The 66,348-nt window shown below is 47.9% G+C and overlaps 3 protein-coding genes across 5 annotated transcripts in view; all 3 read right to left on the bottom strand.

The window, feature by feature from the left end:
- CCL17 (C-C motif chemokine ligand 17) overlaps positions 1-2,587 on the bottom strand; it is a 2,958-nt gene extending 371 nt beyond the window's left edge. The window contains exons 1-2 of the mRNA XM_065920505.1: positions 2,479-2,587; positions 452-569 (exon numbers count right to left, since the gene is read on the bottom strand). Of these exons, the coding sequence (XP_065776577.1) occupies positions 452-569; positions 2,479-2,548 (188 nt within the window). The 5' untranslated portion in view covers positions 2,549-2,587. The remainder of the gene's footprint in view (positions 1-451; positions 570-2,478) is intronic.
- Positions 2,588-29,853: 27,266 nt separating this feature from the next.
- On the bottom strand, positions 29,854-42,128 carry CX3CL1 (C-X3-C motif chemokine ligand 1). 3 transcript variants are annotated; one of them, XM_065925393.1, is made up of 3 exons: positions 41,825-42,128; positions 35,460-35,584; positions 29,854-33,168 (listed from the first exon to the last, which is right to left on the bottom strand). In XM_065925393.1, exons 2-3 carry the CDS (start codon positions 35,477-35,479, stop codon positions 31,893-31,895), a joined length of 1,296 nt encoding a protein of 431 aa, XP_065781465.1. In that variant the 5' UTR covers positions 35,480-35,584; positions 41,825-42,128; the 3' UTR covers positions 29,854-31,892. The 3 variants fall into 3 exon arrangements, with proteins under 3 accessions (XP_065781465.1, XP_065781463.1, XP_065781466.1); XM_065925391.1 differs by having other exon boundaries at positions 35,464-35,584; positions 41,825-42,111; XM_065925394.1 differs by lacking the exon at positions 35,460-35,584.
- Positions 42,129-53,508: 11,380 nt separating this feature from the next.
- On the bottom strand, positions 53,509-59,831 carry CCL22 (C-C motif chemokine ligand 22). The gene is made up of 3 exons (XM_065920504.1): positions 59,746-59,831; positions 58,243-58,366; positions 53,509-53,837 (listed from the first exon to the last, which is right to left on the bottom strand). The coding sequence occupies exons 1-3, from the start codon at positions 59,816-59,818 to the stop codon at positions 53,753-53,755; spliced, it is 282 nt and encodes a 93-aa protein (XP_065776576.1). The 5' UTR covers positions 59,819-59,831; the 3' UTR covers positions 53,509-53,752.
- Between the last annotated feature and the right edge of the window lie 6,517 nt (positions 59,832-66,348).

The raw sequence follows: 66,348 nt of genomic DNA, 5'->3' as shown, positions 1-66,348 counted from the left end.
GGGACCCCAAGCACTGTCCTCAGTGATACCCGACCCTTCCAGGGAGCCAGGGCTGCACGGCTTTGCTCCCCACCTCAGACCATCTGCACCCACGTAACCCCAGGGATGAGGGGTGCGCAGGAGGGGCTCAGGGCTCAGGCCCAGCCTGCAGAGGCGACCATGTGGGGCGCTGACTGCCCCTGTGCGTGGGGCATGCACATGTCTCTCAGGGCCTCCGTTTCCTCATAAATGTATGAAGAGCTTAGACCTCACAGCCTGAGGTCCTTTGGGGGTTCACGGAGAGTGGAGTGGGAGCAGCCCTGAGGAGAACCAGGGTGACAAGAGGTGAAGGCCCGGGTCTGACCTCTCCCCTCCGCAATGGCCCTTCTGGGAGCTCTGGGGTCCACCTCCTCCCACGTTCGTCTCCTGGGGTAAGAAAGGGGGCAGAGGGGAGCTGCAGGGGCAGACTTACACGATGGCCTTGTTGGGACAATCGCCCGGGGTCTGGTACCAATCCACCAACAGCTTGCCGGGAATGGATCCTTTGTAGAACTGTAGGCAGCACTCCCGGCCCACGTTGCCTGCTCGGGCTGCGGGGAAGGCAAGCAGGAACAGGTATGTGTGCGCACGTCTGCTTGGGGAGGGTCTGTGAGGGCCGGCACGTGTGTGTGTGTGTGTGTCTGTAGTGAGGAGTCTGTGTGTGTGTGTGTGTGTCTGTGTTGGTGTGTGGGTCCTTGCATGTGCATTTCTGCATGTGTGTGTCTGTGTGGTTGGGAGGGGTCTCCTCGGGGGGCTCTGTGATCGTGTTTCTGTGTGGGGGAGTATGTGAGGGGCCTGCACCTGCGTCTCTGTGTGTGAGTCTGTGTGTCAGAGTGTGCACGTTTGTGGGCACGAGGTCGTGTGTGTGCTTTGAGGGACCCTGTGGTGTTTGTGTGTCTCTCTGTGCACATGTCTATGTGTGTTTGAGAGGATTTGTGTACACATGCATGTGTGTGTGCCTTTGTGCGTGTGCACATTGGATGTAGAGATCTGTGTGCACATGTGGATCTGTGTGTGCGTGGGGAGTCTGCCCATGTATGTGTGTGTCTGCATGTGTTTGCATCCATGTGCTCTCACTCAGCCCAGCCCCGAATCACCAAACGTTGACTCTGGACCAGGCTCTGGGCTGACCCTCTGCTGCAGCTCCTTCAGTCCTCAAGCACACCTGGAGACAGGTGCTGTCACTACCCCATTCTACAGATGAGAAAGAGGAGGCCCGGGTGTGAACACACGTTCCCGGGGCTCAGTGTCCTCATCTTTGCACAAGAAAAAATATCCAGCATCTGCAAACTGGCTGACAGATGATCTGTGACTTCAATTCAGACCACCACAAGGTGTTTTCTAAGAAGCCTTGGAGTGTCCTCTCACTGTCTTGGGGGTGGAACTTGGTTTGACTGACACGGAGCTGGCCAGGCCCAGACTTTTACAAAAGTGAGACATGCAGCCAACTGAAGATCGCCCCATTAGGCTAGCCCCGAAGACTGCGGCCCTGTCACTGTGTCACCACACGGGGCGCTAACCAGCTTTGTGTCTCTAAAATAGCAATCTTAGCTCAGCCTTCCTTTCCCAACTGAGTATAAAAATCTCTCTTTTTCACCTGCTCTGGGGTCGTGTGCTCCTGCCTTTCTTTATGCCAGCCCTCTCATTGTATATGCTGTGCTGTGTTTAGTCGCTCAGTCGTGTCCAACTCTTTGACACCCCATGGACTGTAGCCCTGCCAGGCTCCTCTGTCCATGGGGCTTCTCCTGGCAGGAATACTAGAGTGGGTTGCCATACCCTTCTCCAGGGTATCTTCCCAACCCAAGTCTCCCGCATTGCAGGTGGATTCTTTACCATCTGGGCCACCAGGGACGCCCATGAAACTGGAGGTTTCCTATCCCTTCTCCAGGGTATCTTCCCAACCCAAGTCTCCCGCATTGCAGGTGGATTCTTTACCATCTGGGCCACCAGGGACGCCCATGAAACTGGAGGTTTCCTATCCCTTCTCCAGGGGATCTTCCCAACCCATGAATCAAACCGGGGTCTCCTACATTGCAGGTAGATTCTTTACCAGCTGAGCTACCAGGGAAGCCCCTCGTTGTATATAAAAACCCATTAAATAGACAGACTGTTAACAAATACTTGCGAGAATTGCTTCTTGTCCACTGTCAAAACACAATCACAGTCACTGCCTCATGACATGTGCAGGGGGGAGATGTGCAAGCAATTTTTTCCTCAGAAGCTGAGCCCCAAGTCCTGGGACATTCACCTCCCTCCTCCTCCTCCTCCTCCTCCTCCTCTTCATCATCATTATTTTCCTTTGAATGCCTCCCTCCAAATCCTATTGCTGCCAGCCTCTCACACCTTTGTAGGAGTGAGTGGGGTGCAGGAATAACGTGCATGTGCAGCTGCTGTGGTCTTAGCAGCCCTGCCCCTCCTTACGCAGTGTCCCTTCCTCCTGTGTCTCTCATCTGCTCTCACCTGCGTGGGTGTCCTGCAGGAGAGCCCCCAGGAGGAGGGCGACCAGGAGCAGCGTCTTCAGGGGGGCCATGGTGCCAGGAGCTGGGGAGATCTCTACGTGTGGGTCCCTCTGCTCAGGGGAGTCCAGGGTGAACTCCAAGGGTGGAGGTGACCTATTTAACCTCTTTGGGGATCTTGCCCCGCCTCTGATCCCCTCACCCACATCCTTCCCTAGACCTATGGAGTTCAAAGAATTCAAGATGATTCAGCAGAAATCCAGTCTTGGAATGTTTGTGGCTTTCCAGAGAATGGGCACTCCGCTGGGGACAGAAGTGGGGTGTGTGTGTCCGGGGGCCATGACACACTTCTCCTTTCACAGGGGACATTTCTTGGTTCCTCAAATAGCAGAACTGAGACGCCTCCATCCTCAGCTGGCTGCATCCCTGCTCAGGCTGGCCATCCTCCTTCACGTTTGGCATGCCCTGGGCAAGGGGTAGGGGCAGTCAGGCTTGGGCACAGAGGGACTGCCCACCTGGAAGAGCTTTTGGGTGCTGGGAAGGCCTCCTGGGGGGGTCAGCGGCTGCATGGGCATCTTTCTGCAGGGCTAGCTCCATTGCAACCTGAGAAAGGCCTGGGACCCAGACAGCCTGAGTGTGGGTCCTTTACCAAGCTGGGCTTTGGACCACAGCAGGCCAGAGTCCTACAGGTTTTTGTTTTTTATAGTTTATTTATTGATTAGTTTTTGGCTGTGTTAGTCTTTGTTGCTAGGCGGGCTTTTCTCTAGTTGAAGTGAACAGGGGCTACTCTCTAGTTGCTTCTTGTGGCGGTGGCTGCTCTTTTTGGGGAGTATAGGTTCAACAGTTTTGGGACCAGCCCAACAACAAACCGACCTGAGGGAGCGGTGCCGCAGAAGAATAAAGAAAAACAAGACTCAGAAATAAAGTGGGGATCAGGGGACTGAAGCCATTTGCAGGCAAAAGCCCAGATCCTAATCCTTGCATGCTTTTTATTGCTAACATCTACTTCCTGGTACGTGCTCTAGAGATATCTGTTTTTTATAATCTCAGATTGGGGATAAGGATACACAATGCACAGTCCTCAATGTCACAGCTTCAGGCCTTTCATGACTCTGTTTAGCCCATCAACTAGTGACGACTTTTCTCAGCAACTCCCTCAAGGCTCTGGTCATGAGAACAGTCACTAATGGTTTTCCATCAGTCACATCAGTACTTCAACATCTTGTTTTCAAGATGTTTTTCCACGTTGTACTTTTTCTGCTCCCAGCCCTTCGCCTGGGAGTGATGAGAAAGTCATTCTTATTTTTCAAAGAAGTCCTGTTAATTATAGTATGGGCCTATGCATAGTATATTCCCTACATATCCCCCGTTTTTATTTTTAGAAGCCTATTTTTGATGATTATAGAAGCCAAAGCAATAGTCGCTAATTGCTGTTGTTGTCTGTTGACTTTCTTGGTGATTTGTCGCCAGACTATGTAGAAACAGAAAAAAAGACATATAAAAATTAACATAAAACCAGCAATTGATCCTCTGATAGTTTTCAAGTGAGGAATGGGATTTAATCGAGAAATCCCATCTACTGCTGCTTCCTGCAGATTAGATCTTTGCAAAAGATGTAGTTTCTGAGAGAAAGATTCCATAATCTCTTGCTGTGAATTATTACTACCCAGAGATAGATTACCATGATTTAAGAGGTGTTGTTTAACTTTGTTTCAATGAAATGAAGATTCATTACATTTGTGAGGAGTGACACAAAAAGAAGTAATGTTCCAGTCACACTTAAGACGAATCTGTTTTTGCAGACTGTTTACTTGATCACCTAGTAGTATAACAGCCTGTTGTAAATCAGCCATTTGTGCAGATAATTTTCCATCTATTTGTCTTTGGGTAGACCAGAGAACATCAAAATCTTTATGCCATTCCTGCACAAAGTGCAGTCTATGCACTCTGATGTAATGCCTCTCCTGCTACAGCCGCTATAGTAGCTATAACAATAATTCCTAAAATGGTAGCAATTAGCAGTCCAATAAACCGTTTAGTGTGTTTTAACACTTTCTTAAGGATTTCTTCTACAATATCGACTGTAGGGCTATCCTGCCATGGTCTATTCATTTTTACAGGAAGCCATACTCCAGATCTGGTTTTTAGAATATATAGAGGATAATCATTTTGAAATTGGAGATAAGAATTGATACAAGTGTAAAAGAAACAATTTTGACAAGTAAGTAACCCAGAAGAGGCATTATAAAAAGTAGGTCCTATCAAAAATACAAAAGATAAACAAAGAAATCCTTTAATCCAATGGGTTGAATTTTTATCAAAATGTAAGAAATGACTGGATATTGTTGAATTAAATTACTGCTTCTATGCTATTATGGGTTGGAAGACAACTGATATTTTCCACAATTCTGACTGTAAAGGCATATAAGGTAATTGAAGTAAGGGAGGGGAGAAACTCCCTCCATGCCAATATATAGAACTATTAACAATGCTATTCATGGAGTCAAAAATATTGTTTAACAATATAGGCAAATCCAAATTATTATTTTTATCCAAAGGATCTCCTTTGGGACTCCAATCAATAATTTCTCCATCAGAAGTATTGGCCATAATGTGTCCAGAATTAGCATTACATAATTTCCATTGTACCCAACGTCCTAGTCCATATTTTATAGAAATAACACAGTTAGGTAGATGGGGCAGAAACATAATAGTATTTTCTCCTGTGATATTAAAGGAAAATGCTTCTAAGAAGAAACAATGAGTTTTGTTCCCTTGAGATTCTTTAACTATAGATAGCCAACTTTGTAATCCTCTTTTAAGACAATGAGTTTCCGCTCCCATACTTATAGGGGTAAAATCTGTTCCCACAGTATAATTAACACTAACATTTGAAAGTTGTCGGCCCTCTTCCTCTGGTTTTAAAGGAAGGCTCGGGTCTAAAGGTCCAGGTAACCAAGAAGAATCATTTATGAAAACTGGAACAGAAGAATCCTCCCACGTAATTGCTCTTAATAGGGGAGGATTGGGTACATATGCCCAATAAGTATGATTGGCACCTAGTGGTAATTCCCACAGATAACGTAGCCATGAACAAGGTAGCCGAGGTCAAAGGCCGTCCCTGTTCTTTGACCAATTTTTCCCTTTCAGTGGTCCCTTTCTTCAATTGTCCCCAAGTAAGTGGTTTGACTTTCTTGGTCCTTGGAGCCGGTTGGGAGTGATTGCTGATCGTCAGTCTTGTTATCCTCATCACTGGCAGCTCTCCGGGAGGATCGATGTCGAACCATGTCCTCTTCTTCCCTTACTTTGACATGCCTTCCTGGTATTCAGTGGTGCTGTCCGTCATCTGAAATGACAAGAGCATAACCTCATCCTTTCTTAAGTCTGAGGCCGTTGCATCAGTTGTTCATAGCATTTTTCCACCATACCAGAGTATTATCTGCAATCATTTGGCCAGGAGTATAATTTTCACTAAGAACCGTGTTCTGAAAATGCAATGTTGAAATGCATTGTCTGAAATGAAATGTCTGAAAATGCTGGCGTTATATGATCCAATTGTAAATCCAAAAAATCTAAAATAAATAAAGCTTGGGCTAATTTCTCTTTTGGTGTCATCACCATGCCATACTTTTCTCCCCCTTTCTGTTAAAATAACATTTTTTAGGGTACGATGAGCACGTTCAATAATAGCCTGGCCTTGAGAATTATACGGAATGCCTGTAGAATGAGAAATATTCCAATCAAATAAAAACGTTGCAAAACCATGACTCACGTATGCAAGGCCATTAACATATTTTGATAAGGCTTTAACATATGATTGGCTTTAACATATTTTGATAAGGCTTTGTAAGAAAAGGCTTCCAAACAATGTGAGATAACGTGAGCAGATGTTTCTCCAGAATGAGTAGAAGCAGAAGTCATGCCCAAATAAGTATCCACGGAAACATGAACAGCTCCCAAACGTCCAAAAGAAGGGACGTGAATAACATCAGTCTGTCAAATATTGTTGGGATAATGGCCTCTGGGATTAACGCCTGTAGTTGTAGGAACATGGTGAGTATGAGTACATGTAGGACAGGCAGAAACAGTATTTTGCGTTCCTTGTCTGGATAATTGAAATTTATTCATCAAGACAGTGTATTTGAATGTGTGAGTTGATGAAATTTATAAGGAGTAAGAAATGTAATTAGCAAAGAGTCCATGGAATCATTGCCCTTTGCCAATGGTCTGGGCACATTAGAATGAGATCTGATATGTGTAATGTAAAAAGGGGCAGAACAAAGCCTTACTATATTTTGTAATTGAGATAATATGGTAATAATAGATGATTTAGAAGAAACCTTTGGTAGAGACATGGTTTCAATAATTTGTGTTATCCGTACAGCATATTGAGAATCTGATATAATATTTAATGTTGTAGAAACACCCTGTAATAAGATAGCAATAGCCTCTAATCTGGCTTGTTGAACAGAAGCTAGGCTAGATTGCCAAACTTTGATTGTGGGTCCAGTATAACCAGCTTTGAGAGTTTTATTTGTGTCGGTAAAATACACGGGGCATTAGTAAGAGGAATTGTTTTAGTAATAATAGGAATTATCCATTTGTGTTTAGCAGCAATAGTAATCAAAGGTGACTTTATAAAATGGTTATGAACCTCAACTATGAAATCAGCAATGGCAATTCGCCAATCCATATTGGTAACAAATAATCTATAGATTTGATCATTAGTGAAAGGAAGAACAATTTCATACCAATAATAATCAGAAAAGTTGTATACATCTGGATCTCATTTTTGAAATAAGAAAGGAAATAAGCACTATGTAAGTAGTCATTATTTTCTTAGGAGTGTGGGATAAAAATCAAGAATACCCTGTGGTTGCCATAATATTCCTGTAGGGGAATCTAAAGTAGGAAGAATAAGTAGAGAAATTGGCACAGTCAGATCTACTTGTTTGAGTTGTCTTTGTGGGATAGCTTGATTTACAAGATCCAATTCCTGTTTAGCCTGTTCTGTTAGTACCAGGGGGCTATTTAAATCAGGGTCTCCTTGTAGGATTTGAAATAGGTGTGTTAAGGAATGACTGGGAATTCCTAAAGATGGTCACAACCAATTTATATCTCCTAAATGGCAACCCACCCCCGTAGTCCTGCCTAGAGAATCCCATAGACAGAGGAGCCTGGCAGGCTACAGTCAACGGGGTCACAAGAGTTGGACATGACTTAGCGACTAAACCACCACCAATGATTTCTGAAAACCGTTTAAAGTTTTCAAGGAATCAGTTCGAATTTGTATTTTTTGTGGGTCAATAATATTTCTTTGGAATATATATCCTAAATAGGTATATGGTTCCTGCTCCTGTAATTAATCAACAGCAATATGTAACCCATATTCTTTTAATTTAATCTCTGTATTTAAGAAAAAACATTGAAGTTTCTTGGCAGAAGGAGAAGTTAAGAGAATATCATCCATATAGTGGATAATATAAGCATGAGGGAATTGTTTTCTAATAAATTCAAGTAGTTAGGAGACATAGAATTGACATAATGTAGGACTATTAAGCATTCCTTGTGGCAATACCTTCCAGTAATATCGAGACACTGGTTTTTTATTATTAACTGATGATATAGTAAAAGCAAAACAGAGAGCATCAGATTCTTGTAGAGGAATAGTATAAAAACAGTCCTTTAAGATCAACAATTTTTATTTTCCAATATTGTGGTATCATAGAAGGTGATGGAACGCCTGGTTGTAAAGCACCCATAGGTTGATTATAGCATTAATTTTTCATAAATCGGTTAACATTCTCCATTTCCCAGATTTCTTCTTAATAACAAAGACAGGAGAATTCCAAGGACTGGTAGTTGAGGCAATATGATTAAGAGATAATTGCTCCTCTACTAGCTGTTCAAGAGCCTGTAACTTTTCATGTGATAGGGGCCACTGCTCTGTTCAAATAGTTTCATCAGATTTCCATGTCAATTTAAGTGCTGTTTTTTGTTGTTTGGCAGTGACCCCCACTAAAAAAACCTGTGTATTTTGAGCAGGATTATATCTCATATTTGCTATAATTTGTTTAGCTTGAGAAGATATAGTAGGAATTGTTACATAAGCTCCCCATTACATCAATAGATCTCATCCCCATAAATTAATAGGGATATCTGCAACTAAAGGTTGTAAAGTTGCAGGTTGTTGTTTGGGGCCTGAACAGGTCAAAATATTAGTACTTTTTTGAATATTTTGCATAGTTGCAATTCCAGTTAACATATTAGGGACATCTGTTAAAGGCCAAGAAACTGACCAATGCTTTTTAGATATTATAGAAACATCAGCTCCAGTATCTACAAGTCCTGAAAATTGCTTATTATTAATATATATAGATAATGTGGGTCTAAAATCACATATAGAAGTTTGCCAATATACCTGTTTTCCTGTACTTCCAAATCCTCCCATTTTTTTCAATATGAGATTTACTAGTAGTGATATAAGGTAATAATAACAATTGAGCTATATGATCTCCTTTTATTATTTGATAAGGATACTCTGTTTTCATCATAATAGAAAATTTGCCCTCATAATCTCCATCTATAACCCGCATTAGGACTTGAACTCCCTTCCTTACTAAACTACTGTGTCCTTCCTTTAGGTATTGGACCTTTAATTCCTGTAGGAATTTTATAAATTCCCATAGCTGGCATAAGAAGTAAATTATCAATGGTGGGGATATCTAATGTTGCACTCCCGGATGTTGCAGGAAGGAGGTCGGCAACCTGGGTGTATGGTTTGAAATGGCTAGATGAGGTTGCTGTTCGCTCGCTGGGTACACAAAAGGAGCAGCGTTCCAGGTTTGTTGTTTGACCGGCCCTGAGCGGGACCCTTCTTCTAGTTTCCCAACGAAGGGGATCCATTTTTATGAATTTAGATCTACACTGACTAGCCCAATGATCATCTTTATTACAGTGAAGGCATAATCCAGGTGTCTTTTCATTTGTGGGAGTAGGCTTATTAGGTGTATTTTTATTAGTCTTGCGATTTTTCTGCACATGTCCTCTCTTACCACAACTAAAACATTTAATCTGCTGATTCATTTATTGTTTCAAGCCCGTAATGGCTTGAGCCAACAATTGCATCTTATAGGGTTCTGATCCAATGTCATGACAAGCCTTAGTATAATCCTCTAGAGGCTTTCCTTGTGTTTTGAGAGGCTGTAAAACCTTTTGACATTCTGAATTCACATTATCATAGGCAAGCATCAGTAATAACATATCCCTTAATTCAATTTGAGCAACAGTTCTCAGCAGATTTTATCTTAATTGGGCAATAAAATCAGTATAAGTTTCATTAGATTGTTTTACATTAACAAAAGAAGGATGAGACTGTCCTGGGTGGCTAAACTTCTCCCACGCCCTAAGACAAATCTTATTTGACTTATAAGTTGACCATCGAATTGTAGTTGTCTCTGAACCCCTTGATAAGCCCCTGACCCCATTAATTGTTCCACAGTAATATTAAGAGGAGGATTAGCAGTTGCATTTCTTTGAGCCTGTTGAGAGTCCTCATCTTGCCACCATGATCGGAATTGTAAAAATTCTGAAGTGGATAAGCAAGTTCTAGCAATCATTTCTCAATCATGGAATGAGTTATTCAGACTGAGACAACCCCTGAATAAGACCTGTGGTGTAAGGAGATGTAGTTCTGTATTGTATGCATGCCTGTTTAATCTCCTTAGTAGTTTTAAAAGAGAGAGGAGTTTGTTCAAAATTGTACCCCACCTTATGGAAGTTCAGCATTAGGGGGCACCTCAGTCATGGTAACAGGCAAAACCCAAGCATCAGGGTAACCTTCTCACCTCGCTGCTCCTACAGCTTGTTGAAAAGATGAGAGAGCAGGCACAGACCTCTTTAGTACTGTGACTGTGGCTCTAAGTACCCCATCATCCCATGGTGTATCAGGATCTAGTGGAGGGGGTTCCTGAGCTATGGGGAGTTCCGGCCAAGGAGCTGAAGGCTGTGAGACCGGTGATAAAGGGAAAGCATCAGGATGTTGTCCTGTACCATAGTTAACTGGGATTTAGGACTCAAAAATTGAGCTTCTCTCTCCCCTTCCAAAGGATTATATTTCCCTTTATCCAGATTTTCATAAATATGAGGCGGCCGGACAGGCGACCCCTGAGATGCAGGAGGAGCAGGAGTATCAGATTCTGAATCAGAAGAGTCAGACTGTAAAGGAGCCAAAGTAGCATAAATAAGGTTACAAAGAGACCACACACTTATAGGAATGGGTTCCCCAGACTGATAGGCTCTACACAAACAATGCATCACTTCTTTCCACTCATTAAGATGCAAAGTCCCTTTTTCTGGGTCCAACCAGTAACAGTGCTTATGAATTGCCTGAAATAATTCCCGAAAATTCTCGTCTTTCACTTGCACTCCAGAGCTATGTAGTAAGGTTTCTAGAAGCATAATATAGTCAGCATGCTTAGAAGGAGATTGCCCCATTGTGTCCCTGATTGACAAATCCATAGGAGTGTCCTCACCAAGTACTTTTACTGTCCTCCGATCTCTCGGTTAGAATTCTCCGTGAATTCTTTTGGCACTGTGAAAAAAGCCTTGAAAACTACTTGCACCCTCAGGTCCCTGTTTGGGTGCCAAATGTTGGGACAAGCCCAGCAACGAACCGACCTGAGGGAGCAGTGCTGCAGAAGAATAAAGAAAAATGCACAGGCAAAAGCCCAGATCCTAATTCTTGCATGCTTTTTATTGCTAACATCTACTTTCTTGTACGTGCTCTAGAGATATCTGTTTTTTACAATCTCAGATTGAGGATAAGGATACACAATGCACAGTCCTCAATGTCAAACCTTCAGGCCTTCCATGACTCTGTTTAGACCATCAGCTAGTGACAACCTTTCTCAGCAACTCCCTCAAGGCTCTGGTCATGAGAACACTCTCTAATGGTTTTCCATCAGTCACATTAGTACTTCAACATCTTGTTTTCAAGATGTTTTTCCACGTTGTACTTTTTCTGCTCCTAGCCCTTCATCTGGGAGTGATGAGAAATTTTATTTTTATTTTTTATTTTTCATTCTTATTTTTCAAAGAAGCCCTGTTAATTACAGCACGGGCCTGTGCATGGCATATTCCCTACAGATAGTTGTGGCGCACAGGCTTAGTTGCTCTGCGGCATGTGGGATCTTCCGGATCAAGGATCAAACCCTTGTCTCCTGCATTGGCAGGCAGATTCTTTACCCCTGAGCCACGAGGGAAACCTCACAACAGGTTTGGATTGCCATTTAGTCCTAATCTGTAGAGACTGGGAAGCCAAGTCCCCCCAAATGGGGCATCTCACTCTAGGCTGCAGAATGGAAGGGAAGGATCCTTGGGAGAGAATGCCTCTGGCTCCTAGAGAGTCAAGTCAGCTTGGAACACATGATCAGGGTCCGTCCTCAGCCAGCCTGAGCAGACATTCCATGAACTCCGTGGGCTGTGGGTTGGCCTCCTGGCCACCAGAGAAAATGGCCAACGGTCTGCTCAGTGCTCCCCAGGCCAGATTATGGGAGTCCCTTACCTAGAAAGAGAGTCCCACGGCCCCCTCCTCAACCTACATCTCATAGGACCACCCTGGACTTTGATTCTGACATGCAGGATCTAAGCCTGGCTCCACCCTGTCCCTGAGCAACCAGCGGCAGTTCAGAATGACACATACCCAGGTCTGCAACAGGGTGTCAGGTGCATCTGACCCCCTCACAACCAGCTCTGTGTTATTCACTGAGCCATTATCATCATTTCATTACCAGTGATGAAAACAACAGCAGGCGTTATTGTTTTTGTTTTTGCTTCTAACTGAAGGCTAGTTGATCGATATAACACTATGTGAGTTCCAGGAACACAACATAGTGATTCAATATTCTATGCGTCATAAAGTCATCATCATGATAACTAGTTACCATTCATTAGTGTACAAAGTTATTACAGCATTATTGACTATATTCCTCCACTCTGCACATTTCATCCCGGTGACTCATTCGTTTGGCAACCTGGAAGGTTGTACATCTTAATCTCCCTCACCTATTTCACTCCTCCCCCTGCCCCTTCTCCCCTCTAGCTATCACATGTTTGTTCTCTAAGAGTCTGTTTCTGTTCTATTACGTTTTCCCATTGGTTCTTTAGATTGCACGTCTGAGTGAAATCTTACGATATTTGTCTTTCACTGTCTGACTTATTTCACTTGGTACAATCCCCTCTAGATTCGTCTATGTTGTCACAAGTGGCAAGGTTTCCCTCTTTTTAATGGCTGAGTAGTATTCCATTGCATATACAGGGGTGGTGGTGGTGGTGGTGATGGTGCTGGTTTAGTTGCTAAGTGCTATCTGACTCTTTGCAACCCCACGGACTGTAGCCCGCCAGGCTCCTCTCTCCATGGGATTTCACAGGCAAGAATACTGGAGTGGGTTGCCATTTCCTCTTCCACGGGATATTCCTGGCCCAGGGATCGAACCCAGGTCTCCTGGATTGCAGGCAGATTCTTTATCACTGAGCCACCAGGGAAGTCCTCCATTGTTTATATACCATACCTTTATCTATTCATCTGTCAATAGACATTTAGGTCGGTTCCACATCTTGGCTATCGTAACTAGTGCTGCTACGAACCTAAGGGTGCAAATATCTTTTCAAATTAATGCTTTTGTTTTCTTCAGATAAAGTAGAAGAAAGAATTAGAGTTGTTGGGTTCCATGATAGCTCTATTTTTAATTTTTTCAAGAAACTCCAGAATGTCCTCCCCAGTGGCTTCACCAACTTACATTCCCACCAATGGTGCACGAGGGTTCCCTTTCCTCCACATCCTCACCAATACTGTTACTTGTTGTCTTGTTGATAATAACTGTTCTGAAGTGTGAGGTGATGTCTCACTGTGGTTTTGATCTGTATTTCCCTAATGATTAGTGATGCGGAGCAGCTTTTCATGTGCCAATTGGCCATTTGTAAAATGTCTTTTCAGTTCCTCTACCCATTTTGGGGGGCTTCCCAGGTGGCGCTAGCGGTAAAGAACCTACCTGCCAATGCAGGAGACAGAAGAGATGCAGGTTCAATCCCTAGGTTGGGAGATCCCCTGAAAGGAGGGCATGGCAACCCACTCCGGTATTCCTGCCTGAGAATCCCATGGACAGACAGAGTCGGACATGACTGACTCGACTTAGCATGCACACACACACACCCTTTTTTATCAGGTGTTTTTTTTTTTTTTTTAACTGAGTCGAATGGGATCTTTGTATATTTTGGATAAAGAAAGAAAATGAAAGTTAAGTCGCTCAGTCGTGTCTGTCTCTTTGAGACCCCATGGACTGTAGCCCACCAGGCTCCTCCATCTGTGGAATTTTCTAGGCAAGAGTACTGGAGTGGGTTGCCAGTTCCTTCTGCAGGGGAGCTTCCTGACCCAGGGATCCCACCCGGGTCTCCCACATTGCGGGCAGTCGCTTTACCATCTGAGCCACCAGGGGATCCCATATATTTTGGATGTTAACCCCTAATTAGATATATCATTGCAAATATAATCTCCTATTCCGTAGGCTGCCTTTCTGTTTCGTTGATAGTTTCCTTTGCTATGAAAAGATTTCCAGTTTGATGTAGTCCCATTTATTTGTCTCTGTATGTTTATTCTTTAATTCTTCTAGGTCTTTGTTAATTGATTCTTGCATTTTCTCCATTTTGTTTTCAAGGTTTTTGATCATCTTTACTATCATCATTCTGACCATTTCTTTGTCTTTGATTTTGTTTCCCTTTCCTGAGGAGACATATAAAAAAAAAATTACTGAGGCCATTGTCAAAGGATATACTACCTTTGTTCCCTTCCAGGATTTTTATGGTTGTAGGTTTTACACTTAAGTCTTCAATCCATTTTGAGCTTATTTTTGTATAGGGTGTGAGAGAGTAGTTCAGTTTGATTTTTTTCAAACTTTAAACAGTTTGATTTATTTTTTTTGCATGTAGTTGTTCAGTTTTCCCAACATCATTAAATGAAGAGGTTGTCTTTTCCTGTTGTGTATTCTTACTGCCTTTGTCATAGATTAATTGCCCACATAAGTCTGAGTTTATTTCTGGGCTCTCTAGTCTGTTCTGTTGATCAATGTGTTCATTTTTCTGTGGTATCTTAGTGTTTTGATTGCTGCAGCTTTTTTCATTTATTTTTATTAGTTGGAGGCTAGTTACTTTACAATATTGTAGTGGTTTTTGCCATGCTGCAGCTTTTAAAAAATGTCATTTATCTGTTTGACTGTGGTCGGTCTTAGTTGTGGCATCTAGGGTCTTCTATCTTCATTGTGGCATGCAAATTCTTAGTTGTGGCATGTTGGATCTAATTTCCTGACCAGGGATCAAACCCAGGCCCCCTGCATTGGGAGCCTGGAGTCTTAACCACTGGACTACCAGGGAAGTCTGTACTGAAGCTTTGTAGGGTAGTTTAAAATCAGGTGCCATTTGTTGAAACCCAACTCTACCAGGAGCAGTGCTCAGACTATAACGTCATCAGCCCTCATGGCTCTCCTGTGAAAGGAACCCATGATGCTCAACTAGACCATAGGATAAGGTCCAGTGCTCCGCCTTCTCCTCCCCCAAGGCCACTTTGGGAGGCCGGGCTGCTTCACTTCCTGGTTGGGGGAGTCCTCCCCTCTATGGCAGAACCACCCTGTGGGCAGGGTCCTCTATCATGGCTTTGCTGTGTGACCTCAGGAAGCTCACAGACCCTCTCTGGGCCACAGTTTCATTACCTGCAGAGAGACTCAGGGGCCCCCCACTATTGTAGATCTGAGAAAGATGGGATCTGCGCTTAGAGAACCTCACACGAGAATCTCTCTCTTCTTAGAGTCACATCACATGTCAGAGACCCCCTAGCCCCACCCATTCCTCAGGCCACAGACCAGGAGGGTTCTCTCTGCCCCCAGTCTGTCCCACTGGCCATATCCTCCTATCCCCAGGGCAAACTTTGGCCTGGAGACAGAGCCTGGAGCCCAGAGGAAACAGAATAGCCCGGGGTTGCCTGGGGAGGGACTGGGTCCTAGGAGGAGGCAGAGGGAGTGTGTCTGCTGATATAGGCCCTCCTGGGGGGAAGTCTCTAGACCCAGCATGCCCTCTACCCAGTGGCTTCTGCCCACCATCTCGTGGCTGCCCCACCTCCCAATGAGGCCCCCATGCTCTTCTCTGCTGGACAACAGGGAACTCTTACCATGATGATTAGCAGTTTATTAATCATGAGGCCGCCCCAGCCCCCACAGCTGGGGAAACTCCCTGATGGGTTTCCAGTCCCCTTTGTTTTTGCCACCAACTCAGAACTCTTCTCTGGAACAAGCCAAGTTCCCCTGCCCCTTCCAGGGAACAGTTACCAGAGAAGGTGCAAAGGATTCTGGACCAGCTCTGGGCGGGTGCAGCTTGCCTCGCTGGGGACAGGGAGCAGAGCCACCAAGGTGCCCGGAGGCCCCTGCCCGGTCCCCGGTGCTGTGTTGGGGCCATGGACGGGCAAAGTTCAGAGGCCAGCCCTGACCCCAGGGGAGTTCGCAGGAGATGAGGATGGAGAGACAAGGCCCGGCCCCACAGGGGAACATGCAGGTGAGATGAAGGGCCAAGGGGCCTGGAGTGGGGAGATGTTGCTTTTGGCCACCTTGGATGCCACAAGGAGGCTGCAGCCAGTGAGATGGGCCGGGTGGGTGGAAGGATTCATACCAAGGGGAGGAGGAGTGGGCATTTCACACCAGGGAAGCACTGAGCACAGATAAATGGGGGAAACAGCATGGGATGCTGCTGGAGCAGATGATCTGGGTGTGTCGCTGAGACAGTCAACTCCATGGGGATGGGAGCATGCTTTGCTTTGCTTCCCACCATGCGTGTCCCCAGAGGGCTCCACAGTGAGGCTTGACCGAGTGACCATAGGCAGGAAAGGGAAGTTGATGACATGAAGCAGAAACAGGGGGAGAAGTCCTGGAGGGCCGAGTGCATCTCTTAGCCTTCCTTGGGAGGCAGAGGAGACCAGGGACATTTTTGAGGTGGTTTCCTCACCGGGGATTAACCCATTTATTCCTCTTTGGTTCTCCCAACTGTGAGACAAACTCCAAGGGACCTTCCAGATGAGTGTCCTGGAGTCTGGGCCTGTGATCAGAGTCTCAAAAGACCTTTGAGGTGCTATGAGGACTCTGGGGCGCCAAGGTCTGTCGGGGGCGGAGGGGGGGACCAGGAATGCTCCCTGGAGGAAGTGATGGGGGGATTGCTGGAGACGGGGTGCATGGGAGGGGGTGCAGGGAAGGGGTGCTGCAGCTGGAGGAAGGGGATGGGTACAGAAGGGAAGCAGACCAGGTGCAGGCCTGTTGGGAGAAGAGCATCAGGGGAGAATTAGATCTGAAAAGGAGGAAGCAGTGATGCGGACTGTTTTAACACCTCTGATTCAAGCTGGCCAGACACCCACCTGTTCACCTACCGCCCCTCCTGCCCTGACACTGCTGACACGGGGAGTGCCTTGAGGATTAAACCAGCTGGAGGGCTCAACATCCCCCCAACCTTAGCCTGAAGGGGTCAGACCAGCTTGATTCTGGGTCCTCCACTTGGAAGGCAGGGAGGGAGGGGTCCTGCCCTACCTCTGGCTCTACCACAGGCTGGGTGGGGACCATAGATGCAGCTGTCACACCTCCCAAAACTTAGCCCCAAGCCACAGAGCAGGGACCAGGTTGCTGGGGTGTGGAAGCTCTTTATCACCTTCAAATTGCACATGACAAGTGTCACTTGGCTAGCAAAGCTGTCAGGTGGATTACTCGTGTCAGCTGAGGCTTCGGGAGGTGCGATGACTTGTCTCCTGCAGGAGATGTATGTAGCATTGTACACACTCAGCTCCATCCTCTGGCAGCGGAAGTGAGATTTGTCTTGCTACGCCCCTGGGGGCTGAGGTGCGCAGGTCCCCAAATTTGTCTCCATCTTCCTATCCCAAGACGTGTCCTACTCCCCTGTCCTGACGATCTGACTTGCTCACTGACTTGCTCAATTGTTCCTGATAGGTTATGGGTCTGCTTGATTCCTCGGGTCAGAAACGCAAGGGTCGTCCCTGCCCCAGGGTCTCCCTCCCCTCACTTTACTGAGTTGGCCACCTAGACACGACTTGAATCCATCTCCTTTTCACCATCCACATGGCCATCCCTCCATTCCTCTGCTGGACCACGGTCCCACATCCATCTCCCAGCTCCCAGCCTTGGCCTCCAACTCCATCCTCACTAAAGACCAGTCATCTTCCACAAACATAAATCTCAGCAAGGCCCTCCCCTCCCCATATCCTTCAGTGCCCCCTCATTACCCTCGGGATGGGGTCTAGAGTCCCACCGACTTCTCAACTTTTGCCCCCAGCCCTGCCACCCACCACTTTGTTCCAGCCACATCAATGTTCTTTCAGTTCCTTGAAAAAGGCCAGGCTCTCACTGACACTGCTCAAACCTTTGGACAGGCTGCCCTGCCCCTGCTTCCTGTCTAGAACACTCTCTTGCTCCCCACACCCCACCTCCATTCATTCCTACGCTCCTTCAGATCACAGCTTAAACCTTCACTTCCTTCCTTCAGTCCCAACTTTCCTCTGTGTCCTCAAAGGTCACTGACTTCCCCATTATGCTGTCTTTTCATTGCATTGTTATAGCTGGCTTATTGCTGTGAACTCCTTGAAAATAGGAACTCTTTTGTCTTTCAACTTGTACCTCCAGGACTTAGCACCCAACTGATATGCCATAAAATATGTTTATTGTATGGATGAAGGGTTGGGTGGTTGGATGGATGGGTGAATAGATGAGTGATTGGATGAAGGATGAGGGAATGGATGGATGAATGGATGTGTGGCTGGATAAGTGGTTTCATGGATGGATGGATGGATGGATGGATGGACACTTACACAGTTCTGAAGTACAGCTTGGACTCAGCTTCTGTTCTATCCCAAGGGCTTCTTCACCCCAGAACAAGTGATTTTTGATCCAGTGTATGTGTCCCCTCAGCTCATGAGATACACCTGAATCCTCTGTTACGAATGAGGTGCAGAAAACCAACCAAGGCACCTTTGACTATTTTCCACCTAGTTCACAGCTTCCTTGTGGGTTGTGGCCTTTTCTTGCTTCCTGCCAAACCTAAATTGCTTCAACCGTGGCTTTGCTCTCATTTGTTCTTTGTCCTAGAAGGGTCTTCCTCCCTCCACACTCTCCACCCCATGGCTTCTCACACTATCCCACCCCAGGGTCCCCTTCCCCTCTGCCCACTACGTGATCCCTTTTGTCTGCTTCCATAAAACCTCTCCTTGACCCCAACTCCCCTCTCCCCTAGCCTCCAGTATGCTTTCCTCCTATTTCCCCTTTTATTTTTCCCTGTTAATGAATATGACCAAACTTCTCCAGTGTGTGGTCTACACCTCCCACTACCAATTTCCTCTCTGCCCACATGTGATTGAATTCTTAGAACGTGGCTTCTGGTGTTGACACTCCAGGGATGTGACTCTCTCTGGGCAGCTCAACTCCTGCACCCCATGGCCACTCTGTGAACTTCTCATCCTTTCCCAGAGGACAGTATGGGGCAGTGGTTACCAGCAGATGCTCTGGAAGCACTGTCTACAGTCCTGGGCCCCAGTTCATCATCTACCTGTTCCTGGTTGTGTGACCCAGTGAACAAGACTAGGAACCTCACTGTCCTCATCTGTAAAATGTATTGCTGGAAAAATGAACTGAGATGATGAAGGTAAAGTTTTCAGTCTCCAGCTGGATGGATGAGTCCCCTTGTCATCACTGAGCACCCATTTCCCTCCTTGACATTCCTCCCTGTGGGATTCGGGACATGCTTTTTTTTCTCTTGTTTGAGCTCTCTGTGGGCTCCTGTCCTCAGTAACGGGCTTCCCAGGTGGCGCTATTGGTAAAGAACACATCTGCCAATGCAGGAGACAGAAGAGACCTGGGTTCCATCCCTGGGTCAGGAAGATCCCCTGGAGGAGGGCATGGCAACCCACTCCAGTGTTCTTGCCTGGAGAATCCCAAGGACAGAGGAGCCTGGCGGGCTAGAGTCCAAGGGGCCCCAAAGAGTCAGACATGGCTGAGGCGATTTAGAATGCAGGCACTCACACTCCTCAGTAATGTGTCTGAGCTCTCACCACCGGCGGGGCAGGTTCTTAGCAGTTATGTTGATTAGTTTCCTTTGTCCTCACAACAGCCCTAGAAGGTGAGAACTATTTTTATCTACACTTTACAGATGAGGAAACTGGGGACCAACCGCAGTGGTTGAGAAACTGGTCCAAGGGCGCAGAGCTAGCTTGTGGTATAAGTATGCCTGGCACTCTGTCCTAGGATGTGTTTTCACCTCAAGCAACCCTTAATCCTTCCAAGATGTCTCACTCAGACCTTTGATCTTAGCACGGATGCGTCTTAAATCTTTCTCCGTAGCATGACAGATCAAACACACACCCCAGGACCCCGCTGCCTCCTCTGGCTTTCTCCGGTCTGCACTGTCAGATGCCTTAGCTCTCTGCCTTGCCGTCTAGCTGGTTCTGTGCAAGTCTGTCCCCCACACTGGACTGGGGGCTCCAGAGAGGCAGCAAACTCTCCCCTCATGGTTCTCGCAGTCTCAGGGACCAGAAAGGCAGAACCAAGTTCCCTCTCAACTGACTTCCCTTTTTTTCTGTGTAAGTTAGCCTCATTCCCTACCTCCCCATATGTCTCACTGGTCTGAAACTTTGCCCTTGACTCATTCCTCGCCTCCAGCCCCCACACTGTATCAGGCACAGACTCCACTCGGCAATGTCTTCAGGCAGCTTTCAACTTTCTCACTTCCTCCTCATTCCCACTGGCTCAACTCACATCCTTCACACCCAGACAGTATACCAACACTCCCAGTATATTTCCTCCTCTCTGGTCCTGCAGACACCACCCACCTGCCTGCCTGTGTCTGGTGTCTTTCTCAAGCGCTGCTCTGACTTCATACTGCCCACCCTCAAGAACCATCACTGGCTCCCTGCTTCCTTCCACCTCCACTGGAAACTCTTCAGGCCAGTCTTTAAGCCCTGCCATCAGTCTGGTCCCTCCCTCCCTGGTCAGTCTCATCTCAAGTTTCCCCAGGGTTCAATTTCTACTCTGTTCCTGGGTTTGCAGCTCCTGCCCTCTCTTTTTCTGGATTTACCCACCTCCTATCCCTAAACCAAACTCTATCTCTTTCTTATCTATATATGTATTAATCACTAGTCATGTCCAACTCTTGGTGACCCCATAGACTGTAGCCTGCCAGGCTCCTCTGTTCACGGGATTCTTCAGGCAAGAATACTAGTGGGTTGCCATTTCATCCCCCAGGGGATCTTTCTGACCTATGGATCAAACCCAGTCTCCTGCATTGCAGGCAGATTCTTTACCATTTCTTTTTTTTTTTTTTTTTTTGGTCCTTTCCAATGAGTCGGTTCTTCGCATTTACCATTTCTTATATATGGCATGCCATAAAAGATTAAGCAAGAGGGTTACTGTGGAGTCGAGGGGCTGGCAGTCAGATAACCCAGGTTTGAATTCAGCTCTGCCATCTGCAAGCTGGGGGACTTTCAAGAAGTCACTCCTCTCTGAGCCTAGGTGTCACATCATTAAAATGAAAATAATAATAATAACTGCATTAGAAAGTTTGGGTTTGCTTCAGCTGCCTTAGCACTATATCTGGCAAATAGTATGTGTTCCTGACTTTAAATATCATCTATATGCCACTGACTCCCAAATTCCTCCCGCCAACTCCAGACTTCTCTATATCAGCTGCCTACTCAACGTGTCATACAGACATCTCAAACCACCAAGTCCGAAGCAACATTCTCCATTCCCATTCACCCCCATACCGGCTTCTCTCCTGCTCTTTGCCACCCCTCCATCCTGTTACTTGGGCCAGAAACCTGGGTGCCATCCTCTACGTCTCTTTCTCTCACCCTCTACTTCCCATGTGTCTGGTGATCGCCCAGCTCTGCCTTCAGAATCCAACCAGAGCCCAGCATCTCTCTCCTGGATTCCTACACTGCCTTCTTCATCATCTCCCCACCTCTCTCCTCACCTCCTACAATCTACTGTCAGCACGGTTGTCAAAGGGAATGAGAGTGTCCTCTGATCAGAGCATCTCCATCGCTTTCCATCCAACTCAGAGGAAAAACCAAGGACCCCACAGCAGCCAGAAAGTCCTGTGTGCTCTGCCTGCCTCCCGACCCTGCTAATTCTGGCATTTTCTTTCCCTGGATACTTGTGTGACTCATTCCTTCACCTCCTTCAAATTTTATTTAAATGTCACTTTTCAGTGGAGTCTACCCTCTTTAAAATCACAACCCACCCCACCCCTTCCTCTGCTCAATTTTTTCTTTTGCTTTTTGCTGTATATTTAATACTTACTACCCTCCAACGCACTATATACCATTGGCTTACTTATTCTGCCTGCTGTTGCTTGCCTGACTCCCACTCATATCTCCTTACTCCCATCTCCACTAGAATGTAAGTTCCCAGGGACAAAGGCCTTTCAATGAAGCATATCCCCTGACACATGGTGGACCTGCCATACATCCTGGTAGAATCCAGTGAGAGGATGAATAATGGCTGGTATTGTTCCAGGAGCAGAGTACGGAAGCACGTCTCATGGTGTCTTGCTCTTCCCTGTGATGAGCGAGGGGAATCTCGCTCATGCCTGGGCTTTAGCGCTTCATCTGGCCTCCTGCTCCAGCCCTGTAAATCAGTCCTTTTTATTCACTGCTAGAATCCAACTCTCTCTCTCAAGGGAGCACTTATCCCAGTTTCCAAGTATTTTCACAGGCAGGTGTTTCGTCTCCTGAAGGCACTGGGATCATTCTAGCCTGGGCTGCCAGTCCAAGGCACTTAGCCCTCAGGAGCAATGACAGATCTTTCATTTGGATGTCAGAAGTCTGCGGCAGCCTGCTCTGAGCCTGGCAGCCTGCCTGTCAGGGTCCTTCGCTCCCGGGATTGTTCAGTACCAGGGTCAGCTCTCAGAACCCAGCATCCTGGAAAGAGAATATGGCACCCTGTCTAAGGAGCCTGGTGAACCTGGCCTCTTTGAAAGGCTAAGGGTTTCCCCACATTCCTGACCAGTCTCAGCCACCGAGGACAAGCCAGCAGGGACAAGGCCGGCAGCACTGGGTCGTAAGACATGTGGCACAGACCTACATGGATTATGGCTTCCCCAGTGGGGGCAGAGGGTTCATAGCAGCTGTGGCCACATCCGAGCAGGACCCAGCCTGGGAAGTATGGGCCCCAGAGGAGGGGGCCCTGTTCCCTTTCAAGAGAGAAGCCAGCACTCCGCAGCACTCCAGGCCTGGCCAGATGGGTTGTGGCTTGTCCTGCCACACACGGGGCTTTCCCCTCAACCCCACTTGCCTCAGCATCCACCCTCCTTCCTGCCTTGTCTCTCTTCCTTCAACACTCCAGTCTCAATTTTTTTAAACTAAAACTATCCACACTAACTCCAAAAATAATTTGGCATTTTTATTGGGATCACACTGAAAGTATAGGTGTCCTTAGGGAGCTGGGCGTATGTCCCACCCACTCCCACATCCACCCCTTGAAGCCTCTCTTAGCCTGTCCAACCTCTGCTCCTCCAGCCAGCCCCTCCTCATCCCTGCCCTCCCCTCCCAGGCTGCAGGCTGGGCAGTGGACTGACTGGTTCTCTTCACTGTCTGAGGTTGGGCTCATTAAAGATGTGCTTCCAGGGTAGATGGGGAAGAGCATGGGAATGAGAGCAGGGAAGGGACAGAAGCCCAGAGAAGGTGTGACTCCTCCAGGGAGCTTCTTCCTGGCCCCAGAAAGGCTCTAAAGTGAGAGTGAGAAGTGAAAGTAGCCAAAGTGAGTGGGGCTCCGGGTGGGACACCAGCACAGTTAACCATTTCCACGTGCCCATTGAGAGTCAATATTCCTGCTCAGGGAAGCCCCATGCACCTTTTCTAATCCCTTCCTCTATGGACTAGAGGACCCTGGATGGGACACCCACTAGTCTCATGCATTTCTTCCTATTTTACTAATATGTGTGTGTCCCTAAATCATATATATCACTGTTTAGGCATGTTTTTATGCTTCATATTAATCCTGTCATATGGTACCTATGCTTTCACATTTTGCAGTGTTGAACTTGAGAGTCGTGTGTGGACAGGTACCAATGTATTTCTTTGCTTTTACCATCGTGTGCTGTTCTGTACAATGACTATGCTCAACTGACAAAAAGAAGAGCAGCGTCTTTGAAGTTGGACTGTCTGCCAGGTTGGTCAAGGTAAGTGCCCTTAATCAGTCTGGGCCTCAGCACTACCATCTAGAAAATGGGATTTCTATGGACCTCCTCTTAGAGCTGGGACAGGGATTAAATGAGAAAATTCATTCAAAGACTCACAGTGGTGTGTGACAGGGATGGTGAACCTCCCAATGAGGAGGCCAGTGTCTCCAGCAATAAACAAACTCCTCCTCTTTCCCATGCGCCCCACCCTACCCGGGAGCCCCACTGCTTCTAATCCTGATTTCTAATCCTTCTAATCCTGGAAAGAGGACCTGGGGCTGCCTACTGGGCGTCTCAGTGTTCAGGAGGATGGAATTTCAACTCTGTCAGGCTAATGGTAGTCGTGATGATTTACAAAAACAGGAAACAGGCTGCTCAGGTACAGTGAGAACCAGGGGTGGAGGAGAAGGGAAGACCCTGGCAAATGTCCAGGCAGGCAGAAGCCTCCACAATGAGATGCCTGAGAACCCAGCGCTGCTAGATTCCCCTGGTCACTCCTCTGTGGGTCTGTGTGACAGTCAGAGCCTCGACCCAGTGCACGCTTCCTGGGGGTCCTTGTTGGGCCTGAGGAGCAATTTATTGATGAGGATGTGGTGGAGGAGGTTCAGAGGGCTTTTGGGGTGATCACATCTTCACAGAAGGCCACTTTCAGTCTCTGACATCACTTGGAGACAATTAACTATTTTCACCAGGAAAGGCCTTGAAATGTCCCTCCCCCCCACCACCCAGGATGGGTGGGCCTCCTTAAATCAGAAGGGGCGTGGCACAGGCAGCAGGTCAGAGAGTGCCAGTGGACACAGATGGCCGTGGGCCCTGAGCTGGCCCCTCTTTCACTCCTTCCAGGACCTGTGGTGGGTGGTGGTCACTGGAGCAGAGACCAACACACACAAATGCCTGCTCTCACGGAGCTTACAGAAATTAGCCAGGTTATGTGAGGGTTATAATGAGGATGGGGGAATCAACATCAAGGGAAATGAACTGGAGCCAGCAGGACGGTTGAAATGCTCCAGGAAAACAAAAACACCGAAACGAACTTGTCAGTCCCTAGAACTGTGCCAGATTTCTGTGGCAAGAGGCCAAGGTTACCCTGGTTGGACTTCTGGGTTTAGGAGCTATGTTAGAGACTGGTTAGTCTAGATCATCTGGCAAACAGCTGGTGCTCAATCATTTTAATATTCTTCTCTACATTTATTTCCTTGTCTGCTGCAAGGATCACCAGCATATCTGAGTCGTTAGAACTCCTCAGCATCAGTGTATTTCACAGGAACTACAAAACCCTTCTTCTTTCCACTTCCACTCAGTAAGAATTCCAGATTAAATCCATTAACAGCTGGTAGGCTAAGGGTGGCCTTCATCTTGTCTGCAAACAGAGCCAAGGATAGAGGGGTAAGTTTGATCTTGAAAAGCCTGTTTACCCTAGTTAAGGGAATGGTTCAAGTTTTCAACAGTATCATGCAGGTAACTGACAAGTCATTCCTGCTTAGTGCAAGTAATATATTTCTTCTTCCTGGCTGCCACATCAATCAGGATAGGTTAGGTTATGCTGCATTGACAGATAGCCTCAAACTCTCAGTGGTTTAAAACCGCAGTTTTGTTTCTTCCACATGGGGCTGCTGGAGCTCTTTCTGTGGCTGGAGGTTCTGAGTCACCCTCACTCTGGGACCCAGGGTAATGGTCCAGTCAGTCATCCTCTGGAATATCACCAAGTTCTGGGCTCCAGGAACTAAAAGTTCTCAAGGGTTTTCTCACTGATAATTAAATGTTTGAATCTGGTTTGACAAACTTTGCTCCCACTGCCAGTTCAGAACTGATTGTTTGGCACCTCACCAACCCCAAGGGAGCAAGAAGAGTGGCCCTCTGGAGTGCTTAGGGGCAGCAAGCCAGAAATGCTCGGGGAAATTGATGTCGAAACTAGCTTTCCTTTCTGTCCAAGTCTCAGATTCAGACATCTTGCTAGTCTGGTTCTAATTAGTTAGGATACCAGTGTTTTGACCTTGCCAAGTTCAAAAGCAATTTAGAAGAAAAAAAGTTCCACCAACTTGAACAGTATCCATTAGCTTAGGGAAAAAATTATGCAAGTCATAAATTATTTTTATCTGCTTGCTGACACTATATCATGTCTTTATCTTTTTTTACTGAAAACCAAGAAGACTGATATATATATATACTCCTATAATTCCATAGTCTTATTTGGGTAACCAATAGCAAAACTGAGTAGGAAAAGGACATTTCAAACTCTTTGATCTTGAATTCTACTTTACCAAAGTAGAACCAAAAGCCTGGAAAGATTAAGCAACTTTCCTAAAGTCACACAGCCAAAGATCACCATGTTACATTCTGCTTCTATATTGCTAAATAGCAAGATGCTCATTAGAAATAATTCTATTCTGTCCCCTGGGGACAAAAGATCCCTTGAAGGTAAGAGAGAGGCATCTCTTTCCACAGGTGCCCTGCTCTGGAATCCTCCTAGGTTCACAGGTACCAGCACCTCCAGTCAGTTTGGTGAGGTTGATGAGATCCTGCGTGGGTCTGGCAACTGAAGTTTATGATCATCTGGGGAAAGGCAGCCTGGCACTAGATCTCTTCTTTAATCCCAGTACACAGGAGCAGCAGGGCATGTGTATACACACGCACACACACACACACACACACACACACACACACACAAACACTTCATGGCTCCCAGGCGCATACTATGCAGCCTCACACTGGAAATTCCCAACCATTCATTTGTGTTTTTCTGCCGGGCCTCACCCTTTCGGGGAATGTACAGAGGACACAGGAGAGGCAAAGGGGAATAACAGCAAAGGGCAGAGGGTGAGAGGGCTGCAGGTAGCTGTCGCCCAAAGGACCCTGCAAGCTTAGGTGGGGTGGAGGTAGATTGGCCTGGTGCGGAGGGCTCTAAAACTCTGGCTAGGTGCCTAATCCCCTAGTTTGGAAGGCAGGGCAAGGCGGAGAGGAAAAGAGAGGAGAGGAAGGAGGGAGGAAAGAGGCAACGGCTTGAAAGTGCAGACTCTCAGCTCTCCCACCCCTGAATTCAGCAGGACTGAAGTGGGGCTCCGGAGTCTCTACTTTTGACAATCTGTGGCTCACAATTTCAGAAACGGTGGTTAAGATTCAAGTCCTAGAGAAAGGCTTCAGGTTCCAGCTCTGCTGCTTACAGTCTGTTTGACCTTAGGCAAGTCCCGTGGACTTTGAAAACCTTACTCTCATTATCTGCGAGTGGAAGCCCTTGTACATAAAGAATTTAGTATATTGCTTGGCATGTGGTAAACATGAAATAAACAATGGCTATTTTAATAACAATAATTATACTACTATTATTATAATGTGATATTATAATAATATTATAACATAATAATATTCATTGGAAGGATTGATGCTGAAGCTCTAATACTCTGGCCACATGATGTGAAGAACCAACTCATTGGAAAGACCCTGATGTTGGGAAAGATTGAGAGCAGGAGAAGGGGGTGACAGAGGATGAGATGGTTAGATAGCATCACAGACTCAGTGGGCCTGAATTTGAGCAAACACCAGGAGATAGTGGAGGACAGAGGAGCCTGGCATGCTGCAGTCCATGGGGGTCACAAAGAGTTGGACACGACTTATCGACTGAACAAGAGTGATAATAATATAAATAATAATATTAATTATTAGTAATAGTATATTATGTCTCAGAACCCTGATCACTCTATCAAAGTTTTCAGAGGCCTCAGGTGGCTCAAATGGTAAAGAATCTGCCTGCAGTGCAGGAGACCCGGGTTCAATCCCTGAGTTGGGAAGATCCACTGGAGAAGGGAACAGCTACCAACTCCAGTATTCTGACCTCGAGAATTCCATGGACTGTATAGTCCATGGAGTGGCAGAGTCAGACCCGACAGAGTGACTTTCACTTCCACTTTCAAGTCTCGATCAAACTCTGCACTAATTGTGGGGAATCACTTCAGCTAAAGTTGAGCTCCACAACTGAAAGAGAAAAATCAAACCCAAAATCCCTAGGGAGTTGATCTGGACTGAAGGATAATAAAAATTTCTTTTGTTCTCCATTCTCTTCTGGAACATAGAGAGCTTAACCTTATCTGAGAATGTGATGAAAAATCAGGGACAAATATTTTCATTTCAAAGTCACTGCTGGTGTTGCATGTTGCTGAAAGGGTGGTGTTCAGGTGTTGAGGGGATATGACTTTGCCTCCAGCTCCTTCCTGGGGGTGGGAATGGGCAAAAGCAGGAGGGACTGGACTTGGGGTGGAACAGGAAAGCTATTGTGTGCTGCTAAGGGCAGTACTAGAATTTGCAGGGGCTTCCCTAGTAGTCCAATAGTTAGGACTCAGGGCTCCCACTGTAGACGGCATGGGTCCTAGCCCTGGACTGGGAAGTGAGATCCAACAAGCTGAGTGGCGAGGCAGCAACCTCAGATTCTTGCAGGAACTTCAAACCCAAATGTCTATGGGGCTCGGCAGGTGGTGAGATGAGGGAAGCTGCATGTAAGAAAAATTAAGGGCCCATCATATGCTGTCTTTCCTGGTCCCACTTTTGATGAAGACTTGGGCTCAGAGAAAAATATCCTCTCTATGAGAAAAACAAGAGGAGGGTGATGAGAAATGGCAATTGACATGGCCACTGGAATCTGGAGCACCAAGAAGTAGAAAGGGTGGTAGAGAACTCAGGATTGTCACCCTGGTCTGCTCCATCTCAAGGGGCAACCATGGCTCAGGCCCTACCCACCATCATCTTGGGGATGACATCACACAGTGGGGGTTAGACCTTCTGAATCACTTAAGAGAACCTAGAAAAGTGGGCTGGTGTGCGTAATTTCCTGATTCTTAAGTGTTGCCTCTAATTAAAAAAAAAATACCATGTAGACATCAAATCTAAAATGCCTCTAATGCAAAGCATTCTGATATTTAATAAACTACTAGTAGAGAACAAAAGACCTGTCAATTAAACTGTGACAAGTCATTGACTGTAAGATACATCTCGATTCCGAAGGTATTACAACATGAAAAAAGAAACGTGTATCTAAGAATCCATGCAATTATTTGTTCATTCACTCAGTCATGTCCAAATCTTTGAGACCCCATGGACTGCAGTGTGCCAGGCTTCCCTGTCCTTCACTATCTCCTGGAGTTTGCCCAAACTCATGTCTACTGAGTCAGTGATGCCATCCAACCATCTTGTTCTCCTCCTCCTGCCTTCAATCTTTCCCAGCATCAGGGTCTTTTCAAATGAGTCAGTTCTTCACACCAGGTGACCAAAGTATTGGAGCTTCAACTTCAGCGTCAGTCCTTCCAATGAATATTCAGGACTGATGCAATACTGTATAATAAGCTGGACTTGGCCCTTGGCATGTTGCACAGTTTCCAGTCTACACAGCTGTACAGAGCACCTGATGATGCCACCTTGGGCACTGGCGGTTCATACTTGAGTCACACCTCTGAGTACCCAAGTCCCTTGAGAAGTAATCCCTCTTTGATCTTTATCTGGACCAGCAGTGAGTTGAGGCTGTAAAGAGGAAAATGTGGCCCAGTTTGCTCCCGTGGGTCACTAGATCCCTAATGGTGATACCAAGGCACTCAAGATGGTGGTTTAGTAGGCCTGGGCAGTGGGAGGGGGCAGGGTGGGGGACTTCATAAAGGAATCTAATTCCTGCCATGGGTGGAAGCTGCTGGAAATCTCTCACTTGGTTTTTAAAAATCTTTAAAAAAATTTTTAAATTTCTTATAGTGGAGTATAGTTATTAACAATGTTGTGTTAGTTTCAGGTGTAGAGTGAAGTCTCACCTGATTTTATGCATGCCCAATGTCACATACCTGGGCAGAGCAGAGCTAGGCCGGAGGCTCAGCCGTCCTCACCCCTGTTCCCAGGACCCCTTCTCCTGCTGCTCCTCTGCCCCAGGGGTTTCCAGTGCTTCCCCAGAGAGTCTTTTGTTTGTTTTGGCCACACCGCCCTGCAGCATGTGGGACCCCGGGGCCAGGGATAGAACCGGTGTCCTCTGCAGTGGAAGCACAGAGTCATATCCACTGGTCCACCGGAGAAGTCCACTTCCCCAGAGAGTCTTGGCTCCTCCTTTGTTCCATCTTCCCAGAGGCTCCGGTTGCTGAGTCTGACCCAGGAAAAACAACTATATTGGACCCACAAGACTTTTCAAATTTATTAGTAAAATACAAAATGGTACAGACATTGGCAATAGGGTTGGAAAAGCAACAGGATCAACCAACTCCTTCCAAAGCCCTCCCCAAATTGTCTTTGTCCCTGTCCTTCTCCAGAGGACCTCACAAAGTCTGTGGAAGGGGGACCTGTTGTCCCCAGCCGCTTTATCACAGGTGGGAACCCCATCACAGGGGCCCCACCCCTTGAAGGCTCCCCATCAAGAAGAACCAAAAAAGTGCATTCAGATCTGCTGTCCTCCTCTCTGAGTGGTCAGAGTGCCCCCAAACTGAGCCAGGCCCTCACGGGCGTGGAGGAGGACCAGGCGGACAGGGAAAGCTGGCTTCCCTCTCTCTGTGGACCAGAGCCGCGTGTACACTCTCTCAGCATCGTGTACACTCTCTCAGCATCTGTCTGCAAAGGAGCATGCCACCTGTACATGGAGGAGCCTAGCCCATGGGAGGCTCCTCTGGTGGGCTGCAAAGAACACCTTCAGAGACAGTCAGAGGGAGGTGAAGAGCTGCCACCAGAGACCCTGAGGGGTGAGACTTGAAGGTCTGGCTCTGATGGTGGGGTGCTAGCCAGTCCAGAGAGTCTTCAGCCCCACCCAGGCCTGCCCGAGTCTTCAGTGCCTAAAAGGGAACCTCTGACATCATGCCCACAACTTCCCCTCCCTTGCCCATCCCTCCCCACAGGACAGAGGTCCTTTCAGAAGTAAACACGAGAACCTCAGGTTTCCATGGTGGATTCTGATCTCACAGAAAACGTCATGGAAATTCCTGGCCCTGCCTGCAGTGGAGGTGAAGGGGAGGCAGGAAGAACTCAGAGTGCAGAGGACAGTGTTTTCAAGGAGTGAGAGGTGGAAGAGGAACCCAGGCCACGGGAAAGAAAGAGAAAATGCTGCACCTGGGTCCCTCGTGAAGGAGTGGAAGAGGAAGGGGTGTGGCTACTGCCTGCAGCTGCTCCCTGGCTCCTTTCTTGGAGCCTGCAGGCCTCCACTCCTCCTTCAGCCTGTCACTTGTGACCTGGTAGGCTGTCAAAAGTCGCTGGGGGGGGGGGGGGGCAGGACCTCCTGGTCACAGCCTTCATGGACTTGCCTGTCTCATCGATGGTTGAGAGCGTCTCTACTGCTGAAGGTTGAGAAGCTGCACCCAGGGTCTGCAGAAAGGGGTCCCTGGATCAACTAGTGATCCCTGACAGGGATAGAGGTTATTGCCACATATCTACCATCCCTGTTCCCTTTCACAGATGAGACACCAGAGGGATGAATGTCTTGATGGACTGGGGAGGGCCTGGGACTAAACTCCCAGCCTTCACATTCATAGTCAATGTTCCTTCACAGATGCGGAGGTTGGGGGTGGGGGTGGTGAGGGTGGAATCAAAGTCAGCAGATGACTTCATCTCTCATTTCCAAAATGCCTGCCCAAGGGCAGAACCTTAGCTGGGAGCTGTCCCAGGAAACACCACACTAGCCTCATGCAAGAAAAGACAGGTCCCCGCCTGGGGCATGGGGTCTGTACAGGAGACATGGAAAACTAGCACCGCAGGTGGCCGGGGTGGCTGGCGACCGCAGCGGGACCAAGAGACACGATGAGGTCTGAGGGAGTGGGCAGGAGAGGCCTGACCTGAGGCTCGTTTTCAAGATGGGATGACTGAGGTAACACAGGGGGAGTGGGTCAAAGGGGCTGAGCGTTCAGTAAATAATTGTTCACGGGGGCTGGCATGGTATTTAAGGGACCCTCTAATCAGCCAACAGCAGAGGGGCGTTTTCTGTCTTGGGACATTGGAGTGAGCTGGGGAGGCCACCTGCTCCGTCCACAGTAGGTCACGAATGGTCAAGGGTGGCCTCCAGAAGCTGGGAGCAGACCCACCCAGATGACCCCGCCTCCTTGCTCCAATCATCCCAGCTTGGGCCAGGCCCTTGGGTGAGGGTGAGTGTGAGGATGGGGGACCCCGGGCCGCTGAGTTGAATGACTGGATGGACGCAGGCAGGAGGAGAGCTCACACTGGCACCAGGACGTATGAGTTACTGCCACAGCTCCGGGGGACATAGCAGATCCCATCCACCATATCCCCCATCGTCTTGCGGGGGCAGCTCTGCAGTCTCTGGTAGGCAAACATGGCCACCCCCAGGCAGAAGAGGAAACCGAGGAAGGCCAACAGCCCTACAGCCTGCCTTCGTGTGGCCACCTGGGAGTCGGGGATGGACGTCATGAGGATGCCCAGACTCTGGGGGCCTGCGGTGGTGAGAATGGGCTCCTTGGCCTTGGGGAGCTCCTCAGTCTTGGGGACCCAGCTGCCCGAGGCCAGTGCATCCATGCTGGGGGTCCCTTCAGAGGATACAGTGACCTCGAAGACACCGTACACAGTGGCCGACCTCAGGAAGGCATCCGTGTGAGCTGCAGGGGGACTCATTTCTTTGAACCCTAGAGAGTTCTTTGATGAGTCCTGTACCTCGATTCCCACAGTTAGGCTTCCAGGCCCAGTGCTGTCCTCTAAGACAGGGTGGGAAAGAGTCGGGGCCTGGGTGGAGGGGACCGGGGAGGGGACGGCCTGGGTGGAGGGGACCCAGGCAGGGAGGGTCTGGGTGGGGAGGGTCTGGGTGGAGGGGGCCTGGGTGGAGGGGGCCTGGGTGGAGGGGACTGGGGTGGGGACGGCCTTGGTGGAGGGGACCCAGGTGGGGAGGGTCTGGGTGGGGAGGGTCTGGGTGGAGGGGACTGGGGTGGGGACGGCCTTGGTGGAGGGGACCCAGGTGGGGAGGGTCTGGGTGGGGAGGGTCTGGGTGGAGGGGGCCTGGGTGGAGGGGACTGGGGTGGGGAGGGTCTGGGTGGAGGGGACCAGAGTGGAGGGGGCCTCAGAGGCTTTCCCCTCAGTCCAGAGACCTGCCCCAGTTTGGTCGGCAGCAGAACTCTGCCAAGACGTGGCGGTGGTGATGGCAGCCTTGTTGAAAAGCTCAGTTTTCTGAGTCCCTCCATCTGGAGCTTTTGAAGTGGAGGAGGACCTGGTCCCCATGGAACCAGCCACTCCTGGCGAAGTCCCCAAGGCACTCTCTGCCCCCAGACCACTGCTTTCGCCTGTGAAGTTCGCCTCTGAGGCAGCAGACCAGTACATCTCCCTGGCGCCCAGAGTGGTCCTGGGCTTACCCTCACTGGTTTGCCTCTCGAATGTGCCGCTCTTTTGAATCATAGCAGCCTTGTCATCTAGGATCTTCATGACTTCCTGGACCCATTTCTCCTTTGGGTCAGCACAGAGTAATTTATCCTTCACAGTCTTCAGGCTGCAAGGAAGGAAGACAAGGGGGCCAGTGATGCTTAGATGCCATGTAGAGTAGGAGCATCACACAAAATCTCTGCAGGTGAGCCGACTTGGCTGGAAGTCAAGTCACCACCACTTACTAGTTGTGAGCTGTGAGCTTCTTAACCAGGGCAGCTCAGCTTACAGAACTTCTGTGTTCTCACTTGAGAACTGGAAAGAGAGTCCTGTCTTTTGCAGGGTGACCAATCATCCCAGAAAAACTGGAACTGAAAGGGTCTTTTTGTGAAAATTCCAGCAAACCAGGACAAGTTGGTCACCTGCTTCTGTGTTATTGTAAAAAATGAAAAGGATGTAAAGCACCTGGTTCAGAGTGCGTGCATGAGAACTTAGTCGCTCAGTCGTGTCCAACTCTGTGCGACCCCATGGACTGATATGCACCAGGCTCCTCTGTCCATGGAATTTTCCAGGCAAGAATACTGGAGTGGGTTGCCATTTCCTACTCCAGGGGATCTTCCTGACCAGAAAGATAATAAAAATGTAAGTCATAATGTCATGAACGTGAGGATGGGGGCTCTTCGCTGCGAGTTTTCTGATTGGGAGATATCCCAGATGTTCTCTGCCACCAGGTGTGTGACTGGCAAGCTTGGCGGTGGAAAAGACTTAATGTCATAACCTCCTCTTCCTCCTCTCCCTCAGTTGAAGTCTGCCCTCTGGACCTCTCTCCTCTCCTAGAGTGTATCCTCAGGCTGCAAGGGCCTAGGGTGCTACAACCCTCTGTATGGTGGCCCTGATGGGACCCTGAAAGTGAAATGTGAGTGAAAGTGTTAGTTGCTCAGTTATGTCTGACTCTTTGTGACCCCATGCACTGTAGCCTGCCAGGATCCTCTCTCCATGGAATTCTCTAGGCAAGAATACTGGAATGGGTTGCCATTCCTTTCTCCAGGGGATCTTCCCAACCCAGAGATTGAACCCAGGTCTCCTGGGTTGCAGGCAGATTCTTTACCATCTGAGCCACCAGGGAAGCTCAAAGAATACTGGAGTGGGTAGCCATTCCTTTCTCCAGGATCCTGAGTTCCATCCAAATCATAAGCTTCCTTTGAAGCCTGTGTGTGGGTTAGTACCAAGACGACAGCTTGGAGCTGGCTGGGATCCCTGCTCCACACCCTGGCCTGTGCTGGAAATTTTGCCTGGTTAAACCTCATACCCTTTCTGCAAGATGGCTACTACATACATCCCCATTTTACAGATTAGAAAACTGAGGCTTAGAGGGGTAATATAAATGTGCCTGTCTTCAATATGCTAGGAAGCCAGAGAGGTCCAAAAAGGCAAGCATGACCCTGAAGGACCCACAGGCGCAGTGCTGTCCCAGCACCATCATCCCCTTTCTGGAGCATCCCACTTCCCCTTCACCTATAAAAGAGAAGCAAACATATAGGGTAGCATGGGGGGAGTGAGGTTTGACAGGTGAGCAGAGAGATCAGGCTGTAGTGCACTTGCCCTCTTAGTAATCAGTGAGAGGAAGTACAATTTTCTTTAGCTGGGCCCCCGCTTCGAACAGGCTGTTTCCTGTTGCCAGGAGTCAGGGTCTGGTTGAGACTGATTTAGGATCCAGAGATCAGTCCTGAGGAAAGGCCTCAGGGCTGGGCGACTGGGTAGTACTCAAGAGGGACCCCAAAGGAGCAAGCGGCCAAGATGGCCAGGAGTCCCAACACCCAGAGGGGAAACCAGCTTGGCTTGACCCCTCCCGGAAGTCTGAAGTCTGGGAGGAATTCTGTTTCCTTATCTGTTCAATGGAGATAATAACTTTGGCCTCTCCTATTGTCAGCAGCTTCCAGGAACACTGCCAAGAGCTTTAGTTTCACCATCTCCTTTCATTTTCCTCCAAACTACCCATTTTAACAGATAAGGAAGCCAGAGCCCAGAGGGTAGATAAGATCACTAGGGCCACCCAGACTGTACGCGGTGAAGGCAGAATTCACACCAGATCTGCTGGCATCTAGAGCCTGCACTTTGAGAACACCATGCTTTTCCTCTCCCATGAAACCCAGCAGGTTCCAGTGCTGCATAAAACACCCTTTGGCCCAGTAGGAATTGCCACCCCGGGTGGCTTCTCCAGGCCATCCGGGAAAGCCACCGCTCACGTTTGCCCAGGGCACAGATATTAAGGTCAGCGAGGAGGCCAGCAGGTCAGGAGCAAGAGGAACACTTGCTGAAAGCCCTTGACCGGGAGCCCAGTTTGGGGTGACAGGATGTGGACATGGATTAGCAGAGACCAGGGGCCTGAAAGGAATGAAGAAGCCGAGAGGGCAGTACCTACATGACAGCTCCATCATTGCAGGACTCCCGATTTCGTTGGTAGCCGACTAGACGAGACACGGAAATCTTCTTGGTCATTTTGTTGCAGGAGAAGTTACACTTGTTCACACCGTGTTGCTGTCCTGACCCCACAGAGGCCCCCAGTCAGCCGGACTGTCCGTGGACATCTGGCTTCCCAGCCCCATGCCAGCTTGTCCCAGCTGCACCCTCCTAGCCAGAACCAATGCCCCACATCCTTGACCTCAGCTCCCTGTCCCAGGTCAAACCTCTCTAGGCCTCAGTTTCCCCACCTGTAAAATAGGGACAGCAAATAGAATCTACCTCACAGGGTTGTTGTAAGAATGGAGGAAAATTAATTCTTATAAAGCTCTTATGGCCTGGCACATCTCGTTTAGTTTTAAAATTCAGTTGCTGGAGTGGGTTCACCAGGGGCGAGGAGTGTGAAACTGACAAGGATCTATCTACCTGAGGTTACGCAGCCAGCAAGTGATGGAGCAGGCTTTCCTGCCAGGCCTGGCTCCTGGCCCTTCTGGACCCATGACGCTGCCATTCCCCCCACAGTGCTCTTACTCTATTAAGTCATCTGCTCAGCTCTCACCCCCTCGCATGGGGATCCAATCCCTCCATCTCAGCCTGATCCATTCCCACAGCCTCTGAGACAGCCCTAGATCTCTGTCCATTCACATCCCATGTGTATTCCCTGTATACATCACGGCCACCAGCAACTACCGTAAAGACACACATATATGCCCAGCTCAAAAAAACACATAAAGGCATACATGCCACCAGGCGGACAGAGCAGATACCAAAAAGTTTAAATAAGTGACAACCACCTTCTAAGCAGTGTGCTAAGTAGACAATCCTTTGTTCTGCCATTAAGAGCCAGGATGAGGGTTTCCCTGATGGCTCAGTGGTGAAGAATCCACCTGCCAGTGCAGGAGTCACGGGGTTCAATCCCTGATCTGGGAAGATCCCAGATACTGTGGAGCAACTAAGCCCATGCAGTAAAACTATTGAGCCTATGCGGTACAGCCGGGGAGCCGCAACTACTGAGTCTGAGTGCCCTAAGGCCTGTGCTCAGCAACAAGAGAAGCCACTGAAATGAGAAGGCTGAGCACCGCAATGAGAGACTAGTCCCTGATCGCCTCAACTAGAGAAAGCAGAGTGCAGCAAAGAAGACCCAGCACAGCCAAAATGTGAATTCAGAAAAAAATTAATTGTATATAAAAAGAGCCAGGAGGAGTTGGGAAGCAGCTCCTGAGAGCAACCTAATGGACCATTTGGATCCCCAGGACAAGCTGGGGGAGCAGGAGTAGGGAGGAGGGATAGAAATGGGGTTGTGCATGGGGCGGGGGCAGAATGGGATAGGTGGGGCCCTAAGATGGCTGGGTCCCATGTGGAGCCAGACAGAAACCCCAGGACAGAATGATGGTGACTCAACAGACAGTTGAGAACCCAGATATTTTATATAAACATTCAAAGTGCTTTGTATTGCACCTCTACCTTCCCCTAAAATCTCCAGCAAAATTTGCTCTGCTTGGTATAAGTTCGAGAGGGGCAGGCCAAAAACTGAAGAGCTTGAGTTTCTGATAGGAATTAAGGTCATCTGTAGCCGAAGCAAGACCTCAGAGGGTTTTGCAAAAATCTAGAGGTCAGGACTTCCAGGGCAGTGGAGCCAAGAGAACAAATTTATTTTATTTCTGCAGAGCTTGGGAGGGCCTGGTGATCCCCGGGTTCCAGCAAAACACATATCACTCTTGCACAAATACTTAATGTACGTGGACACACAAACTAAATATGCTCTGCCTTCCCAAATACAGGCATGCACGCACACCTTCTAATATCTGCTGCCCCTTCTCTCATCGCACCCCCTGCCTCAGCCCACAGTGCTTTGTGGGCAGGATAGGGGGGTGGGGAGTCAGGGCTTGCAAGGTCGGGGCCAGGCCATCAGGGGGCATCACTAGTAGCCCCAGAGGTGGGCAGGGGGGCTCCCCGAAGGTGGCCCCTGAGTCACCAACTGCCCTTTCTCTCTGAGGAACCAGGATGTGAAAGTTGCCCTGCTGCCTTTTCACCCTACTTTCCCCACAGTGGGACCTCAGAATGACTCAGCAGCAGCCTCCCCAGGTCCTGTTGAGCAGAGTCAAGAGTCAGTCCTCTGGACTGGAGTGGCAGGTGACTTCCGGGGGAATTCCAGAAAAATGGTGCCCCTGATGACCTGGAACCAGGGGGAGGCTGCCCAGTGTGCAGGAGGGACAAACTAGGGAGGCTCAGTGCCCTCTTCCGACTCTGCATCCACTATGCCCACCTCTAGGGCTTAATGAGCCACAAACCAGCCTGTCTCACCGTCCCCGCCCTCTGCCACGGTGCCCGATGTCCTTGGCCAGGTTCTGTGCTTGCTTTTGCCTGGGAAGGTGGTGTAACTAGCTGAGCGGGCTTTCCTTCTAGGAACTGAAGTTTTCTTTTCTGTAATTGGGGATAACGTCTCGACCAGCCAGTCATCTATTAACTGTTGTGTGAATGCAGGGGGACAGGGACCTTGTATGTCTCGGTGTCACAGTGTTTCTTATCATCAAGTATAAGGTGGATATAAATATTCATTGAACGAAATAATGTCTCAGTCTACTTATCCCTCCACCCACCTCCCTACCCATCTATCCATCCATCCATTTATCTGCCCCCTCTTGTCAATCTGCTACCCATTCCCTGCCACCCACCTGTCTACCTCCCACCTATCCCTACTCACTCCAGTTCATCAATCTACCCATGTTCCACTCACCTACCTACTACCTGTCTGTCCCCTAGGCATCCTCCACCCCCTTCCTCCACCCATCCCTCCATCTCTCTCCAGCCCACTCACACATCCTTCATCCATCCATCTGCTCCCTGATTCAGCCAACATCTGTTTGAGTTACTTTTGAGTATCTACAAAGACCCAGGCCCTCTTGTCCTTAACTCTGAACTCCTTTTCCCAGAGGTGCTAATGCTGAGCTTGGAGAGAGTACCTCATTCCCAATAAATGCTATCAGATCACCATGTTCACTCAACAAATGCTGACCTGCCTCTGGCCAGGCCCTGTGAGGAGTAGAGGGATGAAGAAGGCCCATCTCAGCCTCAGAAGTCTCTCAACCTGATGGACGATTAAGACAGAACCACAGAGTGTCAGAACTTTTCTTAGTGATCACCTATGGTGTATTGGACCCTACGCTCAGCCCATACACATCTGCTCTCATTAATTCCTGCCAAAAGATTACTTTTATCCTCATTTTAAAGATGTGGAAGCTGAGAATCAGAGAGGTTTAATGACTCGCCCAAGGCCACACAGCTGCTTAGTGGCAGATCTGGTTTTTCTCCCAGCCCCAAGACAGTTTGCTATTCTAGGCTGCCTTAAATGCCAAGAAAAAACACCATGTTATAGAACAGACCTCAGGGAAGCTGCGGTTTACATGAAGGAGAGACCACCTCCAACTACAAGTGATCAGAGGAGGTTTCTTGGAGGAAGAGTATGTTAGGCTGGAGCTCAAAGACTGTTAGGAAGGTTATAGGCAGGAAAAGATGGGAATGTTCTGGGTCTCTGGGTTTTTGGATGATAGAGAGAGAGCTTGAGCCATTGCTCAGCTGTGTGTCTTAGATGAGACACTCAGGTTCTCTGAGCCTCCCTTCCCTTCCCTGTAAAATGGACATGATAATAACTGCTTCAAGGGATGGTTATGAGAATAAAGCTTTTAAAATATCTGGACCCTTCAAACAGGGTTTTCTCAACAGCAGACACCACTGATATTTTGAACCACGTGATTCTTTGTTGTGGAGGCTGTTCTGTGTACCGTAGGATGTTAGGCATCACCCCTTGGCCTCGATGCACTAGATGCCTGAGTACCTCCCAACCAAAATGTAACAACCAAAAATGTAGCCAGAAATTGCCAAATGTCTCCTTGGGGGGCAATTCCGGCACTGAGGACCACTGCCCTAGAGACACCCACATGATTCTCTCCCCTGCCTCCCTCCTGACTCCCTACATAAAATCTCAACACCTTCCACACTACCCTTTGATCCCCATTTTTTTTTTAAATCACAGCATTTTTTTTTTTCGTTCTAACAGACCAAATCCTTCATTAATTCATTTTGAGTATTATCTATCTTTTCCAGTTGATATTCAGCAACCTGAAGGGCCGGGATCACTGGCAGTTTTATTCACTGATGTGGCCCCAGCACCTAGAATTGTACTTAGCACATAGTAGGTGCTTATCGACCAAATGAATCAACAAAATACACAAGGAAGCCACTTTGTACATGTAAAATCCCAACCAATGGGATATAGAGAGATTTTTAATTTAGATTCAACCCAGGCCTGGATCTGACACTCTCGATTTAGCCTCCTCTGCCTTTCCCACCCACCCCTACTGCTAATCAGGGGGGCAAACGACAGCAGCTTAATTCATTTTTTTTTCCCCTCTTTCTTGTCAGAGCTTGAGTGGGAGTGAATGCGTCAGTGCTCTGGGAGGAAAATTCTCTGTTCTGACTTGTATCTGCAGGTTTGTTATATAAAGCAGAGGAGCCTCCTGCCTGACACAGCCCTGCAAACCCACATTTGGGAACTGACGCAGCCACCCTGCACCAGCCAGGGCGGTAGCCACAAAGTCCCCAGCTCCCCCTCCCTCCCGGCCTCTCCGGCTTGTGGTCCAATCCCTAAGTTCTGCAGGGGCTCCCAGGGGGTCTCTCTGAGCCACACATGTCAGGGTGACTAAGAACTTCCAAGATGAACCTGGCCAAATGCCCAGTTGTACAGCAGGAGAGATGGAGCCTCAGAAAGGTCGGAATAATGGGAATATCTCCCAGTAAAACCAGTGGCCAAGATTAGAGTGGACATCTGATGGTTTTGAAGACTCAGGCTCCTGGATAGAGCTTCCAGAGTGCCCCCTACGCAGGTTCCCTCCTCCGTCCTAGCAGAGAAGACACCCCCCCCCCCACAACCCAGCTTAGTAGAAGCGATCTTCCTCTTTCTCCCACTTGCCAAGTGTCCTCAGCCTCACCACGCACATAGGCAATAGCTCTATTTAAAGGTGCAGCAGCTGGGACCAAAGAAGGCAATACCATACTCAGAGTCACAGCTATGGCCAAGCAACCTCCACCTGACTCTTCATCTTCCAATCCTCACTGTCCCCGAACACCTCAGGGCTCAGGGGTTCAAGTCCAGGAAGCAGGTAGGCCGGTAGCGCTTGGCCTGCACCATCTCCACTCACCTGCTCTCTGCCCCACCGGTGGCTTTTCCCCAAACAGAGGGACTCGGAGGACAGTGCGCTCCGTGGAGGTGTCCTGGAAGCCAGAGACTGGTGCTTATTTTCCCAGACTGGCTGTGTGCCCGAAGGCAGCCTCCCACCCTCTCTGAGCCTCAACCTGCCAGATGGCCTGGGTATTCCCAGAGGATAGGGCTGACTCAAACAGCTCTTGAAGGCAGTGAGATCCACAGAAGCGGGCGCGTGCATCCACGCTCCCTCCTGCACCCACTCTTACCCCCTCCTGTCTTACTTGCTGGCTGTGCATCCTCAGGTCAGTTTCTCAACCTCTTTGGGCCTCCATCTCACTCATGTTGGGTGGGATCGATACATCATGCCCTCCCAGGTCCCAGGCTCCAGAAAGCAAGTGACTGGAGGTGAAAACATTTTCTAAACTGTGCTTTGGAAGAGAAAGACAGTACCCTGAGCGGCGGAGGTGGGGAGGCTACGGACATGGGCAGAGGGATTGGGGGCTAGACCAGAGGCACAGGGATGAGCCCAATTCATGAGCTGCAATGACCTTGACCTCCACTGGTCCTGGGCCCCTTCTCCTGGGGAGGCCTTGAAATTGGGCAGGAGAAAGTCCCAACTGTGGTCTGGCCTGGGGCCAAACCGAGACTACAGGAGTCAGGACCGAGGGTTACATATTAACCCCGGACAGGGAAATGAGCCCATGGTCTGCCAGAGCTCCATCCAAGTGCCCACCGAGAGCCTCCTCAGGCTTCCCACCACCCCCACTCTCCTGGCACCCCCACACCTGGCATCGTCTGCTGCCCACACCACCTCCCTGCTCTGCCAAGTGATCAACACCTTGCTCACTGGGCCAGACAGGGACAGTCTCTGGTGAGAGTAAATTTTTCCAGCTGGAGGGCAGACCACACGACCCGAGAGGTGTCCACCCGCATCCCCCCCACCCTCCGGCCCCGCACCCAGCTCCTACCTCCCCCACCCGGCACATATGTCAAGAAGGGGCTGCCAGGGATCTCGGCCTTACCCCGGGAAGGCTCTGGGGGCCCTGATGTCAGGCTTGAGGGGAGAAGTGGGGCTCGGGGCTCCCCTTACCCTGCTCATGCCTGAGTCCACCCCACTCACCGGCCAGCAGCGCAATCAAATGGCAGAGGACAGTCAAGCAGAGCAGCCACGAGAGAGGCGGAAGACCCATGGCTGGGGCGGGCAGGGGTCCAGGGGCGCCAGGCAGGCGGCAGGGGCCCTTGTTGAAGCTCAGCGCTTGTCCCCTGGCCGCCTGAGCTCTGCTGCGATTTATAATGGGGCTCCTCTGCCTCCGCCTCCGCCTCCAGCCCCCGCAGGCAGCAGGCAGGCGGTGGGAGGGGAGAGGAAGGGAGCGTGTGCAGCAACTGGATTCCTCAGGATGTTGCCAAGGAACCGAGCCTGGCTCTGGGTGAGCTGCTTGTGATGGGGGGACTGGGCTGGCTCCGCATATGGGGACCTGCCTGGGAGGCTGGACCAGGCCTGTTAGGGTTCAAAGGGCTTCCTCTCCTCCCATCAGCTGAGGCCGCCTCCCTACTGGGAGCTGGCACATGTCCTAGGGTCTGAGCTGGGGCCCTAGCTCCTAAGTGGGCAGAAAACAAAAGGACAGAGGACTGGATAGTGCCGGCGGCAGGCAGGCAAGCCAGGAGGACTCGGGGGTCCTGCCATCTGGGGTCTGATAAAGTCTCCTCTGGTCTGGGAGGGAGCTCTCCAAGGCCAGGAAGGACCTCTAACCCTTACTTCTCAATGCCCCAGCACCTAGTAGACCTTGTTCATCAAGGTGTTCCCTGAGGTCAGCATGGAACCTGGCAAACAGTAGGGGGTCCATACAGCAAAAGCCTGCGGAAAGAAAGAGCCAGCCCCACTTCACCGGGGCAGATGGGGAAAGTGAAGCCCTGAGAGGGGGCCAAGCCATCCACAGAGAGCATCAGAGAGGAGAACCTACCTCCCCTGCAACAGAGAAGAGCAGGCAGGCCCAGGGGGTGGGCGGTTCAGGACAGGGCAAAGAGCCCCGGCCTCCCCACCTCCGCCCCACTACCTCTCCTTTCCTCTTTTGCACTTTCCTCATCGCCTCCCTCCCATCACCCACTCACCCACTGTGAGCCCAAGGGAAACACATGGCTACCAGCGTCACCCCTGGTAACTCGGGGCCTCTGGGGTGGTCCTTAACTCAGCAGCAAGCCCTGAAAGATCCCTGCCCCTCGGGAGGCCTCCGTTCTCCCATCTGTTCAAGAAGGGAGTCAGGTTGATCACTGAGGAAGGGGCTTCCCAGCTCCGACTTCCCAGGCTGTCTCTCTGTCAGAGGTGGTGACAGGCATGACAGGCCATCAGCTCCCACCAAACTGGTCTCAGAGTTTGCTGGTTTGAATGGGCGCTGCACATCGGCTTTTGAGGCTACCTTCCCCACAGGCAGTGGCAATAATCCCGAAGACTCCAGGAGACTCTAGCAGGAGCCCAATCAGTCTGGGGCAGGAGTTAACCATGAACCCACTCCCATCGAAGCGACTCTGGGCTGCCAGCCAGAGAAAAGTCAGTCTGTCTGTGAGCTACGGCTGCAGGCTATGGTGCCAGTTGGTCTAGGTGCTGCTGGGCAGAGGGGTCATAGCTCCTGGGGCACCTCCCTCTTACCGTAAAGCTGTCTGGGGTGTGGAACTAGAAGACTGGACCCTCCTTGACAGGGAGGGGCATCCCTGACACTCGCCAGTGTCCACTCAGGCTCAGAGAATCTGTCCCAGTCCATGCAGACCTGAAGTAGTAACCTTCACATTCCTCAGTGTATAGCTGGGGAAACTGAGGCCCAAAGATGGCCAAGAAGTGATACAAACTGAGGTCCCAGGCTCTTTCTGTTCTGCCCATGATGAGAAAGGGGTGGGGGTGGGAGGAAGGGGAGGAAGAAGAGAGGGAGTGGGGGGAGGGCGGGGGAGGGGACAAGTAGCAGGAGGACGTTGTTTAGTAGCCAAGTCCTCTCTGACTCTTTGCGACCCTATGGACTAGCCTGCCAGGCTCATCTGCCCATGGGATTTCCCAGGCCAGAATTCTGGACTGGGTTGCCATTTCCTCCTCCAGGGGATCTTCCCGACCCAGGGACTGAACCCATGTCTCCTGCATTGGCAGGTGGATGCTTTACCACTTAGCCACTGGAAAAACCCAGGAAGAGGAGGAGGGGGAAAGAAATAGGGAAGAGGGGAAGGGGAGAGGTGTGAAGGAAGAGGGGAAGGGGAGAGGTGTGAAGGAAGAGGGGAAGGGGAGAGGTGTGAGGGGAGAGGCAAGTCCTGGGAAACTCCACATTTCCTAAAGTACAAGAACCAGGTTGTGCCAAATATTTGGGAGTAGAGACCCTTGCTCTCCTGGCCCCAGACCACGCCTCAAAGAAGGGTTTAGAAAGCAAGGGCTTTGAGATCAGATGATCCTGGTTCTAGCACGATCTCCATGTTATCTCAGACGGCTACCCTGCCTCTCTGATTTCACACTTACTCTGAGACAGGCAGTGTTTCAAGTGCTTTGTATGACTAATTCAGCAAATTATGACACCAAACCCAGGTGTAAGCCAGATGCCATTATCATAGTCCATTTTATGGAGGGGGAAATTGAGGCATGCCAAAGTTAAGGAATTTTCTGAGTATCACCATCCCAGAAATGGGAAGCCTGGATGTGCCCCAGCCAGATGAGTCTGGAGTCTGAGGTCCTGACTCCAGATTACACCTTCCCCTCCACCCCCACTGTGAGGAATGTGGAGGGAATTGAGTTTGTGCCCTTAAGGTACTGGTTCAGAGTCTGGCATGGAACAGGTACCAAAACACAGAGAGATAGCACTGCTTTTCTTTGTCTAGCCCTTGGGAATGTCCCCTGTCCTCTTCTCGCCCAGTTTTTGCTCCCACAAAATGGGAATGGTCACCTCACCTGTCTCATCGGGGTGTTAAGAACTGAGCTTAGACTCAATTCAGACACAGTAGCCAGGCTTTTAGATTGGTGGGACCTGAGACAAACATGACTCAACCACTTACGAAGGTTATCACCTTGGGCAAGTGACTTAATCTCTCTGAGCCTCAGCTTTCCCATCTGTAAAATGGGATGATAATAGCCCCCTCACCGAATCACTCACTCCCTGGGGAGTTGACAAGACTAAGGACTTTCATGGTGCCTGACAGACAGGAACCATTGGTGTTTGTTATTCAACCCTGATGTGTGCCTGGCACTATGGAGGACAGGGATGGAGAGGTGGCGCAGGAGGGGAGGTAGGGAAATAAGTTAAAGTTTTTGCCCTAAGGAGCCCCAGTTTAGTAGTAAAAAGAAGATGCAAGCCCTATCAGAGATTCGAAGGCTGCAGGTCTTAGGGAGGGAGAGAAGCCTTTGTTCTTGTCTAGAAATCAACGAAGGTAGGAATGAGAGATGATATTTCAGCCAGAAAGAAGGCAGAATTTTTGCTTGTTTCTTTACATTATTGTTTTGAAAAATTAGTAAACAATAACAAAGGGATGAAACAAAGAGCCTTCCTGCATTTTTCCTTATTTGATTCATCTTTCTTCTTTTTGCCAAACCATCTCAGAATGCTTGCCTGATACTTTGCCCCTGAATTCTTCAGCATGTACCTCCACAGTATAAAGACATTGCCTTCCATGAATAGGATACTATTATCACACTTAGCAAAACTAATGATTCCTATACTTCTTATGACATTTAGTTAATATTCAAATTTCTCCAATTGTCCCGAAATGTATTTTAAGTTTCTTCTCCTGTCTTCCCGCCTTCGTCCTTCCTATCTATCTATTGACTATTGAGCCATGGTCCAATTTAGGTTCATGCATGGCTTACGGTTGTTTCTATTAATCCTGCATTAGACTTCTTTTACATTTTTCATGATTGAATTCCTGGAAGAGTCAAGACCATTGTCTCGCACGCTGTTTTTCTCACTGTGTGTTGTCTTTGAGGAAGCAACGGGCAGGAAGTCTGCTGTTAGACACTTTGAAGCTGGAGTGAGAAAAGAAGATGCTATTCAGGGAAAAAAGGAAGCTGGGATTCTGAGCTGAGGAATCACCAGAGCAGCACTGGGTGATAGGAAAGAGGGTTTTTGCAGGGTCAGTGGGATGGTAGGGAGAGAGGTATTCCCACTATATTCTGCAGACCTACTAGTGACTGGGACCCTGTGTGGGTGCCCCAAAGAGCAGGGAGGCTGCCTCACTGTTGTGGAACCTGGGGGTTTCTCCCAGCATCGGAAGCAGGACTGAAACAAGTGGGGAATGGGGTGGGGAGCCCAGGGCACGCCTGTGGGGCCCCAGGTTGGTAGGAGGAATGTGGTGGCCAGTGAGATGTCTCTCCAGGTCCCCCTGGGGTCGCACTCCCTGCCCTAGCCAGCCCTACCCATCTCACCTTTTCTGACCTCTAAAGAGGGCAACACACATGCTCCAGAGATTTCCCTCTATCTGTGCACGTGCCTGGCCACCTCCTCTTTTTATTGTGGTAAAATAAACATCACTTTGCCAACAAAGGTTCATCTAGTCAAAGCTATGGTTTTTTCAGTAGTCATATACAGATGTGAGAGTTGAACCATAAAGAAGGCTGAGCGCTGAAGAATTGATACTTTTGAATTGTGTTTCTAGAGAAGACTCTTGAGAGTCCCTTGGACTGCAAGGATATCAAACCAGTCAGTTCTAAAGGAAATTAACCCTGAATAGTCACTGGAAGGACTCATGCTGAAGCTCCAATACTTTGGCCACCTGATGCAAAGAGCCAACTCATTGGAAAAGACCCTGATGCTGGGAAAGACTGAGGGCAGGAGGAGAAGGGGATGAGATGAGATGGTTGGAAGGCTTTACTGACTCAATAGACATGAATCTGAGCAAACTCCAGGAGATGATGAAGGACGGGGAAGCCTGGTGTGCTGTAGTCCATGGGGTCGCAAAAAATTGGATGGGACTTAGCGAACAACCACATACATCATTTTAAAAATTAACATTTTAACCATTTCTAAGTGTTCAGTTCAGTGGCATGAAGTACATTCACATTGCTGTGTACCCATCATCAGCACAATCCATCTCCGGGATTTTCTCATCTTGCAAAACTGCAAGTTTGGACCCAGTGAACAATAACTCCCATTTCCTCCTGCTCCCTGCTCCTGGCAACCACCAATCTGCTTTCTGTGTCTAGGAGTGTGACTCCTCGAGGAATTATACGGTACTTCTCTTTTTGTGACTGCCTTCTATCGTTTTCAAAGTTCATCCACGTTGTAGCAGGTGTCAAAATTCCCTTCCTTTTAAGGCTGAATCATATTCCACTGTATGGTTAGACAACATTTTGCTTATGCATTCATCATCGATGGGTGCTTGGGTTGTTTCCACCTTCTGGCTATTTCAGAAAATGCTGAAGTGAATAATGGGTGTACAAATATCTATTCCTGTCCCTGCTTTAAATTTTTATGTGTGGATGCCCAGAAGTGGGATTTCTGGATCATATGGTAGTTCTATGTTTAATTTTTTTTGAGAAACAGTCATACTGTTTTCTACAGTGACTGTACCACTTTACATTCCCATAACCAATGCATAAAGTTTCCGTTTTCCCTATACCCTTACCAACCTTGTTTTTCATAATAGCCATGTTATTGAATCTGAAGTGGTATCTCATTGTGGTTTTGATTTGCATTTCCCTAAATGGTTAGTGATGTTAAGCATCTTTTCCTGTTGCTGAAGAGGAAGAAAAATTTCCTCTACACGTCTAGGTTCTTCTGGCTGGTCTAAGAATTAAATTGACATGAGACAGATTAACAGGAGAAAATCAAACAAGAGTTTAATAACATTATATTCACAGGGGAGACCATGGAAAACTGAGTAACTTGCCAAGAGAGCTGAAAGTAAAAGTGAAATCACTCAGTCGTGTCAGACTCTTTGTGACCCCGAGGCCTGTAGCCTACCAGACTCCTCCGTCCACGGGATTCTCCAGGCAAGAGTACTGGAGTGGGTTGCCATTTCCTTGTCGAGGGGATCTTCCCAACCCAGGGATCAAATCAAGATCTCCCTCCTTGCAGGCAGATGCTTTACCCTCTGAGCCACCAGGGAAGCCCCATGAGAGCTGGGGCCCTCATGTTAAATACCATCTTCAGCTAATGACAAGAGAATATTGGGGGTAGCAATTTGAGACTTCAAAGAGGAGGAAGACAATTCACAGGGAGGGGAAAAAAAAGCTCAAATATTTGGTAAATAAACGCTTGCTGCATCATGCAGAAACAACGGGACACAGACTGGATGTTGATTTCTAGACCTTTCACAGTTTCCCCGACCATGCTTAGCTCGATATTCTTTGCAGATACCTTTAGTGATAGTTCTATTCCTGTCACGGGTTCTTTCTTTAAATTCTTTCAGGCAGTCAAGGGGGCAGTAAACAAAAAATTTCCCAGGTCTTCTGTTTCTTAAAAATAATCAGCCTAAGATTTCCCTGGTAGCTCAGTAGATGGAAATTCACCTGCCAATGCAGGAGACACAGATTCGATCCCTGGTCCAAGAAGATTCCACGTGCTACAGAGCAACTAAGCCAGTGCATCACAACTACTGAGCCTGCATCTTGCAACTACTGAAGCCTGAGAGTTCTAAGCTATGTACTGCAACTACTGAAGCCCTGGCAAACTAGAGCCCGTGCTTCACAAGAAAAGCCACCTCGATGAGAAGCCACGCACCGCAACTGGAAAGTAGACACAGCTCGCCACAACTAGACAAAGCAAATACAAAGCAACAAAGACCCAGAGCAGCCAAAAATAAAGTAAATAAATCAGCCTATAGGATATAAAGAATGAATTATATTTTCCAATGAGGTTATGTTATGAGACCATGAAATGTAATGCTCTAGAATTCTTTGAAAAAAAATATCTGTTAAAGGCCAAAGGATATATTAAAATTGCTATAAGTAAAATATATTAATGATGTATAATATTTAAATGAATGTTAATAAGAAAGATAGAAGCAGTTCTTTATTTATGTAGATTTGCATACTAGTTCAGTTCAGTCACTCAGGCATGTTCGACTCTTGGACCGCAGCACACCAGGCTTCCTTGTCCATCACCAACTCCTGGAGCTTGCTTATCCTCATGTCCATCGAGTTGGTGATGCCATCCAACCATCTCAAACTCTGCCAGTCCCTTCTCTTCCTGCCTTCAATCTTTACCAGCATCCAGGTCTTTTCTAATGAGTTAATTTTTCGCATCAGATGGCCAAAGTATTGGACCAGTTTCAGCATCAGTCCTTCCAGTGAATATTCAGGACTAATTTCCTTTAGGATTGAATGATTTGATCTCCTTGCAGTCCAAGGGACTCTCAAGAGTCTTCTCCAACACCACAGTTCAAAAGCATCAATTCTTTGGCGCTCAGCCTTTGTTATGGTCCAACTCTCACATCCATACATGACTACTGGAAAAACCATAGCTTTGACTAGACAGACCTGTATTGGCAATGTAATGTCTCTGCTTTTTTAATATCCTATCTAGGTTTGTTATAGTTTTTCTTCCAAGGAGCAAGCATCTTTTAATTTCATGGCGGCAGCCACCATCTGCAATGATTTTGGAGCCCAAGAAAATAAAGTTTGCCACTGTTTCCATTGTTACCCCATGTATTTGCCATGAATTGATGGGGCTGGATGCCATGATCTTCACTTTTTGAATGTTGAATTTTAAGTCAGCTTTTTCACTCTCCTGTTTCACTTTCATCAAGAGGCTCTTTAGTTTCTCTTCGTTTTCTGCCATAAAGGTGGTTCATCTACATACCTGAGTTTATTGATATTTTTTCCGGCAATCTTGATTCCAGCTTGTGCTTTATCCAGCCCAGCATTTTGCATGATGGACTCGGCATATAAGTTAAATAAACAAGGTGACAATATACAGCCTTGGCATACTCCTTTCCCAATTTGGAACCAGTCCATTATTCTATGTCTGGTTCTAACTGTTGCTTCTTGACCTGCATACAGATTTCTCAGGAGGCAGGTCAGGTGGTCTGGTATTCCCATCTCTTTAAGAATTTTTCAGTTTGTTGTGATCCACACAGTTAAGTGGAAACAGTGACAGACTCTGCATTCAGATGGATATATCTGTCCTTTTCTCCTTTGCCTTTTCTTCTCTTCTTTTTTCAGCTATTTTTAAGGCCTCCTCAGACAACCATTTTACCTTTTTACATTTCTTTTTCTTGGGGATAGTTTTGATCACTGCCTCATTGTACAATTTGCAAACCTCCATCCATAGTTCTTCAAGTACTCTGTCTATCAGATCTAATCCCTGGAATCTATTTGTCACTTCCACTGTATAATCGTAAGGGATTTGATTTAGATCATACCTGAGTGGTCTAGTGGCTTTTCTTACTTTCGTCAACTTAAGTCTGAATTTGGCAATAAGGAGTTCATGATCTGAGCCACAATCAGTTCCTGGTCTTGTTTTTGCTGCCTGTATAGACCTTCTCCATCTTTGGCTACAAAGAATAAAAATCAATATGATTTTGGTATTGACCCTCTGGTGATGTCCAAGTTTAGAGTCGTCTCTTGTGTTGGAAGAGGGTGTTTGCTATGACCGGTGTGTTCTCTTGACAAAACTCTGTTAGCCTTTGCCCTGCTCCATTTTTTACTCCAAGGCCAAACTTGCCAGTTACTTCAGGTATCTCTTGACTTCCTATTTTTGCATTCCAGTACCCTATGATGAAAAGGACATCCTTTTAATTTTTTTGGTGTTAGTTCTAGAAGATCTTGTAGGTCATCATTGAACTGTTCAACTTCAGCTTCTTTGGCATTAGTGGTTGGGGCACAGACTTGGATTACTGTGATATTGAGTGGTTTGCCTTGGAAATGAATAGAGATCATTCTGTTGTTTTGGAGATTGCACCCAAGTACCGCATTTTGGACTCTTTTGTTGACTATGAGGGCTACTCCATTTCTTCTACTCCTACATGTTAGACAAGGAGTCTTTTAAAGTGGTTACTCTTTATGAATATGCACAAAACTGAAAATATTTTTATTAATCCCCAGGTAGTAGAATAAAAATGTTTTTAGTGTTAAAAAAATAATCAGCCTGAATTAATCCTCATGTCAAGGAGACACACTTTGGAGTGGCAAATATTGCCCCCACTAAGAATGTGCTTATTAACCAGCTGAATATCTTCTTTGGAGAACTGTCCATCCAAGTCTTTGCCCATTTTGTTATTGGGCTGTCTGTACCTTTTTATGCCATCAGATTCTCATAAATACACGTACCATGTGCTTTTATTGCCCACTATTCACAGAGGCAGAAACTGAGGCTCAGAGGGACCAAATAACTTGTTCCAGACACGCTGGGGAGAGTTCCTATGTTAGTCTGAACCTGTGACCTACGTCCTTCATGATGCTTCTCCATGCCTCTCGGTCAGTGTTCTGGGTGTCTGGAGCCTCAACCCTGGAAATCTCACTGTGAGAGCCAGATCCAAAAGGGAGCAAAGCCCACTTGTGCCAAGAAGTCCATGGAACAGAATGTACACTGAGGAAATAATGAAGATGCAGCAAGAGCAGAGAAGTCTTTTTTCTGGTTGTTTTCGGCAGAGCAAGCTGTGCCCAGGAACTCCTCCTGGGAAGCAGACCCATTTGGGGGCCCAGGGAAGTTCGGCACCAGATGAACTAGGCACTCCCCAAACCCACTCCCTCTTCTTCCTGGACACACAGCTTGGCTGTACTTCCCAGCATCCTTTGCTGTCAGGGCGGTCATGTGACTGAGTTCTGCCAATGGCACGTGGGCAGAAGTGATAAGTCCCTGTTTCTGGCCCAGCTCATGAAGTCCTCCCACAAGCTTCCATTCTCTTTCCCCATCTTCTGGATGATGGATAGGAGTCCTGGTCCTGGAGGAGGTTGGAGCCATGAGAAGGAAGCAACCTGGGTCTTTGAATGACCACATGGACAGAAGGTCACCACAGACCAGGAATGCCCAGTCAGACTTCATGTGAGAAGACAAAACCTTGTATGGAGTTGAGCCACTGAGATTTGTGGGGTTGTTGTTGCAAGTAGCATTTCCTGACTAATACACTCTCCTCTGTCTCTGTGTTCTCCCTTGAAGGGGGAAGGTTATTGAATGAGAGAATGAATATGCTTCTCAAAGATCTGGACTTGAGGACTGAATGAATGATTTCATCAGCTCCTCCTGTCAAGTGGTCCCGGGGTGGACACATGTCTGGGGGTCCCTGCTGGCACCTGCTCAGCTACTTCCCAGGTCCTGAGGTCTGGTTGAGACTCCCCACCCTCTCACAGGGTGACCTTGGGCAAGCCAGCTCATGTATCAATGTCAGGGGCTTCACCACCGGGAGGGAGGGGGCCATGGGTCTCCTGCCCCACCTCACAGGAACAGCACATGCCAAGGAACAAAGCAGATACTATTGCAGAGGATTTATTTTCCAGAAGGCCTGAGGGGCAGGGGCAAGGGCAGGATAGGAGCAGAGGGAGATCCCAGAACACTTGAAGGCCAAGTACATGGGCAACGGACAGGTTAACACTTCTTGTACCTATAGTGGACAAATGCCCTTGGGCTCTAGGAGGGGACAGAAGCCCTGAAAGGCATTGATTTTTATGCTTGGCAAAGCCACATTCTCTGGGGCTTCAACCTGAGCCTAACAGCAAATCCCTTAGGATGGGTATTCCCATTCTCAGGTGAGGCTCAGAGAGCTTAAATGTCCTCCTCAGGGTCACAAGTGACAACCACCCTGCCATGCTGCATCAGGCTCCCTCAGAAAGGAAACAGCACAAATATCTGTGGAACCTGTTGTACCCAAAGAGTTGCAGATAAGTTCCAAATCCCAGTCATTAGCCTGGCCACAGCCACCTGAGAACAACCTCCATTCAAGGCTCTTTCCCTTAACTATACCCCACACATTCACTCCAGGGGTCAGGAAATCATTGCCTTATTCCCCTCCCACACATTTCCTAAAGGTCTTCCCGTCATTTATTTGGCCTTTTAAGCATTTGCCCTCTTTACTTATACAAATATAACTAGAGCTTATAATACCAAGCCAAGTGTAGTCATTCACACTGTGGCATCAATTTATTTATTAGCTATTTGGGAAAGGAGGAAGAAAAAATGAGGGACTCTGAAGAGTCCCTCTGAAGAGGTCAGGCCTGGATGTTGGAGGTTGGAAGGGCAGTAAAAACCCAAGGGAAGCAAGAAGGTTAAAGACTTCTAACATGCAGGTAAAATGGGGAGGAAAGGTGAATCTGGGCAAATTTGAGGCTTCCTAATGGACCCCACCAGCCCTTCTCTAGATGACCTTAAGTCTCTGTACTGATGCATGAGAGCCTTTGGGAGGTAATAGAGCGAAACTACTTTTATTGACTCAGTCTGCAGCCTCTTACTGAGCCCTGATTCTGAACCAGCCCCTGTGCTCTCTGCTGGAGGCCAGGAGACCAAAGTAACTCAGGTGTGCATATTGGTCTAGCTGGTGAGACTGGAGGACAAGCTCCCAAGTCCTGAGAATTCTAGGCAGATGGTGATCAGTGTTGTTAAAGGGAGGCAGAGGGCCCGTGGAAATTTAAAAAGCTGAATCTCAGTTACTTGCTGCTTAGGTCGAGTGATGCCTTGGAGGATGGGGTTGGATGTGTGCAGAAAATGGAAAGACATTCTGGGTGTCAGGAGGAGCCCAGGAAAAGAGCCAGAAGTGGAAAAGTATGACATGGGTTGGGAGAACAGGGAGCTGGAGTCCAACATTCACGAAGGGAAACGAGGCAGGACTGGAGACCGAGGTGCCAGGCTCAGGAGATCTGACCTCAGCTAAGGGCAATGGGGAGCCATGGAAGGGTTTGGAGCAGAGGCGTGACCGACCAGGGTGATGGATCCTCTGGCTTTGGTGGGGCAGAGGGCAGGTTGGAAGGTAAGAGGGGGGATGAGAGTCACAGCTGGAGGCTTGACTGAGGGTAACAGCTGCAGGGATTAAGATCTCTCAGCACTGAGAGAGTTGTTGGCACAGGCTCATGTCAGGAAGCCGCTGTAACAGGAGGAGGTAGGGATCCGTGAGCCATCCTGGAGGAACCAAGGCCACGGTCATCAGAGCAGGGCCTGCCTCACTGGCTCAGCTTCTGGAGAATCTTCTTCACCCAGTGCTGTTTGGGGTCAGCACAGATCTCTCGGTCCTTCATGGTCAGCAAGCTGGAAAGCAGAAACACCAGGGGGAGAAGGAAGCCTCATTAGCATGCAGCAAGAATGCCATGGTCCACTGCAGACCGTTTGCATACAGCAGGTGACGCATAAATGCAGGTGACTCACATGTCTTAAGAAGGACATTGGGAAATAAACATCAAGGACCTCCCATACCTTCAGCCCCAGCCCCAAGTGCCAGGACAGGCGAGGAAATAAAATGCCCAAGAGGCTCATAATCACGGCTGACACTATCTTGGGAGAGAGTAGTGGGTAGTGACAAAGAGCATGAACTTTGGAACCAGCTTATCTGGATTAAATTTCTAGCTCTGCCACTTGTTAGTGAGTCCCTTAACTTCTCTGAGCTTCTGTTTTCACATCTGTAAAATGGGCATGATAATTATGGTCCAACTTCCTAGGAATCTGATGATGATTTGATTAATTAATATATAAACTGGAGTGCTCAGGACAGTGCATGGCAGACAGCAGGTGCTATATAATTGTGCTAGGATCTGGCCCGAAGGTCTTTTTTTAACTTTTTTTTTAAAAGGCAGAGGAACCAGAGATCAAACTGCCAACATCTGCTGGATCATCGAAAAAGCAAGAGAGTTCCAGAAAAACATTTATTTCTGCTTTATTGACTATGCCAAAGCCTTTGACTGTGTGGATCATAATAAACTATGGAAAATTCTGAAAGAGATGGGAATACTAGACCACCTGACCTGCCTCTTGAGAAACCTGTATGCAGGTCAGGAAGCATCAGTTAGAACTGGACACGGAACAACAGACTGGTTCCAAATAGGAAAAGGAGTACGTCAAGGCTGTATATTGTCACCCTGCTTATTTAACTTATATGCAGAGTACATCATGAGAAACACTGGGCTGGAAGAAGCACAAGCTGGAATCAAGATTGCTGGGAGAAAAATCAATAACCTCAGATATGCAAACGACACCATCCTTATGGCAGAAAGTGAAGAAGAACTAAAGAGCCTCTGGATGAAAGTGAAAGAGGAGAGTGAAAAAGTTGGCTTAAAGCTCAACATTTAGAAAACTAAGATCATGGCATCCGGTCCCATCACTTCATGGCAAATAGATGGGGAAACAGTGGCTGACTTTATTTTTGGGGGCTCAAAAATCACTGCAGATGGTGATTGCAGCCATGAAATTAAAAGACACTTACTCCTTGGAAGGAAAGTTATGACCAACCTAGATAGCATATTAAAAAACAGAGACATTACTTTGTCAACAAAGTTTCATCTAGTCAAGGCTACGGTTTTTCCAGTAGTCGTATATGGATGTGAGAGTTGGACTATAAAGAGGGCTGAGTGCTAAAGAATTGATGCTTTTGAACTATGGTGTTGGAGAAGACTCTTGAGAGTCCCTTGGACTGCAGGGAGATCCAACCAGTTCATCCTAAAGGAGATCAGTCTTGGGTGGTCATTGGAAGGACTGATGTTGAAGCTGAAACTCCCAATACTTTGGCCACCTGATGCAAAGAGCTGACTCATTTGAAAAGACCCTGATGCTGGGAAAGATTGAGGGCAGGAGGAGAAGGGGACGACAGAGGATGAGATGGTTGGATGGCATCACGGACTCAATGGACACGAGTTTGAGTAGACTCCGTGAGTTGGTGATGGACAGGGAGGCCTGGTGTGCTGCAGCTCATGGGGTCGCAAAGAGTCGGACATGACTGACTGAACTGAACTGAATTAATAAAAGTCACATAATATAAAACATACTATTTTAACCATATTTAACTGGGCAGTTCAGTGGCGCTAAGCACATTCACATTATTGTGCCACTCTTACCATCATCCATCTCCCGAATTTTTCACCTTCCTAAAACTTCCTAAAACTTTCTGAAACTCTGTCCCTATTGAATACTAACTCCCCACCCATCCTCCCTACTCTCTGGCCCCTGGTATCTACCAATATACTTTCTGACTATGAATTTGACTATTCTTAGGTACCATAGAAGTGGAACCAAACAGTATTTGGCTGCACCTAATGTATATTGAAATGCCTTTTTAAGGTTCGCTTGATATATGTTGGCCTGAACTTTTAACACTGACTTTCTTCATAAATCCCTCAATGACCCTATGTGCCTCCAGTGTTCTATCTGCTTCACAGTGAGGAAAGTGAGGCCCAACGAGGTAAAGAAGCTTGCCCAAGTGCCAGAACTGGTAAGACCTGACTCATCGTGCTTGCTGTAAGCTGGATGCTCTGGGGCAGGTCCACTCCCAAGAGACCTGAGCCCAGAGAGGAGAGGGGAGCAATAGCCCCAGATCACGTGGCAGTTGTGGGCTCGGGCTTCCACTTTTGCCAGAGCTGCAACAAACACCCCTGATCTGCACATGTGTGTGCCCACATACACACAGAGGACCAGTGAACAGAAAGAACAAAGAAGGCAGCAAAGCAGGATTGATCTTGGCCGTGGACAGCCTGCCCTGGCTGCTCTGTGGCACCAGACAAGGTTCGGCCCCTCTGAGTTTTGATCTTCCCATTCATTGAACCACATTCCTTCTAGAGTCCCTTCCGGCTCAAGATCCAATAATCACATGTGTCCCTGGTGGCTCAGTGGTAAAGAATCCATGTGTCAAGGCAGGAGACTCAGGTTCGATCCCTGGGTCGGGAAGAACCCCTGGAAAAGGAAATGGCAACCCACTCCAGTGTTCTTGCCTGGGAAATCCCATGGACAGAGCCTGGTGGGCGATAGTCCATGGGGTCGCAAGAGAGCAACTAAGAAACTGAGTGACTAAACAACAGCAACCGCCTCTCACTGAGCATCTATTATATGCCAGAAATTGAGTATTACACCTCCCATTTACTATTATCATGCCCTGTGATGCTCAAAAGGGCCCCATCACTCACTGTGTCCATTTATTCACCTGTGAAAAGGAGATTTAACAGTACCCACTACATTGAATTGTTTGAAGGACTAAATGAGTTAATATTTATAAAGTGTTTATAACTGTGCCTGGCACTTAACAAGCACTCTCTACACGTCTTAAAAATAAAAATAAATGACCATTTGTAGGTGATCATTCCCACTATTCTGATGGGGAAACTGAGGCTCAGTATTGAAGCAACCAGAACCCTGGCAGGGCTTCCCGCTTCAGTCTTCTTGCATTTTACCCCTTTGAGGAGTGGACGATGAAGGAGAAGGATGAAGATGAGAAGATGACAGAGACCCAAAGGGGGTCGTGAGTCCCCAGGTTCAAATACCCCACCCCCAGCAGACTCCAGGCCAAGGAAAAGGAATCAAAGAAGCTGAGAGGAAGCAGCAAAGGAGAACAAGGACCCAAGAATCCTGGTTCCAGCCTGGGCAACCTTGAGCAAGTCATTTCTCCTCACCCCATCATGAGCCTGTTTCTCCATGTTTGAAATAGAAATAATAGCACCGCCTTGTAGGATCACTATGAGAATGAAATAGTCATGCTCAGAAGAGTGCCTGGCCCAGAGCAAGCACTTAAGTGTCAGCTCTTAATATTCTCCTGGTAAGCATGGGTTGCCTCATTGAAAAGGAATGAAATAATGGCATTTGCAGCAACATGGATGGACCTAGAGACTCTCACCCTGAGTGAAGTAAGTCAGAGAGAGAAGGAGAAATATCATAGGACCTCCCTTATGTGTGGAATCTAAAAAGAAATGATACAAATGAACTTACTTACAAAACAGAGACTCACAGACTTAGACAACAAACTTATGGTTCCTGAGTGGGCGAAAGGATGGAGGGGAGGGCACAGTTAGAGAGTTTGGGATGGACATGTACACACTGCCATATTTAAAGTGGATAGGCAACAATGGCCTATTATACACAGCACATGGAACTCTGCCCAGTGTTACGTGGCAGCCTGGATGGGAGGGGAGTTTGGAGGAGAATGGATGTATGTGTATATATATCCCTTTATAGGCCCCCTTGCTGTTCATCTGAAATCATCACAACATTATTTGTTAATGGGCTATACCCCAGTAAACAAAAAGAAAAAAAGTAAGAATGGACTGCCTCAAATAACTAAATCTCAGGGCTCTGGGGATCCAAGATGCTTCTGATGGGAACATCTCTGCTGACTCAGCCGACTTCCTGTCCCCTGAACCCCACGCTCTACATTGGCTCTACACTACCTATCTCACCATGCCCGTGAATGCACCCTCTGCGATCTCAGAACCAGGCACGTGCTGCCTGGCACAAAGGAAGTGCCTGATAAGATCTGTCGAATGATCACATGGTTTTTTTTTCCTTGGTACTCCCAAGCCTCAGCTGAGCCATCTAGTCCAGCCAGGGGCTCCCCCTGGCATCTGGGCACCCAGCTGCATTCCTCCAGCCCCGGGTGGAGCCCACCCTTGTGCACGTGGATCCTCCCGGACAACACCCATCAGGCTCTCTAAGGCCTTTGCCACCCCAGCTCCCTACTCACACCACGCCAGGCCTCCGGCAGGAATTTGAAGTCCAGTAGTAATATTTCACCAAACGCAGGGGCAGAGGGTAACGGATGTAGTCCCGGCAACAGATGCTGTCTTCCACGTTGGCACCGTAGGGGCCTGGGGGAGAAGGGTGTTCAGAGGCGTCACAGGCTGGTCTCCCTTGGCCCTCATCTGACTCAGCTTTTCGGTTCTCATGTGGAAGGTTGGTGTCCAAAGGATTCTGGGTCCTCGAAGACCCCACTCTTGACTCTCTAAGAAGCCGCTAAGCACCCAGAGTCTACACTCCGCATCAGCCAGCTCAAGGGAGAGGGAGTCAGACTGCCTGAGCATCAGCAATCCCCTAAGGGGACTTTCATGGTGGTCCAGGGGTTAGGACTCTGTGCTTCCCCTGTAGGGGGCACGGGTTCAATCCCTGGTTGGGGAACTAAGGTTCTCTTAGTGGTATAGCACTCCCCAAAGAAACAAAGAAACAAACAAACAAAAACAATGCCTAGTGTGGCCAAGAATAAAAAACCCACCAAAACTCAACCAAACAAACGGAACAATGCTGAAGCTCTAGATGGGACCCAGAGACACTGAACAGGAAGGAGCCTTAGAACTTTGCTATTCGAGGTGAGGTCCGTGGACCCTCATCAGCATCACTTAGGAGCTTATCAGAAAAACTCAGTGCCTCGTCCCAGCCGGACTGAATCAGGTGTGCTCTTTGAAGAACTCTCCAGGTCTTTGGAGAATTTCTCTTCAGCTCACATCTACTTTAATCCCCTTCCTGGAGCAAATGGTGAGACTGGGGTCCAGAGAGGGAGGTGGATTTGCCCAGACCACACAGCAGGACCCGGGAGAGTATCAGGTCAAGGGCTCAGACAGAATCTAGTCACCCAAGCCCCGGTTCGAGTGTCACTCTACCCTGAGTCACATAACATCTCTGAGACCTAATTTCCTCCTCAAATCCAGAGGGTAATAATAGTACCTACTCTCTGGGGCCTTTAATGCAGGGAAGAGTGCTCAGGAACCCCAGTAAATGAGCAATCATTGTTCCTGACTCCCAGCCCAGTCCTCATTCCCCTACCCAACACAGGGCAGAAAAGCAGTGTTGAGGGGAAGTTCTGGAGCAAGAATGGGGTAATGAGAGAGCAGGACCAGTCTTCCAAGGGAATAGCCCTTACCCCTGCTCCCACCTTTCCCCACCCAGGCTGTCCTCCTTCAGGGCCTCCTTCTCCGCACCCCAAGACCCTATTGTTGAGTTCTCTAGGGGGACCCTGGGCCATGCCCACCACCACCCCTAACCCAGCTGAGGCAGATCCTAGACTCCAAGCTTTCAGCACTGCTCATTTAACAGATGTAAAGACTCAGGTCTGGTAGAAGCAATGGGACCAGCCCAACAGCCGACAGACTGGTGTCTTCGGCTCTCAGTTCAGTACTCTCTCCACCACATGAGGAAGCTACCCTAGTGTCTGACCTTGACTTCTGCAGAGAGCCCTGCCTCTTCCCAATCTCACCTGCCTCTGTTGCTTGAAGTATCATAGCCAGGAGGATGAGGGCAGCCAGGAGAGGGGTCTGCAGGCTGGCCATCGTTTTGACCTGTGTCCCAGCTCAGGTGTGTACAATCACCAAAGGACAGGGAGGTCTGGTATTTAAGCTCTTGTTACACCCACAAGCCCCAGACACTCTTAGTCATCCGTGAGGCCAGAGTCTCTGACATTCACATTATGAAAGAAGAACTCCCGCTTCCTTCAAAGAGGAGGAAATTCTCTGTGGCCAGGAGCCACTCAAAGGGGACCCCCACGCTCACCTCTCCCTGAGTCTCAAGAGATGTGAAATCCCCCTTGAGCTGGGCCTCGTGGAGGCCTGTGCTCCCTGGGGTCTGCTGGCTGTGTGGCCTTGGCCATGTCACTGGATGTCTCTGGGTGTCAGTTTACCCATCTGGATACGGGGGAGATGTTTTCAGAGTCCCACCGACTTACCCCAGTGGTTGTTTGTAAATCAAGTGAGAATGGGGACAGGAGCCAAACAGCCCCAAGCCCTCACCTGGAACTGAGGCCCATCTTGTCCCCTTGGTGACCTTCATCATGGATCTGTCTTCAAAGGGAGAAACCTATGGACCCCTTGGCTTATTTTCTCTGCCACATCACCAGCGTCCTCCAGGGCTTCTCACAAGGTCTCAACTTGGGCCAGTTCATGGATTTACATTTTCAGGTTCCCTTGTGGCTCAGCTGGTAAAGAATATGCCTGCAATGTGGGAGACCTGGATTCGATCCCTGGGTTGGGAAGATTCCCTGGAGAAGGGAAAGGCTACCCTAACCACTCCAGTATTTGGGTCTGGAGAATTCAATGAGTCACAGAGTCAGATACGACAGAGTGACTTTCACTTTCTTTCTGTCCTTCTTTCCAGCTGTCTCTATGCTCTTCCTCAGCCACCCCCTTCTCCATCTACCACCACATCCCACTGATTCTACTTCCTAAGTCTCTCTCAGATCTATCCCCTTATCTCTGTCCCCATTGTCCCTGCCTTGTCCTGGCTGCCTCCACCCCAGGCTCAGATGCTGGCCCCTCATTCCCCACTCCACAATGCAGTGACCAGAGGGAGCAGCCCTGATTCCAAGCTCCACACACCTGCTTCAAAACACTGCTGCACCCCCGCTAAACCCATTCTCCTGATTGTGACCTTCAAGACCTCTATTTCATACATGACCCTTCCCCCCCAAACTGGTCTCCCTTCCATGAGGAATCACATCACTCTCCTCACAGTTCCTCAAAGAGGTCTGTGGCCTGTCCCTGGTCATGTATGCCCTTTCCACTTCCCTACTGCATAAACTCCTACTCATGCATCAAGAGTCATTTGAAATGTCAGCCTCTAGGTAAGCACACCCCCCCAGGACTTAAAATTCTCTGGGGTGACCTAGAATATGGACTCAAACAGATTACATCATATTTTCTCTTTCTTGGGCTCCTCCTAGAAGCCAAATTGATTCATCTCTTGGAAAGCAGGGTCTCCATTTATTTGTCTTGGCAGTCGAGGGTCTCCCAAGAGTGGGGTACATGGTGGATGATCAGAATACATCTAATGGAGGAGAAAAAAGGGACTTGCCAGTAAGTGGCTGAGCCAGCCTGGAGTTCAGGACTCAGCAGTGCTCTACTTGTAAAGGGATCCAGCCATTCATTTATTCATCCATTCAACAAATACTTCTTGAGTCCTTGGTAGACAAAACAACGAACCCCCCAAAACGTCCACATGTAATTCCCTGAACTTGTGAATATGTGACCTTAAATGGTAAAAAGGACTTTGCAGGTGTGTTTAAGTTCAAGCCCTTCAAAGAGATAGACTTCCAGGATTATCTGGATGGACTCAATCCAATCTCAGGGTCATTATAAGAAGGGCCAGCAAATGCGTCAGATACAGACAGGATAAGGGATGACATAAGCAGAAGTTTACATAATATGATGCTGTGAGCCCAGGAATGCAGGCAGCCTCCAGGAGGTGGGAAAGGCAAGGAAACAAATTTTCCCCTAGGGATTGCAGAAGGAAAACAGCCCTGCCAACACCTTGATTTCATACCACTGAGACTGATTTAGGACTTTTGACTTTCTGAACTGTGCATGGGTGCGTGCTCAGCCGCATCAGTCGTGTCTGACTCTTTGTGGCCCCACAGACTGTAGCCCACCAGGCTCCTCTATCCATGGGATTCTCCAGGCAAGAATACTGGAGTGGGTTGCTGGGCCCTCCTCCAAGGAATCTTTCCCATCCGGTGACCAAGTCCACATCTCCTGCATTGCAGGCAGACTCTTTAGCCACTGAGCCACCTCTGAACTGCAAGATAGCAAATTTGTGTTGTATTAAACCACCATTTATCACAGTAGCAAAGGGAGACTAATACAAGAACCTGCTGTGTGCAAGGTACATTGCCAGGATCTGGGGACACAGCTGTGAGCCTTGGAGACAGACAATAAACAGAGGGGAAAAAAAAAAAAAGCAAGAAAGGTAATGTCAGGCTGCAGTGAGTGCCGTGAAGAAAATGAAACAGAGAAAAACAGTGACCATGGGAAAGCAGGCTGAGTAGTCTGTGAGGGGTGACATGCAAGCTGAAATTCAGATGATACGAAGAAGCCCATCAGGGAGGAAAGGGCAAGGGTCAAGGGTGAGAGGGCTGAGCAGCTGGGGCAGAGTGAGTGTGGGAAGAGGGGGCAGCCAGGTGGGAGAGGCGGGCGGGCAGAGGCAGGCAGGGCCTGTTCAACTGCGATTCCTATGGGCCTCCTGATGGATCTATGGAGGAGCATAGCATTGCTTTGGAAGACCTCGTCAAAAGCCAGTCACAGAAGGACAAATACTGCATGATTACCATTCTGTGTGGTTCCTGGAGGAGTCAACTTCATAAAGACGGGAACTAAAATGGTGGTTACCAGGGGCTGGAGGGTAGAGGGAATGAGGATATTTCGCATCTATGTCAACAAGGAAATGCAAATTAAAGCAACGAGGAGATACCACTTCCACTACTACTACCGCACCTGTGAGAATGGCCAAAGTCTGGGACACTGCCTAGAGTGAGGACGTGGAGCGACGTGAACCCATTCATTGCTGGTGGGATGTTAAATGGTACAGCCACTTCGAAAGTCTGGAGGTTTCTTAAGAAACTAAGTATGCTTTTACTGTCTGGTTCAATGATCACAATCCTTGGTATCTACCCAAAGGAAAACTGAAAACTTATGTCCTCACAAAAGCCTGTAGTTTAGCAGTTTTATTCCTAATTGTCAAAATTTAGGAGCAACCAAAATGTCCTTCAGGAGGTGAACGTGTAAAATGTGGTACTTCAGACAATGGAATTATTATTCACTGCTAAAAAAAAAAAAAAGAGCTATCAAACTGAAATGACACGGAGGAAACTTAAATGCATATTACTGTTATTGTTGTTCAGTCACTAAGCCATGTAGCTCCCACCAGGCAGCCCTGTCCATGGGGTTCCCAGACAAGAATACTGGAGTGGGTTGCCATTTCCTTTTCCAATTACTAGTTAAGTGAGAGAAGCCAATTTGAAAAGGATAACTACTGTATGACTCCAACTATATGACCTTTTGGAAAAGGCAAAACTATGATAAAAAGATTAGTGGTTACCAGGGGTTGGAGGGGAGAAAAGATGAATAAGTGGAGCACAGAGGAGTGTTAGGATAGTGAAAATACCTCCATACAATACCATAATGATGGACACACATCATTATATTTTGGTCCAAACCCATACACCACACACCAAGAGAGAATAAACCATAATATTATAAACTATAGACTTTTGGTGGTTACAATGTGTCAAAGTAGGTTCATCAGTTGTCACAAATGTACACTCTGGAGGGGGATTTTAATAGTGAGGGAGCCATGTATGTGTGGGTGTAGGGAGTATACAGGAAATTTCTCCTCCTCTCAGTGTTGCTGTGAACCTAAAAATACTCCAGAAAAATGTCTTGAAAGAAAAAAAAAAAAGGTGTTACCCAGAGTCTAATCAAGCTCTAGCCCCGAATCCCATTTTATAAGAAATACAGGGTCTAGAGGAAGATTAATGATCCCATGAGAAGGCAGACAACTCCAGAAGGTAGGCCCTTCCAGGCCTCCTAAAAAACAGTTGTCCGGGGATCAACACAGAGTCAATGTTTTTTTTTCTTGTTTTGTTTTTTTTTTACAAAATGTGGATTAGGGACATTGAAGATTAAAAGTGATACAAGAGACAGTCAAATATGTACAATATATAGACTAGTTGAATCCTAATTTTGAAAAACAGTTGTAAAAGATCTTTTGGGGACAAACATGGAAGCTTATTTATTTTTCCTTTTTCTTTTATTTTTTAAATTTTATTTTTAATTGGAGCATAATTGGTTTACAGTGTTGTGTTAGTTTCTGCTATACAACCACACGAATCAGCCGTATGCATACATATATCCAGGCATTCCCGGTGGCTCAGCAGTAAAGAATCCACCTGCAAGGCAGGAGACACGGGAGATATGGGTTCAATCCCTGGGTCCAGAAGATTCCCCTGAAGGAGGAGATGGCAGTAGTCTTGCCTGGAAAAATCCCATGGACAGAGGAGCTTGGTAGGAAGTGGTCCATGGGTTTGCAAAGAGTCAGACCCAACTGCAGTGACTGAGCACAGAGGAATGCATGTATCCCCTCCCTCCTGAGCCTCCTCCCCACCTCACCCCCATCATATCCATTTAGGCTACCACAGAGCGCCGAGCTAAGCTCCCTGAAACCAGGAAATTTAAATATAATATGATATCAGGGCTTTATTGTTGATTTTCTTAGGTATGATAAAGACTTTAAAGGTGTGTAGGAGGACGTCCTTGTTTTTAAGAGATGTACCTGAAGTATTTAGGGGTGAAATTCATGATGATCTTACTTTCAAAGAGTTCAGTTCAGGTGAAGTATACATGTATATGAGTACATATTGATGTGTGTATATAGAGAGACATGTGTGTGTATATATATGCGCATATATGAATATGTATGTATGTACTGCACATACGTATCGGTGCATGTGCATACAAGTGTCTATATGCCTACATCTGTGTGTTGTATACATATACATGTAAGTATGTACACTTGGTATGTGTGTGTATGTGTGTATATGTATGTGCAAATGTGTGTTACGTGTGTGTGTGTATATGCATATACCTGTAGGATATCCCAGGGAAAGCAAACACAGCTGGATGTTAACCATGTTACAGTGAGGTGGTAGGTATACTAGTGATCCTTAAACTGCTCTAACAACTTTCCTGAACATTTTAAATGTTTCATAACAAAACACGGGGAGAAAAGAAGAAATATTTTTTAGATGTGGAAGTGATCTTGTGAAAAACGGACCGTCGCTGGAGGACTGTGAGGGAAAGACACAGAACTGGTCTAATGGCTTTTCATCTGAACTCGGGGTTTCCTTCCACAGGACCCTCAGGGGGTGAGCTCAGGGGCTGCCCCCTGGAGAGCACCTTTGTCCCCAGCAACGAGGCAGGGCCCCCAGCCTTTCCTGCTGACTCCGCCTCTTTTCCCCAGTGCCCCGTTTCCCTGGGGCTCGGAAAGAGGGTGAGCCACACCTGCGCCCCCCCAGTCTGCTCTCCCTGGGCAGGAGGAGAGGCAGGTACTGCATTCAAGGAGCCCTGAGTTCACAGACAGGCCTCAGGGGACCAGCTGTCAGAAAAAGGAAAGGGGGGTTTCTCTTGGGCTGAAGGTGGGGAATCCCCGGCAGTTACCAAGGAAAGGGATGTTCTCCCTCTTCATGTGGAGAGGTAGAGCTGCCTTGTCCTTCTACAATGCTGGCAATGCATGGGAGGCTCCCAGATCAAACTCCCCTTTCCCCAAATGTCCTTCTTCTATTTAAATTATTTTTTGCTTATTAAAAAAAATACGTAAAAGTGGAAACCACCCACATGTCCATCAATGGATGAATGGAAACACACACACACACAATGGAATATTACTCACCTGGAAAAGGAAGGAAATTGTGACCTGTGCTACAACATGGATAAACCCTGAGGACATTAATGCTAAGTGAAATAAGCCAGTCACAAAAAGACACGTGCTGTAGGATTCCTAGAGGTATCTATGAGGTACCTAGAAGCGGTCAAGTCCATAGTCACAAAAAGTAGAATGGTGATTGCCGGGGGCTGGGGGAGAAGGGAATGGCAAGTTACTATTTGATGGGATAGAACTTCTCTTTGGGAAGATGAAAAAGTTCTAGAGGTGAAATGTGGTGATAGTAGCACAACAATGTAAATATATTTAATGCACCTGAACTGTACACTTTAAAATGATTTAAATCTTTAAAATGATTTAAAGCTTTAAAATGACTTAAAGCTTATGTCATATATGTATTATTGTTTAGTTGCAAAGTCGTGCTGGACTCTTTTGTGACTCCATGGGCTGTAGCCTTCCTGGCTCCTCTGTCCATGGGATTCTCTAGGCTAGAATACTGGAGTGAGTTGCCATTTCCTTCTCCGGGGGATCTTCCTGACCCAGGGGTCGAACTCTCTGCTAGGCAGGCATATTCTTTACCACTGTGTCATCTGGGAAATCCCTATGCATATATTATGTCTACGAAAATATAATTATATGTAAATATGTATTTACA

This window comes from Muntiacus reevesi, chromosome 2 (genome assembly GCF_963930625.1).
Source record: "Muntiacus reevesi chromosome 2, mMunRee1.1, whole genome shotgun sequence".
In the NCBI taxonomy this organism is placed as follows: domain Eukaryota; kingdom Metazoa; phylum Chordata; class Mammalia; order Artiodactyla; family Cervidae; genus Muntiacus; species Muntiacus reevesi.
This window is presented reverse-complemented; position numbering and strand designations above follow the sequence as displayed.

Bases quoted from the DNA above. Each gene is read 5' to 3' on its own strand.
- CX3CL1 (XM_065925391.1), bottom strand. From the start codon at position 41,894: ATGGGTCTTCCGCCTCTCTCGTGGCTGCTCTGCTTGACTGTCCTCTGC. The intron at 35,585-41,824 runs GTGAGTGGGGTG...CTGTGGGGTCAG, and splicing joins TTTGATTGCGCTGCTGGCCG to GACAGCAACACGGTGTGAAC. The intron at 33,169-35,463 runs GTAGGTACTGCC...CCTTCCTTGCAG, and splicing joins TGCAATGATGGAGCTGTCAT to CCTGAAGACTGTGAAGGATA.
- CCL22 (XM_065920504.1), bottom strand. From the start codon at position 59,818: ATGGCCAGCCTGCAGACCCCTCTCCTGGCTGCCCTCATCCTCCTGGCT. The intron at 58,367-59,745 runs GTGAGATTGGGA...CTTCTCCCCCAG, and splicing joins ACTTCAAGCAACAGAGGCAG to GCCCCTACGGTGCCAACGTG. The intron at 53,838-58,242 runs GTGAGTAGGGAG...TCTGCTTTCCAG, and splicing joins TGCCGGAGGCCTGGCGTGGT to CTTGCTGACCATGAAGGACC.